At 44.6% G+C, this 72,089-nt stretch overlaps 1 pseudogene; it reads right to left on the bottom strand.

The window, feature by feature from the left end:
- Nucleotides 1-41,603: 41,603 nt before the first annotated feature.
- Nucleotides 41,604-41,748, bottom strand: LOC125541894 (annotated as a pseudogene).
- Between the last annotated feature and the right edge of the window lie 30,341 nt (nt 41,749-72,089).

Here is a 72,089-nt window from a genome sequence, read left to right as displayed (position 1 = left end):
CCGCCATCTCAGCGGAGAAGCAGCGTGGTTTCCACGGAGCAGCTTCAGGAGCCTGTCTTCACGGCTCCTGCTAGCTACCCTGTGGATGCTATCACGGAGTCTCAGAATTGCCACCTTATGATGCAGTGGATGGAATTTAAAGTCAAGGCGGATGTTGGCTCTGTTGCACCTCCTGAACCTAGCGCGACTTTTCATTGCCGAGAAGGATATGCTAGGGTGATGGTGGATGAAATCACAGAAGGATTTGAGGACCTCCAGCTTGACCACCCTACAGGTGACGGGGAGACTCGGCTGGGTTCTTGTCTGAAGAGTCCATGCCTATGGCGGAAGGAGCTCATCAACCTTCCGAACTGGACGCCTCCGCCTCCTCCTCCTCCTCCTCCGGCGAGTCAGGGCACTCCGCCTCCTCCACTGCCTCCTCCTCCGGCGAGTGATCAGGGCACTCAGCCTCCTTCTCCGGCGCGTGGCGGCACTCCGCCTCCTTCTCCGCCTGCGCCTGCGCGCTCGAGCAGCCACCAGCCTCCTCCTTCTCTGCCTCGCCAGCAAGGGCAGAAGAGACCCTCCGCCGCCCCGGCTGCTCCGGCACGTCGTAGTCCTCCTCTGCCTCGTAAGCAAGCACGAAAGAAGACAGCCGCAGCCGCTCCGTCTGCTCCGGCATCTAGCAGTACAGCCAGAGGCGGGAGGCAATACAGATTCGGTCCAGCTCTCAAGCCTCTAGAGAAGTTACCATACGAGAGGACCGTGGAAGAAAACGCGAAGATCATGGAAAAAGAAGTGAAGGACTTCTTTGAAGGGGTGAAAGCAAAGAGACATCCACCTCTGGAGGAGAAGGTAGACCGGGTGAAAGCAAAGCGCACTATCGATGCCCTGAGGAAACCACCAAAGTCTCAGCTAAAAAAAACTATGAGCGTATTACTGCAAAGGTATATATCGAAGCGGAGCGGTCGGGAAATACTATCAGTGATCGAAGGTTAGCAGAACGATGAGTTGGAAAAAAATTGCCCAGCTCGGCGAACAAGCGGACCAATCGTGCCCCCCGCTCAAGGTGTCTAGCGATATCGTCGCTAATGATCCGAGGATGGTGCCCGGTTATAGCAATCTTGAAGATTACCTGCCCGACGATGTACATTATGATTTCTTGGAGGTGGAAGAACACCAATACCATTACGGGAAGCCTCTTGTCAAAGATGGAAAATCTCTAACAACGATGATGCAAAGATTCCATGATTGGTACATGAAAACCTGCAGAGAGTCTGGGGGGACGAATACTTTGTATCTGAGAGTTAAAGAGGAGCACGACCTCGTTGGAATTGATTTGTTGAGTGTTCCATTTGAGGAGTTCTTCCAGTGGTTCAATCAAAAGGCCCTCGATAAATTAACAGTCACTTGCTACTGTTTGTAAGTACTACTTCTGTCATTAAGTCTCTATATATAGTCTCTATATATAGCTCATCTCTTTCATTGCATGTATATAGGATTATCCTCACTATATTATGCAGATTGAAGATCGTCGAGTGCAGAAAAGCAGAAATGTATGATATTAGGTTCATTAACACAAATCTCATAGATGAATTTCAGGTTAAAAAGAACGCCGAAGATGCTGAGGCCAACTTGCTCAAATCATTGATAATAAATCAAAACAAAGATAAAATACTCTTTCCTTACAACTTCGAGTGAGTGTTACTGTCTTGTGCATATTCGGTTTCCCTTATTACTCGAGCGAGGTTATAGTAATGTAATTGATGAGTTATGCATGCGTGCGTGCGCAGGTTTCACTATATTCTCCTGGAGATTAAGCTTGAGCAGGGACTAGTAACCGTCTTAGACTCGAGACGAAAAGATCCCGAGACCTATGCGGACATGACTAAAATTCTCAACAAGTAAGTTCAATCGATCATTATCACACCATATCGGCAACTTTTTGTTCATTTCCTGATATCTCAAGTAATAATTATTTTTTTTGTCTTGCGGGGTTTGGAAAAATTTCACCGAAGAAGCTCCGGGACTGCCAAAGGAGCTGCGATATACATACCCGAAAGTAAGTACTACTAGCTAGCTAGTTCCGCGCATCTCCCGTTGATTCTAGCTACTTTCATCAATGCCATTTATAATTCTTCATTATCAGTTTGATTGACATCTATTTCTCGTAAAGTGCTTGTGGCAGGAACAAGGGAATGAATACTATGGATACTACATGTGCGAGTTCATCTACAACGCGACTTGCAAAGATAAGTGAGGCTACTCTAAAAGACAATTTGATGTGCGTAAGCAATAATATTCACAATTTCATTTTATTACACCATCATTTCTGTTGAGTTTCATTCATATATATGTATTAATTCCCTTCTTCAAATTAGACGTGGGAGATGCGGAATGAACTCCTACCAGAAGGTCGCATGAAAGCAATTCAAGAGGAATTAGCGGGATTCTTTCTTGACCACGTCATCAATAAAGCTGGAGAATACCATGTGGAACTTGATTTCAGATGCTAGGGGATTGTAAGAGATCTTACATATTGTATATGTATGTAGCCAGTAGCGTCGGATAGATAATATGAAAACTTGTTGTTCGACCAATCTCTCGGAGAAGGAGAGGTCGATCACTTCTCTCGGTATGCATGACGAACTTCTGTACTTAATGGTTTCCTTCATTTTCTTACTAGCTAGCGTGTCGAGGGCCTCTCTATACGTATAGTACGTAGCGTCGACCAAGCACGGAGATAAGAGAGGACACTTCTCTCTATTAATTAATTAGTACCTAACAAAATATATGAAACACCTTAATTAACCGTACAAAATCCCCAAATCCACCCCCTTTCAGAAAAAAAAACAAAAACCCTAGTCCCTGAACAGCTGACGCGTGGATGCCTATTGGTCCCAGTTGGTGCCACTAACCGGGATTAAATGGCCTCCTGCCTGGGCTCGCAGCACCGGCCACGTGGAGGCCCATCTGTCCCGGTTAGTATAAGAACCGGGACTAAAGGCCTAGGGCATTAGTAACGACCCTTTAGTCCCGGTTCTCCAACCGGGACAGATGGGCCTTATGAACCGGGACAAATGGCCCTTTTTCTACTAGTGAAGGGTAAAAAAGAAATTGGACCTTACATCAAATATATAGCACTGTTTCAAAGAAGAACTATATAGCACTCAAAAATCATAACGGGTAGAAATATAATATCATTTATGAATAGCAAATATGGAAATATTATCATTTGTTATTTGGTAAGAACACATTCAACTAGTAACTATAAAAACCAATGATTGAATTCTGTGATTATGGAGTTAAACTAGTTCTGGTGCAACTATCTGTCGGAAATAACCCAAATATATGTGAATATTCCAATTATCAAGTAATCACTCTTAAAATTAAAAACCCTAGCAATAGAATTTAGGAAGCAAACATTAGACGAAACAGAGGCACAAGCTTGTAGAAATTGATGACTTACCTCTTCAGAAATATGATGCACTTTACCTACGTCTAAAGGTGGCCTTGAATTATATTACTTGGATCTGATGATCGATTTCTCTTATGAGAAATAGCTTTTTTTTTAAAAAAAATTGAGATTTCCATGCCCTAGATATCGTTCAAAAAAAAGTACATGGGGTAAGCAATTAGAAAATTAAAATATGAACACCAGAGAGGCGATGTGCTAATGCAATCTCAGTACCTGAAATTTATAGTTTTGGACAACGATCGCCGGCTTGCTGCCGTCGACCTGCCGCGGCGTGTGGAGTAATAACGGCTGATCGAGGGCGTGAAGAATAGATTAGGGTACGAACAGGCTGTATAGAGGTAATTTACTATTGGGCTTTTGGGCTTTTTTTTATTAGGCTGTTCACCTGGCGTTGGAACTTGATGGGTTCAGGCCTTGCTTTTCGTTGGGTTCACAGGATTAAGTATCTATCTACGTGTACCAGGAGAAGTCGTTGGGTTCACCTGAACCCAACGCTAACACTCTGGCTCCGCCTCTGATTGCCTGTCGTCAGGCATGTGAGGTATTGGGATATTTTCCATAACAAGGGTGGATCGATGGGTGGCCAAAAGTAGAGATCAACTAGGGTATAATGACAGTTCGACAGGGGGACGCGATCTCGTTATATCCGGGATGATCAGCCCCGGTCGATCAATCTGATCCTTTATGTAGTCACGAACCATATGTGGAAAGCAAAATACAAATCAATGAAAGAGAACAATATCTTTCAAGGAAAGATCAAAATAAGGAAATCCTGCTGCATATAAAGGACTGCAGTTATTATATGTTGTTTCTCTTCCTCCGTTATCTCCGCTACAGCTAAGCAGCTGCTTCTCCCGTCTTGCTGCGGTGTCCTAGTACACGCAGCATCCAGTTGGTGTTGAGTCACGTATCTCTGGCCATTATAACGCGAAGGTTCAAATACCCTTTTCATGTTTTGCAAGGGGCGTACAGACACATGTCTCATTTCTGAAAGCTAATCTATTCTGACTTAAAGTTTTGTTGATACCTTATTCATTAGAGATTTTGTATATTTAGAAATGATGTAATTAATAATTGTAGTTCTGTGTTACACTGTCCTGTTGGTAGCTGTTTCTCCAGTTTTTTTAGCATTTACAAAACTTCAGTAAACATGGGATACCTATATGTTCAGGCTAATGTGGATGACATTTGCGCCATCGTTTGGCTGATCTATGCTGTGAATATATATTTTCAGAGGAACCCTTGAGTTGCTGGTGATGAAGATCCTGTTGTGGAGCCAATAGTGATGATGTTCTGGTCCCACTGCTGGAAGAAACATTGCTGCAACTCTTAAGATTATATTTATCAGGTCACCTGCCAAGCCAGCAGTTATCGAAGCCTGTTTCCCTATGAAGTTCGGGTGTGGGGGAGCTGCAGGTTTGTATAAAGGTACTTTCATTATAACTGAATGAATGCAGTTGTGCGTTCTGTCATCGAACTGGAAGGAGTTCTTAACTTTTAAGCCAATATAATAGCATAACTGTTTGTTTTTTTCCTGCACAACAGAAGATACCGGATTGAGGGGGCACTTTCATTGAACTGATTTCATTTGATGAAATAACTCACTGAATCAACTATCACATGTCTGACCTCCGATTTCTTTTTCTTCATTCATGCACTTTCTTTTTGGAGATGTTTAGATACTCGGTGCATATTTTCATTAAGAAGGAAGACAAGAGAATTTACTGAGTTCTGCCATGTTGAGGCTTTTGGCATTATGAAATATGAAGTGGGAAAGAGCACAATCAGAAGCTCACCTAACGAACACATAAGAATCTTGACTTGAGCAGGAGCTAATAGCAGATCATGAAAACTTGCATCTGAGGTGAAATAAGATGCTCATTACAGAGATGAAACCCCAACCAACTTTATCAGCACACTCTTTTTTTTCGAAAACTCCTAAACAATATACTTTATGTTTACATTGTCGATGGACGTCTAAGATAATATTCTCGTTTTTACTTACTATAGGAGGCAAGTCTCTTGTTAAAAAAGCTCACATTTTTCATTTCAATTACTTTGAATGGAGTGATGAAGATCAAGTAGAGCAGCAGTAGGTGAACCATTGAATAATCATGAATAATTGTGTATAATCAAGTCATAAATGTACCACAGGGTCCATCCTATTTTCTGCCCACATACATAACAAACACGGGTCGACCGAGCAGCCAGTCTATGAGTCTTGATTCATGGAGATACCAGTCATTTAGCATGAAGGTTCGCTCCATTGGTTACTCGTCAGGCATGTGAGGTATTGGGATTTTATGTTTTCCATAACAACGGTAGACATTTTGACAGGCGTAGGATTCAAGCTCCTGCGAGACCAAGCTACGTAGAGTGTTGTTGCTTTTGTCCACACCACTAGAGAAGCTGCTCCTTGAACTGAGCCTCCAGGCGTCCTGCTACTGTCACATTTATATGGAGTCAAAAGCTTTTTTAGTGTCCAGCTCGAGCAGAAGACATGTCGGTCCAGCTTGTGGAGTCAATGCGGGTAGTTTCGGGTTGAAATGTAGTCCCATCGCATGGAGTTGAAAGCTTTTTTGATGCCCAGCTTGAGCAGAAGAGATGGCTTTTTAGGCTGTGGAGCCACTGCACATAGTTTCATAAGAACGTTAAGTTTTCGTTTTTTTCTTCCTTTAACAATTTTTTACTGCATGGAATCAACAAGAGTTGGCATGTAATAATGTTAAAATGCTGTGCGTGTGGCACTTCAGGAGCATGGTGTTCTTGACGGTGTTCGTTCATGTGATAACTGAGCTTTTTTTTAATCAGTACTAGTGTTTTATTTACGTCACGGATATGTACTTTCTGAAAGCTAATCTTTCCTACCGTTGAAGATTGGCGAAGTATCCAGTGAAAACTTCAGTCCTTGGCCACCGGATCAGTAAGGAACGACACAGATCAAAGGTGGGATCAGCACCAGCCACTTAAATGTCATTTTGCAGATGCATCTTATTTCACCTCGTATTTAGAAATGATGTAACTAATAAGCTATCCTGTTGGTGACTGTTTCCTCAAGTCTTTTTTCCAGAACTTAAGTAAACATGGGATAACTAAATGTTCATGCTAATGTGAACGTCAATCTTTTGCTGATTCCTGCTGTGGCTATCAGTTCGGCTATCAAAGCCTGTTTGCCCGTGATGGTCGCCAGGACAGGAGCTGCAGGTTTGTCTAACATAGTTCGAGTATAACTGAGTGAGGGCAGTTTCTGACATCAAATTGAAAGGATGTCTTGTCAACATTTAAGCCAAATATAAGAGCACCTTAATTTTTTTGGAGATAGAGGCATTTTCATTGAACTGTTTCCATTTGATGAAATCTGAATCAAATAACACATGTCTGACCTCTGAATTCTTTTTTTTTCAGGCCCGCACCTTCAGAGAGTAATAGCATCTTTTCATTAAGCAGGAGAGTAAGAAATTTTGGCAGTTCCGCCACGTGGTGCCTTTTTTACTTTTGAAATATGAAGAGGAAAGAGCCCGGCCAAAAATACACCTAACCGACGCACAAGAATCATGACTAGAGCAGTAGCTGATAATATGTCATGACTACATTGTTTCTGCTTTGGATTTTATTCGCTGCGAGAAGTTGCGCGCAAGGTGAAATAGGATGCTCATTATAGGGATGAGTATTATTTCTACTAAATGACTCCTGGAGAAACTTAATTCGCCCATTGACCACCCAAAAATCTTATTTCGGGATCTGACCCCCCTCATACGCGCCTAACAAACAGGCGTGTAATGTACATGTGAAGACGCCTTACGCGAAGACGCGTTTGACCATGGCTAATTCGGCATCATGATCTGTCATCAATGTGAAACTTTCTTGACCATCCTCACCATTGGAGGATCAAGCGCATGCTCAACGACTCTATTGGCACTTTAGCCAGGTGGCGCTTGACACACTCCATCTTGAACTTCTGTGGCGCAGTAAAATAATGCTGGCAGTTACTAGCAAACTAGCAAACGTTTATTTTGCCTCATGGCAGTAACTTGGGAGCCGTGATGTAGTCCTGTTTAGGTGAATTCTTTCTACAGCTTTGTAACCCCTTTCCTGACTGCAGTCCCTGGATGCATTTCTGTCAGCTTAAACTGGTGCCCCCAGTCATACAGTTACTTTGCTTTCTTTGTATAGCATGGCTTTAAAAAGACAGTGTAAAAATAAAAAAATAGCAAACTTTTTGTGAAATTCAAATGTTTAATTGAATGTTTTTTGTCACTGCTCCAAGATATTGCATAGTGTTTTCTGTCAGGAATGGCTCCATAACTAGCAATGACCATAAAAAAGCTAGCAAACTGCAGAAAAACATCTTGTGAAATTCTATTGGTTTGCCAATGCTCCTTTTTGTAATGTTGCTTAATAAGACATTTTGTTTTATTTTGGAGAACACTTTAGCTTTGTTTTAAAATTCCCTCTTGTTTCCCTAAAATTCGACGGCACTAGCTTTGTAATTCGATTGATTTCCGAATGCTTCCCTCTTGTAATGTTAGGTTAATAGAACATTGTTGCGTTATTCTGGACAATTGATTGAAATAACGCACTGAATCAAATGGCACATGTCTGACCTCTGATACTTTGAGCATCTGTTCATTAAGCAAGAAATCAAGTAGATTTGCCAGTTCTGCCACATGAAGGCCTTTTGCATTACGGAAGATGAAGAGGGAAAGAGCCCAACCAAAAATAGATCTAACCTACAGTCCAACATGCAAAAAATCGTGACTAGATGAGGAGCTAATGACATATCATGAGAACTTGCATCAAAGGTGAAATAAGAGATGCTCATGACGAAGAGGAAACCCTAGCCACCTTTATTTGTACACGATTCCTTTTTTGTGCAAAATCCTTAATTAATATACTTGTAATGTTTACATTTTCTAACATAACCTTGATCGATGGACAACTGAGATTATATTCTTGACTTACTTTGAAAAGGTCACATTTTCCATTTCATTTACTTTTGAACAGAGTGATGAAGATGAAGTAGAGCAGTAGGTGACTCACTGAATAATCGATGAATAGTTTTGTATAATCAAGTCATAAATGTATGACCGTCTATCCTCTTTTTCCGCCCACATATATAGCAACACGGATCGACCGAGCAACCACTCTATGTGGGCTGAATGCTTTTCATGGAGACAAGACACACCAATCATTTAGGAAGAAGGCCACTACATTGGCCGTCGTTAGGCATGTGAGGCATTGGGATCTTTTCCGTACCAAAGATGAGACCTTCTGCAGCTGTATGATTCAAATTCCTGCGAGTTCAAGGTCCATAGAGTGATGGTTTGTCGAGAGTGTTGCTTTTGTTCACAATTCAGGTTGCAGGAATCAAGAGAAGCGTGTGACTAACCAGCCCATCTCACTTAAATGCTTTGGTGGGCTTCCATTAGACAGCAAAAAAAATATTAACCGGGTTGTCCCATCTGAACCCACCTTTACCCTGCTAGACAATGAAAGCGAATCCCTCATAAAAAAAAGAGACAATGAAAGTGCCCGACGCCGCCCGTTGTTCACCCGCCACCGCCAGGGTAGCCGAGGATGCCCCGTTCCCTACTGCCTATATCTTCTGCCCCTCTGCTCCGGCTCCGATATCGAGGCTGGCCTGCACCGCTGCAGCTCCGCGTCAAGAACCGGCCAGATGCGATGGCCAGGTTACGGGCAGCCGGTAGTCCAGCCCCAACCTAACTCTTCAGTTGACATATATAAAGGAACTGTGATTTGAGATGGGATTCCATGGTTTTGGTAGAATATGACAAACCTCGTGAGGTTTGACCATGTCTGTAATTCTAAAAATATTGAGCCCTGGCAGATGCATGCTTCACAAGTAGTGCCTGTTAGTAGAGAGAGGTCTTAAGTGTCCGTTAGTAGAGTTAGGTCTGAAGAAAAGGTTAGATGCATGTGGTTTCATTTGGTTAATTCCGGCATCATGATCTGTCGTTTGTGAGCAAGTTCTTGATTATCCTCACCTTTGGAGGATCTGGCGCATGCTTAACGACTATTGTCAACTGAGCCAGGCCTCGCACGCTCCATTTTGAATTTCAGTGGAGCAGTAAAAAATGATGGTGGTTACTAGCAAACGTTTATTTTGCCTCATGGCAGTAACTTGGGAGCTGCTGATGTAGTTTGTTTAAAGGAGTTCTTTCTACAGATTTGTAATCCTTTTCCTCTGGCTTATTTCAGCGTTTTCCTAGTTGTAGTCCCATTTTAGTAGAATCCACAAGACATAACACAGAACTTCCATTTATTTTCTATTTCCGTGCTTGGCCATATATTTGTTGTATACTACTCCCTCCGTTCGGAAATACTTGTCTTAGAAATGGTTGTATCTAGAACTAAAACAAGTCTAGATACAACCATTTTTAGGACAAGTATTTCCAAACGGAGGGAGTACATGATTACCACTTCTTATCATGGGTGCTGTTCGACCATGTTTGCAAAAACCAAAAGATATGTTCATTTTTGTATCGTTGTGTTCTCCCCTCATCTCCTTTCCCTACATTCCACTTATCTTCTCTTGGGTAACTATGATAAAGGTGAACTACTGTGGTAGGTGAACCATCTGGTAATTGTGCATAATTAGTCATAAATGTAAGGTACGACTGATCTTGTTTTCAGCCCATATACATAACACACACCAAGGGAGCAGCCAGTGTAATTAACCTACAATTTCCATGCAGTTACCATTGTCCTGCTTCTCAGTGTGGTGAATCAGTTAGCAACAACGCCACATTGTTGGCAGTCGTTAGGCATGGGAAGTATTGGGATCACTTTAGTAAGAATGAACATATGTTTAAGGATTCAGATTCTAGTGAGATTAAGCTTCTTAGAGTGAAGGTTCAATACCTACTATCCTTCCTGTGCACATAGATGTTTCCACATCCAGTTTTGATAAATTTAGTGCCACAGGATCAGGAACACTCGAGCCTGTATCTAATTCCCTCACTACAGAAGCATCTGCATGCAATGCTATATGCAGTCAACACATCAGCTCTAACGGGATGCAACTTTGTCATCTTCAAAATGTACTATGTGGAACTAAGTAGTTGGTATCGAGTCACGAGTGAAGATTACGGTCTCCAGGAGGGCAAAGAAGCCCCCCCTCCACCCCCTCCGCAGGTTTCCATTATCAAAATGAATCCAAGGTTCACAATTTTCTTCGGGTACAAAAAGGGTACTATAGTAAAATAGGAAGGCCAAAGTCTTGGCAACACACACAACACAGCTCGTTGGCATCTCATTACAAGAATTACATCATAACAGCCAGAGCACCAGAACACTACAAACCCAGCCTCCTCTCGGAAAGATCAGATGGCGTCCATCCACCCTGAGCCTGCCAGGACCATGGTTGATGGAAGTACCAGGCACTCCATCTTCAAGATCATGGTGTGACCCCCCCCCCCCCCCCCCCCCCCCCTCATTACAAGAATTACATCATAACAGCCATGGATCCATCACTACTACCGAACAAAATCAGCAGTATTTTTTGTTTAAGGGGTATAATTGGAAGACAAATAAAAAACAGTACAGGCAAAATCAGAGGCGCTTGTGTTTTCTTCTAGGCGAAGTTCATCTTGGCACAAGCCTGATCCGCTTTCCAGTAGATGCAACAAAGAAACGATTTTACTTCGTCTCGATCGACCCTTGCCGGCCGGTGCCTTCCGCCGAGGAGTTCACCACGTGTAAAGCTAGCCAAGCTAGCTTCCCTGCTTTATCGATCATGTCTAGATGTCTAGATGCATTAGTACGATACGTGAGCAGCCGATTGCTTCCCGACGATCACACATTGTATACATACACAAGCCGGTGGCTGCACCTGCACGCACACTATGCCAATCTAATTCGTTGGAACACAGGACACACGAATGCTGCAGCCGGCACGGCATTACCGGCGACGGTAGGCAATGACGAGGCCGGACAATGGTGGTCACGTTGAATGAGCGAGCACGTAGTTAGTACATGGCGGACGAGTCCTACAGTACAGTATAGAAGGAGGCCATAGATGACTTGCGACGGCAACGACGAGGTCGGACGAGTGTGCTCACGGCGAGGGGTACTGGCAGGTGCAGTATATGCAATCAATACATCAGCTATGATGAGATACAGCCTTGTCATCTTCAAAATGTACTCCATGGAACTGACCCAATTGGTCCCGACTCTTACAGTGAAGATTATGGTCTAGCACTATTTTATTTTACTCTCTCCGCTCCTAATTATAAGATGTTTTAGATATTCTGATGTGGACTTAATACGGACCGAAATGGTTGAACATACACACTAAAACACATCTATGTACATGTAAATTGGGAAAAAACTAAACATCTTATATTTAGAAACAGAGGGAATAGATCACGAGGAGGGCAACAAAGCGCCCTAACATTCCATCACCAAAATGAAACCAAAGTTCACAGTTTCTCTAGGCACAAAAAGGATGCCACAGTAAAGTAGAAAGGCCAAAGTCTAGGCAAAACACAACACCGCTCGCTGCAGCTCATTCCAGGAATTACTGTACATGATAATAGCCAGAGCACCAAAACACTACAAACCCAGCCTATTCTCTGAAAGATGAGATGGCATCCATCCACCCTGAGCTTGCCAGGACCTCGGTTAATGGCAGTACTAGGCACTCCAGCTTCGTCTGTCAGGAAATCAGATTATAGTCTAGCGCCAAGCCAATAGGAGCCATGTCCCAGGACATAGAGACGACAGCCATCGCTTGGGCCGCATGACCCCGACCTTGTCCAGCCCGTCTCATTAATGACCATACAGACACTAGAATACGAGGCCATATCACTAAGTTAGTTCCTGCGGCCGCCGGCGGCATGCAAGAAGCGTAGGCTGTGATTGTTGGCAGCGTTAGGATGACGGTGCGCTGCCGGGAGTGCATGCGGTGCTGGGTTGGAGGCGCTCCTAAGGGCCCAGCCTGCACGCAGCGTCCGGATGGCTGAGAACATGGGGCGGCCACCTGCAGGCTGAATATTTTGCTAGCGATGGATGGCCGGCATTGGGGACGAAGGCCTGCAGCGGCGGTCCCCTGCAATCAGTCTAATAAATTAGACGAAACATAATTACCAATATGTCCTTAAGCCAAAATTTGACGGTCTCATGCTGACCATTAGATTAACTTAATACTACCTATCATGATGAGTAGTATGATGTACTGTAAAATTTCCCAATAATATACATATGTATTAGCAATATGTTGCTTTTGATATACTAGTACAACTGAATGCATGTCTGAGGTCCTATAATTATGCAGCCCACACTTTAGGTGCGCATGGATTCAAACTGAGGAATGTGCTAGTAAAACTTTTGTCAAGTATGTGCTTCTTTATTTGACCTCTTCATTCAGTAATAGCTCGAGGAATTGTCATAGCCACAGTTACAACTTACAACTTACGACATTGTATAATGTAACTTTTAGTATAACTGAATGAATGCAGTTGTCTGTTCTGGCATCAAACTGAAAGGAGCTCTTGTCAACATTTAAGCCGAATATAGGCTATTACTGTAGGCTTTTTTTTTACTGCACAAGGGTACTTTAGTAGATAGTGGATCGAAGTGGCACCTTCTTTTTTATAGTGATTGAAGTGAAACCTTGATCGAGCTGATTTCGCTGGTTGAAATAACCCACAGAATCAAATGGCACATGTCTGACCCCTGATTTCTTATCTTCAGTCCTGCACTTTCTTTTTTAGAGATTTTTAGATACTTCGCACATCTTTTCATTAAGCACGAAAGCAAGAGAATTTACACTTCTGTCACGTCGAGGCGTTTTAGAAGATGAAGAGGAAAAGAGCCCCACCAGAAATACACCTAACCAACAAAAAAAAAATCGTGACTACCCTGCATACGAGGTGAAATAAGATGCTCATTACAGTGATGCTGAAACCACGGCCAACTTTATCAGCACACGTTTCCTTTTTTGTGCAAAATTTCTAATTAATATACTTCCAATGTTTACATTTCGTAACATAAATCTCGATCAATGCACGACTGAGATTATATTCTTGTCTTCTTTCCTGGTAGTTATGTTTCTTTTTACAAAGTTCACATTTTCCACTTCATTTACTTTTCAACAGAACGATGAAGATGAAGCAGAGCAGTAGGTGAACCATTGGATAATCGATGAATAATTTTGTACAATCAAGCCATAAATGTATAGCAGAGTCCATTCGCTTTTGTGCCCATATATATAACAAACACTGGTCGACCCAGCAACCAGTCTATGTGAGTTGATGTTTGTCATGGAGATACTACAGTCTCATTTAGCAAGAAGGCCACTCCATTGGCTATTGTCAGGCATGTGAGGTATTGGGATCTTTTCCGTAACGGTGAAATCCAGTTGGGAAGCTGTAGGATTCAAATTCCTGCGAGGTCAATGTTCATAGAGTGATGATTTCGTCAAGAGTGTGGCTTTTGTTAACAATAGCAGAGAAGCCGCGCCTTGAAGTGCGCTTCGAGGTATTTCGCTGTTGTCATGATAGTGCAAATAGGCAGTGGTGGCATGTTTACTACCACTCTGATTTGTACAATGATGGCAAAAGGCCATTTAGCTACAACATTTAGCACATTAGTCCGATACCACTTGAGATGGTAGCTCTGGGGCAAAACAAATCTCCTGTATTCTTACTCTCCAGAACCCAAGTCAAGGGTGATAACCTCATGTGAGAATATATGAGGGTTGCTTTGGCCCTCGGATGCACCTGCAACCTGGGATAAAAACACACACACACACACACACCTATAAAATGGAAAGTCAGGTAACTAGCTAGGGTTCAAAGATCGCTATGATGACCTATAACACATAGACACATATATCATTTTCGATAAAGGGTGGATTTCATTAGCTCAAAGAGGAGCATCAAGAGGATACAAACCCAAAGAGCACACACCCGGCCTCTGCATAGCTAGGATGCACACAGCCAACACCAACACACGCACACCAAAAAACACGCCAGATAGCAAAGTCATATAAGACCAAAGCTATGTGTAGGCGAGTAAAAGAAAAACCCGAAGCGACCAGATCCACGATCGGCAAACTATATCAACGACCATATCCGCACCAACCATCTCATGACATCACATAGACGACGAGGTTCTTCAACAGTAACACCTTCAAGAAGGGAGCAACACTCAAGTGTTGCCGTCACCGGATCCAACCACCAAGGCCAGAATCTAGGTTTTCACCCTGAAGAATCAGTGCAAGCATATCCGAGCAATGCCTTCAACAAGGTAACGACGTAAAAAAAACATCGCCATTGCCAGGTATAACCAGCTCAGGTCAACCTAGGCTTTCACCCCGGATCTCGCGACCGGGTGCTCACAGCACCACCTTCAAAGTCACTCAAGTGTTGTCGCCACCACTTTTCCGTAATCCCAGCAGCTACATGTATGTAGAAAACAATATTGGTGACTGTTTCTGTTGTTTCTGTGGGTTTCTGTATGTAGAAATGATGTCACTGAAAGCTGTGTGTTCCTGTGTTCTACTGTTATATTGGTGACTGTTTCTCTTGTTTTTTGGCATTTACAGAAACTTCTGTGAACTCGGGATACCTAAATGTTCATTCTAATGTGGACGCCATTTGCTCCATTTTTCCTTCGACTGATTCATGCTGTGTAATATATTTTTCAGGGGAACCCTTGAGATGTTGGTGATGGAAGATCTGCTTGTCGAGATGATGGTGATTATGTTCTAGTTCTGCTCCTGCAAGAATATTGCAGAAATTCTAGGATTTTTGGTTAACCAAGTCGCCTGCCAAGCCAAAAAACAGTTTGGTGGTCGAAGTCTGTTTGCCTGTGAAAGTTGCCTGCCAAGCCAACATAGTTTCAGTATAACTGAATGAGTGAGGTTGTGTTCTGACATCAAATTGAAAGGAGGTCTTGTCAACATTTAAGCCAAATATAGACTATTACTGTTTGTTTTGCCCTGCAGAATGGTACTTCCTCTGTCCCATAATATAAGAACGTTTTTGACACTACACTAGTGTCAAAAACGTTCTTATATTTTGGGACGGAGGGAGTACTTCAGAAGATACGGGATTGAAGGGACACCTTCATCGAACTGTTCTTATCTGATGAACGAATCAAATAGCACATGCCTGACCTCTGAATTCTTTTTATTCAGGCCAGCGCATTCGGAGAAAGTAACGGAATCTTTTCCACAGGAAAGTAAGAGAATTTTTGGCAGTCCAGCCACGTGGTGCCTTTTTAGTTTGCGAAATATGAAGACCGACAGAAAATATACACCTAACCAGCACACAAAAGTCGTGAGTAGAGCAGGAGCTGATAACATGTTATGACTTGCATTGTTTCTGCTTTGGATTTCAATCTTTCTAAACTCGCAGTGAGAACTTGCATCTGCGGTGAAACAAGATGCTCATTACAGAGAGATGAAACCCCAGCTTAATTTACGCACCCATATTGTGACCGATGGAAATGTATAACGGCTAAAATGTTTCTTCTAGAAATAAATAACAATGTGTTAAATGGAGTGCTGTTAGCAATTGCTTCACCTTTATAAATTCTGAAGTCTCACAAACGATAACCCACATATCTTTTCTTTTTGACATAAAACGATAACCCATATCTGATATTGAAGTCCATCCCAGAGTGCTTAGAGCACAAATTGCACTAGCTAGGGTTCAACGTTCTGTGTGGGGACACGGAAATTATGTCTGCTATATATGGTTCAATTAGAATCCCTGGAACTAGCTAGATGGCATTTTTTTGTTACTACATATATATGGGGAATTTGAAGCTGCTCCTAAACTGATACGGATCATTAATTCTCCATGATCTCACGGTTAATTCAGGTATCTTTTTCCACTACATATAGGAAAGGACATACAGTACCACCCGCAAAAAAAGAAAAAAGAAAAAAGAAAGAAAGAGAACATACAATACAATGATTCTTTTTTTTTTGTCTAGAACGACAATGTTTCCTTTCCTTCTATGCTTTTCTTCCCAACTATTATATTTGTTTCATTGTAGTCTGCATCACAAACTAAAAAGGAAATGAAGTTTGCACGTTACGTGCGAGATGGTCTTTTAATACTTTTTAGCCCAGCTTCATATATAAAGCTCAGATGGCCGAACCGATGAGATATCCTCAAATGGAAAACACCATCTGAGTGAGTAGTAAAAACGCTACCAACTCAACGCCAAGCATGAATATAGAAGACATCACAGCTAACTAGAACCAACCTGGACTACTAAATAGGAGGGAACCGTGTCGCCTTGAGAAACCACTAGATATCATTGTATAGAACATACCAAGCCACCTTCGGAGAGAGTCACCTCTCCTCCCGCTCCAGGCCGTGGAGCGCCGATCCTACCAGGAAAAGAGTCAGAATCGAGAATGGTAACACATGTATAGGATAGGAGACCACCGATACCACCCAATGCCAGAGTCGAGGATGCCACATGCCAGGATCAAGGCATGCCCAAAGGCATCAAAGAGTGAGGTTCATGCTAGCAGAAAGTCTAAACCACTCGAGCAACAAAAGGAAGACATGGGAAAACCATTATCTATTTTGGAAAGCCCTCGATGCCTATGTTGGGAGAAATGTCGCATTAGATTTCTAGCTGCAATTTCCCACCTCAACTGAATTAAATATATAAGGTTCTAGCATGTTTTAGGGTCTGGATAAGATGGCATTTGAAGTCAGTTTTCACCTTTATAGAATAAACATATAAGGTCCTAGCATGTTTTAGGGTCCAGATAAGATGGCATTTGAAGTCAACTTTCATGCAAAAAACATACGGTGAGTCATTTGAGGGCTTGAGTCAAAAGTTATGCAAGTTGTCGTGCAAGCTGTCCAGGAATTAATTACAGTGCGAGGTCACAAATTAATCCCTCATTTTGAGTTGTTTTCACACCTAACTAGTAGGTTCCTCTAGTATAAATAATTCCCAGCTGTTCCATGTGATTGGGGGGGGGGGGGGGGGGGTGCAATTTCTAAGTTTAAGTTTGTAGACAGCCGGAGCCGGTGAGGTTGTGTGTGTTGTATTTTGTTGTGTTGCGTTGTCTTGCGAGCACTAGTTTCAATTAGTATTACCTCTTTATCTTTTTTTGCGTGGATTGAAAGGCATATCCTTAATCCATATAGGACTTTTGTGGTTCCATCTTTTGATTCTACCTAGGTTCACAAGTTTCATGGTTTGGGTTGCATCCTTGTAAACCAAACTGGTTATCCGCTACAATATGTCTGATTTTGCTTCCTATTGTGTTTTCCCACTTGAGAGTTAGTTGCTACTACTTTTGATTCGTTTTGTACCGTGAAAGATCTCCGGCGGCGTCCTGCATCACCGTGTATGCCAGCGGTGTCTCCCTCGAGGGCCACATGAGGAGGTGGTCGCGTCTCTTCTTTCTCTCGAACCTCGTGATTGCGGTCCCCTTGTCACTACCTGCCATGGAAGCTCCCGTTATGGCGTTGGAGGATGAGGTGGCGGCGCAGCCTCGCTGGCACCGGTGGGAAGCCTGAGGATCTTCATCTAAAAGAGAGAGTGTGTATGTGTGCTCACTGGGCGTAAGTCAACCTAACAATCCAGTCCAACACTGTGAGTATTGATTGCCACATAGGACTGATGGCGGCCCCTGTCCTGTCAGATTTCCTGTCAAAGCACACTCAAATGAGCGTTGGTGCTTTCGGTAAAAAATATTGGACAACGGTGGTTTTTTACAAACTACTATTCGATGGTGTTTTTTTAGAATTCCTATGCAATTGTGGTGGTTATATGAAATTTTAGTCAGTGTGCGGTCTATATAGCATTAGTTATTTGAACCTTAGTTTGGTATAAAACATAAATAATGATATCATGCTAACTTCCTATTTGTAAAAAATAATATGTAATTAATACCATTATAGTATTCACATTACCCAACATATCCTTGAATAATGGACGGCTAAGAGGTAACTTTCTAGGAGGTAACTTTCTCTTTATAGACCTCACATTTTCATTTAAGTTACTTTTAAACATGCAACTTACGGTGATGAAGAAGAAGCAGTGTAGTAGGTAGACTATCAAACAATGTTATAATATAATCAAATCATAAATGTATGGAGGATCCGTCCTCTTTTCAGCCTACGTACACAATAAGTACATAATGAGCACATACATAACGAGCACAGATTGATTGAACAACCAGTCTATAAGGTACTTTTAGAGAGTAACCAATGTCCTGCTGGTGAGCGCAAAATCATTAGCAAGAAGGGCACTCTATTGGCCGTCGTCGGGCATGTGAGGCATCGGGATGTTTTTTTTTTAACAATGGTTGGCAATCGTAGGCTTCAAATTCCTGCGAGGTCAGGCTTCATAGAAGGGTGATTCGGTCAAAGAGTGTGCTGATTTTGTACAGACTGGTAGAGTGATAGTCAGCATTCATAGGCATGTATGGGCCTGCATGTTTGGTACCACTGCAATACCTGTTGGATTTCACCCTTAGATCGTTCACATAAAAAACGACAAACGCACACGCACAAAAACTTGTTGCCAAGGGCCTTTATCATGCCCTCTATTTTCTCCCAACATCTCCGTGTACAAGCTTATGCCCTGGCAATGTGTGTGCGTGTTTGTTGATTTTCCCCAAACCGACTCAAACATGGCCAGACTCCAATGGGACTCAGCTCGCATTGACGTGCAAACCAACAATTTTTTTTAAGAGAAGGATTACCCCGGCCTCTGCATCTAGACGATGCATACAACCATTTTATTAATTATTCACAAAGATCTTATAAAGTAATACATCAGGTAGTCTGAAACCATCATCTTAGCAACAACTGTCGCTACTCCTATGCACCTGATAAAGGGGTGCCGATAGTCCGATCCTAATACCAAACAGACATCGTAAAAATGCCTAACATGTAAAGCCAAATCTCCCAACCAAGCCATATACTGGGTTTGGGGCAAAAGTTTGGTCCAACACACTCTCTGTGTCGTCGCCGCCATCTTCCATCAATCCATCTTCAGGGCAGAAAATAATGCACCGACTTTGTCAGGCCTCTCTGCCATCGACGCCACCATGATGCCAGACAGCACCCTCCTCCTGCATGTACAAGTAATAGATTGCCACCAACATCGATGTAGAGACGCGTGGATGCAGTATATATCATGCATGTACAAGTAACATAAATTTATGCCTGCTCCTAGTTAAAAAAAACCTGGATCTAGTTAAAGGACACATTTTGAAACAAGAAATTTATATGAATTTCGTATGATTGAAATCCCACATAATGGTACATCAAGACATGGATCTATGAATTTTTAGAGTAGATAGTTATTGTGATGTAGATAGTGAAAACATTCTTCTGCGAGTAGATAGCTATTTTGCTGCATTTTATTTTTAATTTTAGGATTTCGGTTGGTTAAAGCGCATCCAAACTCTCTATACTTTAGTGATGCTAGGAAGATATTTTGACTACATATTAGAAAATTTTTAAGATGTCCAAGACAAGCCATGTCTGTCCCTCCTCCCCTATCTATCCAATCAAGAGATGGTTCCCTGCAAAACTTAGGGCATCTCCAACGCTATCCCTCAAAACGGACACACTATCTGTCCACAAAAAGGATAAGGGAGCCAGTCATCCAACCTTGTCCCTCAAATAGACATCAACTCCGGACTACACAGGTGGCCCAGGCGGACCTAAAGGACAAAGCACATGAACTGTGAGGACATGTGGTCCAACTCGCAGTGGGCTATGTGGAACTCCGCATGGTGTCCAGACTCCCGCATAGTTAGGTTTGAGGGAAAACGGACATGCCAAGTGGTTCACGGACGTTTAGGGGGCTGCATTCGATGGCAAGAAGTGTCCAGACCACGTGGTCCGGACCTTTACGAGAGCATTACAGTCCCACTTTGGAGATGCCCTTAAGTATCAGGGCATCCAAAAAATAACTATCACGTAGCCCCTCCGTTGGATCACGTTGCTCTGCCCTTGGATTACTTGAGTCATTCCTGGGTTTACTTGGCTGCTCCGCAACATTTTGGACGTGATTTATGTGTTTCCCATTTCCACGGAATGTAACACCTAATCTATTTGTTGTACACATGATTACCACCACGTACCAGTATTTCTGTTTGACCATGTTTGCAACACCCAAAGGTGTTCGTTTTCGTATCATTGTTGCACCCAGATTGCCTCCATCCACGCATCTCTACATCCCCTTTAACTTTTATTATTAACAGAGTAAGTACGATAAAGATGAACCACTGTGGTAGGTGGACCATTAATAACTAACTGTGCATAATGAAGTCGTAAATGTAAAGCGGGATCCTTTCACTTTTTAGGCACTATACATATCAAGCACCGATGGAGCAGCTAGTATACCAGACATGATATTTTGCCATGGGGTTACTGATGTCTTGCAAGTCAGTACTGAGGTCCATTTTAGCAACAAGGCCATTTCGTTCGCTGTCATCAGGCCTGCGAGGCATTTGGATCAGTTCTGTAAGAGTGACAAGCATGGAAAGGATTCAGATTTCAGTGAGATAAAGCTTCGAGGTACCGCCTCGTTTCCATTGAGGATCCTGTGCACACATATGTGTGCACACCCAGTTTTGGTAAACATACTATTACCAACAAATGGATAGTGCACGTCCTTTCCCGATCTGTTGCTCTCTCTTCAGCAGTTCAAGCAAAAGCTTCTGATTTCCTGTATGTAGGCAGATATGAACAACTAGTTGTATAGCTTGTAGATGACATCTAGGCGGTAGCATTGTTGTTAGTATCTCTCTAAGTAGCCAACTCAGGTACGATTGTGACCCTGTTGTTGGACGCATCATCCTCCCCTTCAGGTACATCATACCTCGCTATCAGTTTGATGCATGGAATCCATCCATTCTCTCTCGCGTTTTCCACACCCCTCCTGGCGCAAATAGCTTTTGGCATAGATATGGATGATGTTAACTCCCTTTCGGATAACAAGACACTTGCCCAAATGTGTCAAGCATAAGGTCTTCACGCCTCTCCAGCTCGCCGGTGTCACAACTCTGAATCTTCACTGTCGCTGTTCAGTTCTCCAGTTCAACTAAGTGCAGAACAAGCGTACCCCTTCAAAAAAGGCATTGTGAAGATCCAGCGGTGGATATCTAATGGGGCTAGCCAACAGCTTGGATAAGTTACCATTTCTTTTTTGGAAATGATTCTGATTAGCCGGCCGATCTAGCGTGGGGCGTTTTATCACCTTCCTTGCTTGACACATGGCCTTCTTGACCATGCACGTCTCTCTCCCTCATCCTTTTTTGCAACAACAATGTTGTTGCAGAGCGGTGGTAGTGAACGATGACTTAACAAGTGCGTGATGCGGCCGGAGATGCGTTGCAATTTTTACAACATGCGTCTTGTTGCAGAAAATTAGATGTGGCAGAGATGTTGTTGCAAATTTTGCAATAAGGGTTTTGTTGCAGCAAATTAGAGAAGAAGAGGTTGGGGCCGGACCCACAGTGATGCCAAAAGTGCGGCCCGCACAGGGCCCAAAATTTTGAGGGGCCCCAAATTTTTATACAGACCTAGTATTAGAAAGAAAAAAAAACTAAGCGCTATTGGGCCTTGTGACGCTGGAGTTGGGCTGGAGAGGCGATGAGGCCATCGATTGAGCGCACTCCTCGTCCTATCGCTACAGGATCGAGATTCCCTAAAAAAAAAGCTACAGGATCGGGATCGGCAACAGGCAACTCTCAAATCGATCGTGCCAACAGGAACCGAAGAAACGTCGCCTCCTGGAGGAAAAAGAGAGGAAAAAGCCGATAGTAAAAGCCCACTAGCGGCCAGTCGACAACGTAATCTTCGATCTAGTCTCCTGGAGTCCGTTCTTTCATCCGTAATCAGCGTATTATCTAACTCTGCCACCGCCGTGTGCCCTTGCCCCACGTCTAACTCTGATCTCCCTACTGCCTACTCTGCTTCACACAATGTAGCGGATAGCAAGGTACTTCACTACTTCAGCCAACAAACTAGCAGGTTAGCACATCACACTATATTAATTTCTCTTGACTCTCATCTCATATATGCATCCTGGGAATTATCCTGATGCAAATTATCCTGTATGAGCTCTTATTTGTGATGTAAAAATTCCTATGTCAACCATATGAGTTTAGAATTCAGAATTAAAATTCCTCTGCCAAACAACACAAAAGTTAATTCGTTTTCTAAGCTGACTTGCTTCTGAAATTGAGATTCCTCAACTATGAGGAGTGAAAACGCTGCCAAACACCATTTAGATTAATTCGTTTTCTTATTGAATTGTCAACGCACCGAAAATGTTAATCAAGCTGGTGTGCAAGTTCTCAACCTTGTTCTCGATAATTATCTTTTGTACTTGATTTTTTTATCCATACTTGTCTTGGCCCCCTATACCTAAATCCTGGCTCCACCCCGCCTCGTCCCTCGTCATTACTCATTAGATCAATCGGATCATCAGAATTTGGATAGGTATGATTTTTTTATATGTCCAATTGTTATGTAAGACATTATATTATGTACGTTATACATTATATATATATATATACACATTATAATAGCTCGTTAGTTCATTTTTTTGTGAGATAGGGCCTCATTTTTTAGTTTCGCACAGGGCCCCGAATTTTGCCGGCCCGGCCCTGGGTTGGGCAACATGGGTCTTATTGCATGACATTAGAGAAGAGAGGGTTTTGCAACAAGAGTCTTATTGCAGAAAATTAGACAATTGAAGATTTTTCAACAAAGGCCTTATTGCAAGAGGAATGATACTGCCAGCTTATATCAACGAATTAGACGGCTTGTGAGGCGGCGGATCTTTTCCGCCGGCCGACGTGTAGTACGCCCCTTTCTTTTTTGTCGGAGAGATTCATTGTGAAGCTCAGTTTAACTGAAGTAGGCCTCATATAAAGGACCAAATCTCATTCATATCCTTAAGCAGAAGAAATAATCTATTCTTACAGTCAATCGATGCAACTACCAAATGTAACAATTAATAGATACATGAGGAAGGTCTTAGGAAAGTATGCGCTGCACCCCTTCTTCAAGTAAACTCCTTAGGCTGGTCCTATTGACAAAAATATCTATAATATCGCAAAGACTGCACTTTGCAGAGACTGTGGCACAACCTCAATTAGGGATGACAGTTTTGCCCATTGGCATGCATACCCGTGGGTACCCTACCCGAAAACAGTGGGCATGGGCTTTGGGCGTGGGTTTTTTTAGAATAGTATGAGGCTTTTTTTTGCAAATGTCCCATGAATCAATCTTTTAGCCTACTCCCATCCCTCAGATTATATCCAATGGTTCAAATGCCTCAGGTGCACCCATCGGTCTGCTGCATTGGATATGTTCTCGACCCTGGCGAGCGATGGTAGCAAACATTTCTTTTTAGAATCAGGACCTAAATTTATCAAACTATTCGTGGACCCCATGTTGGAGGAGAAAAAGGCCCATGGCGTACATGGGAAGGCTTGACAAGCAAGCATTAATGATGTTAAGGCCCTGTTTGGTTCAGATTTTATCGATGGATTCCGCTGCCGCGCAGCAGAATCTGAGCCAAAGGGCGAACCCAGCAGAATCCGATTCCAAAAATTCGCTGCCAAACTCTAAACCAAAAGCGGAAGCAGTCCAGGACGTGCTTTCCAAAATCTGATTCCGCCGCGAGCCAAAATCTGAAAAGTTGTATCAACTGGTTTGCCAAATGACCTACATCTTTTTCACATCAGATTTTCCACAGCTGTTTTGCCACATCAGATTTTCCACAGCTGCTTTTAGAAATCCACAGCCAAATCAAACAGGGCCTAACTCTTCCCCCTGAAGACTGATGCTTGCTGACCCAAGGCTCAATTCGCTTAGCAACCTGACATGTGATGAAGTCGAAGTCAGCAATCTTGAGGTGACTGTAAGTGAGAGGGAGGCCCGTGTACATGAGTGGAAGCTAGCCCAGCTTGCAATTCATCACGTGAGCATCTCGCAATTGGAAGACTAGGCCTTGACATTTAGATGGACAATGACTTTAACCTTGACCATTGTTTATTAGTTTCTTATTGTCCAGTTACGCAGAGCTGGTCATTGTCTCACCTATTGGTGTGCTCTGTTAGCTTTCTTTCTTAATTTCATAATAAGCCTTGATGACAAGTTTTAAGAACCGTCCTCAACATCTGTACCACCGACAAGTCCATAGTCGTTTCCATGATAAGCAATCTTGGATGTGGTTTTATGTGTTCATGAACTTATTCTTAGTGATAAGCGGCCTGCCACGTATTATTCAACTAGATGATACTGTTAAACAACATTGCTATGGCGTCAAGGTGGTTCGGTTCAGCCCAACAGCATAGGCTAAATAGGTTAGATAGATATTCTCTGTAACAATATTCTCTCTCTAGTTTATGCCTTGTACTCCAAGTAGCTTATCCCTTGTATCTCAAGTTTCTATCCCAACAACTTGTACGCTATCAAGGAGTCGCGCCCCTGCCTTTATAACACGCAGCCGTCGCCTTGAACCGGGTACGGCGTTTCCCACAGATACCCAATGCGTTGCTGCATTAATCTTGTTAAAAAACCATTATTAGGTGCTACATAAACAACTACAATTAATGAAAATAAAATAGGTTATAGATTTTCTAGCTATTTAGATATAGAGAAAAAGAGCGTCGTTTCTAAAAAAAAGAAGGATAAACCATATAGGTATGCTCCAAGCGCCAAAATCATATACCGTGTCTGTGAGAGCACAAAATGTAATGCAAAATAATAATCAATGACTTACTTCATGAACTGATGATGTGGCAGTGTTGTATGGATATGCTAATGGTAAAAAGTACATTAGCTGCCATTCTGATGTAGCATGGTTGCATGACTAGGAAACATAGAGAGCATTACTATTTGGTTTCCGTGCACAATGGTATTTCAGAATATAAGGGATTGAAGAGGCACCTTTGTTGAACTGATTTCATTTGATGAAATACCTCACTAAATCAAATGGCACATTTCTGACCTATGATTTCTTTTTTGCCAGTCCTTCGCTTTCTTTTTAGAGATTTGTGTATACTTTGCGCATCTTTTCATTAAGAAATAGAATTTATGGCAGTTCTGCCATGTGGTGGCTTTTTAGATTACGAAACATGAAGGATTTAATAACATATCATGGCAGCACGGTTTCTGTTTTGGATTTAATTTTTTCTGTACTCATTGTGAGAACATTATCATTACACATTTCCTCTTTTTTTCTGAAACTTCTAATTAATATATTTGTAATGTTTACATTGTCTAACATGTCGATGATCACTGGACGGATAAGACTAAACTCTTACCTTACTTCCTAGGAGGTAAGTTCCTTTCTAAAAAGCTCGCATTTCTCAGTTAAATTACTTTTGAACAAGTAGCTTACTGTGATAAAGATGAAGTAGTGTAGTGCTTGAACCATTTAATAATTGTGTATAAGTAAGCCATAAATGTACGGTAGGGTCCATCCTCTTTCCTACTCACATAAATAACGAACACAGATCGGCCGAGCAGCCAGTCTACGAGGCTAGATGTTTTTCATGGAGACACCAGAGTCATCTTCTATATCTAAATAACTGCCCCCCACTACCTGATTTCTCTCGCTTCTCGTGCGGCCACGTCATTCCCGATCCTGCCGTTCGCACTCGCACGGTTTTGCTGCCCCGCCCGCGCGTTTAACTGACGTCCGCACGGTTTGGTTTACTCAAAGAGAAAAGGCCGGAGTACTCGGTGGTGTGCCAACAACCGGGCTGTGTTTTGCAAGCCCATGTAACTAACGCGACCTATTAACCCATGCAATGGCAGTGGATCGCTTACGCTTCGTCTTCCCCACGACGATACAATCGCAGTGGATCGCTTACGCTTCGCATTCCCCACGGCGAGTCATATCGCCGCCGCCCCACCCGCACGCTCCATTCATCGCCATGAAACGGCAGCCATAAATCCACATGAAACGGCAGTATTCATCGCCCTCCATTATATTGCAAACGGGAGCTTTCGTCTTTAAAAAGGCGTCCTCCATCACGCACGGCTGCTCGCGTCCGCGCGTTCTACTCTCCGACCAACCTCCAGCCCTCCACTGTGGTAGATGGATCATGGACGCTCCCTACTTTCAGCCACCTCCCTTTTTTCTCCTATCCTGCACTACCCCGGGTGGCGGTGTGTTCAAGTAGAACGGGTCCTCACCGTCCGACGCGCAAGACGTTGATACCTACCTATGGGACAACTTGCTCGGCTGCACAATAATGGACGGCAGCTTGCCGTCGGGGACTGTATACGTCGGCCTGACAGTGTTGTTTGGCATCGTGGTGGTGGTGCTGCTGCTGCTAGAAGGTGCGGCAGGCCGACGAATTCATCGACGCAGACACATTCGTGTAGCATGTGCGGCTGCTGCTAGAAGGCGCGGCCAATTACGGCCGGATCATGCTGTGGAGGCACTCCTATATATGACATGGAATCTGACTTTAGTGTCAGGCTGCGCAAAAGAAAACCAAAAAGAACAGGTAAGAGTTTGGGTTCTGGTTGATTTTATCAGCAGTCGCATCTTTCAACAGGCTATAATGTTTTGTTTGACAAAATTACAGCGACGAGCGCATCCTTATATTACAAAAATGGAATGGTGCGTAAAAGATCAGTCTTCTGTCGTTTCTAATTTTTTTCCTTGCTCATGATATATTTGTATAGTTCAACCAGCGTCTAATTAACTTAGTCCATACAGTGATGGTGCATACAGAACCTAACTCAAGAATCTGCTGCCCCTACTTCTTACCACCTGGCACATTCAGGCAACCCGATCAAGGTTCTGGCAAAATCCATATACACCCGTGCCTTTGCCCTTTGCAGTCCATATCACCGAAGAGCAACGAGTATCTTCCAGGTGCCACCACCAATAGGTTTTGTGAGTTATGTCACCTCCAATCTCAGTGGAGTGGTCTCTCGGCGTCTGTCAAATTTTACTCTTACAACTTTCTTATGCATTCAACTAAAGTGGAGATCAATATCTAGCTTAGTTGCTTGCTTATTAGTATTCGCAACAGAATACAGTTTTACAGGGTATGGACAAATCCATGAATTATTCTGGACCCGTTGGATATTCTTTTTATTTATTTTCCTAAGTTGTTGACTGGATTTAAATTTTGCCTAATTCATCATGTAGGAAAGACTGTAGTAAATCTCTACCGGTTGTCGCCGTCAATATTTCTCAACTACCTTTAGCAGCATTCTAAAATATCATATGTGCTCACTAATGAGGTCACAAGAATATGGTTATATGATAATATTTTTGTACTCAAATGTTACATGCCAGAATTCGTAGCTTATTTTCGTTTATGTGTGTGCCTGCTTGCAAGAATACTTTTTAAAGCAATATTAAGGAGCTAGAACATTGCTGAAAACTAATTTCATTTGCATGCTGTATCGGCAATTTTAAACTATTTATTAAATGCAAACTCCACTCGTGCGTTACACCGATCTTGAGCTTGCGAAATTAAATCACATCTCCAACAACCGATCTGACACATACTAATGTTTATCAAATCATCATTAGTATTAGTGTATATGAGTGCCCATGCTTGGCAATATGACTCATCTTCAAATACTGTTTGCAAAGCATTTGTCTTTTTTGATGCGTACTTAACCACATGCTAATTTCATGCCGACAACCCCCCAATATGCCAACTTTCTAATGACTGTCGAAACTAATCCGTTTAGCATTACAAGTCTACTACATGTCCCGCAGCAACGCGCGGGGTATCCATCTAGTTTAGCAAGAAAGCCACACCATTGCCTGTCGTCATGTATGTGAGGTATTGTGATATATATTTTCCATTACACAAGGGCATCTTTGGGATCACGGCACAGATACACGACTCGGCAGCCAAGTGATGTCGTCTCCGGTGGGAGCAGGAACATCAGCAAGTGCGTGGCGAGAAGCCTCAGAGACAGAAGGGCATAGATATCAGTTTGATTTACGCCATTAGCTGTAGGGACTTCGATGAATGGGCGACATACCGAGGGTGCCGAGTGAGGAGCGGGTGGTGTTTGAAGCCGTAACGGGTTTGATTGGTGATGATGAAGGCAAGGGCTTTGAGCCAGGTGGTGCCACATTTGGGCTGCATGATGAGGATGATGTCGTCGACACAGGGTACAAAGGCCTGCTTGATCAGCAGCATCTCCACGAGCATCTTCGGCCTAAACAAGTAGTTCTTGTATAAAATGAGCGGCTGCAGCCACCCATCTCTTGCTGGAGCCTGGAAGTATGGATATGAAATCTTTAAGATTTTCTTTTGATAGGACATCTTTGGTGGCACTCTCTGGATCACTCATCCATGGAAGTACTGGTTGAGCCATCTTTGGTGGTACAGTTTCTGTTTTGGATTTAATTCTTTCTGTACTCATAGTGAGAACTGAAAGCGCTCGAGGGAGCGATGGGTGGAAAACGTGTGCCTTGGGTAGGGACGCTTTCGCGTTAAATAGATCGTGATCACATAGGTTACAGAAGAGGAAGCGAGAAGGCCTTCCAGAATACAAACGGGCCTTCTAGAGGAATCTAGACCGATCCCTTATAATGATCGGTCAGTTTACAATATACGTATGATCTAACACTCCCCCTCAATGTCAACTTCTAATGTTGAGATTGCGTCTAAAATTTTCCAAAAGTGTGACTGGCAAAGCTTTAGTGAAGCCATCTGCTACTTGATCTTTGGACGGAATGAAGCGCATTTCAAGCATCTTCTGAGCCACTCTTTCTCTAACGAAAAGGAAGTCAATTTCAATATGCTTAGTTCTTGCATGAAACACTGGATTAGCTGATAAATAGGTGGCACCAAGATTATCACACCACAAGCAAGGTATTCTCTGTTGTGGTATTCCAAGTTCCTTTAGAACAGATTGAACCCAGATAATTTCAGCAGTAACATTGGCCAAGGCTTTATATTCCGCTTCTGTGCTGGATCTTGACACAGTTGCTTGCTTTCTTGCACTCCATGAGATTAAATTTGAGCCTAGAAAGACTGCAAATCCTCCAGTTGACCTTCTATCATCTACGCAGCCTGCCCAATCTGCATCAGAAAATCCACTGACTAGTAGAGACGAAGATTTTCTGAATGTTAATCCAAGTTCAATAGTTCCTTGAACGTATCTCAGGATACGTTTTACAGCTGTCCAATGGGCACTAGTGGGTGCATGTAAAAATTGACATACTTTATTAACTGAGAAAACAATATCTGGTCGAGTGAGAGTCAGATATTGTAAGGCTCCCACCACACTTCTATACCTTGTCGAGTCTTCGGCATTTAGAGGTTATCCTTCATGAGCAGATAACTTTTCTGTTGCGGATAGTGGGGTTGAGCATGACTTGAAATTTGTCATATTGACTCGTTGAAGTAGCTCTTTGGCATACTTGGTTTGAGTAAGAACTAGCTCGTCATCTCTCCGCCGTACTTCAATGCCCAAAAAATAATGCAAGTCACCCAAATCCTTTAAAGCAAAGTCTCCACGTAGATCATGAAGGAGAGCTTGCACAACATCTGGTGAGGAACTTGTTACAATAATGTCATCAACATACACAAGAACAAAGATTGTGACAGCCCCTTTGTGAAAATATGAATAATGATGTATCCGATTTGGAAGGAGTGAAGCCAAGTTGTTGTAACTTTATGCTCAAGCGGGAAAACCATGCTCGAGGAGCTTGCTCAAGACCATAGAGAGTGTCGGTGTCAAAACCGGCGGATCTCGGGTAGGGGGTCCCGAACTGTGCGTCTAGGCCGGATGGTAACAGGAGGCAGGGGACATGATGTTTTACCCAGGTTCGGGCCCTCCTGATGGAGGTAAAACCCTACGTCCTGCTTGATTAATATTGATGATATGGGTAGTACAAGAGTAGATCTACCACGAGATCGAGGATGCTAAACCCTAGAAGCTAGCCTATGGTATGATTGTATGTTATGGTTGTTGTCCTACGGACTAAAACCCTTCAGTTTATATAGACACCGGAGAGGGTTAGGGTTACACAAGGTCGGTTACAAAGGAGGAGACATCCATATCCGTATTTCCTAGCTTGCCTTCCACGCCAAGTAGAGTCCCATCCGGACACGAGACGAAGTCTTCAATCTTGTATCTTCATAGTCTAACAGTCCGGCCAATGGAGATAGTCCAGCTGTCCGGAGACCCCCTAATCCAGGACTCCGTCAGTAGCCCCTGAACCAGGCTTCAATGACGATGAGTCCGGCGCGCAGTATTGTCTTCGGCATTGCAAGACGGGTTCCTTCTCCGAATACACAGAAGAATTTGAATACGAGGATAGTATCCGACCCTGCAAAGTAAGTTCCACATTCCACCGTAGAGAGAATAATATTTTCGCAGATCTAATTTGCTGGCTTGTTTTGGCGGCATGACGTTATGTCATGGCCCGGTGATTATTCGAACCGTTTCCTTTAACCAGCCCCGCACATAACACGAGGCAGTTTTTCGACACGTCTTGTCAAAGTAGAGATCGTGTCCCCTTATTACGGGATTCTCATTAATACGGGCGTGGGTAACCCAACCGTGTCTAGGACTCCTAGATTATAGGCAAGTCCTAAACGGCTACGGAGAGGACGCTTGATATTCACCCCCTTTATAAAGGGACAAGGTTTTCGCTTTTTCCCTCTCTTGCTCAATCGAACCCTTCCCCCGCCTCGAGTTCTAACACCCAAGGCCCAGGTTAGGTGCTCCGGATCTTAAATCATGTCCAGATCCAGCCTTCAAGGCCGATGGATGCCCTCTTCCGTTACGGAAGAGGACATCAAAAATTTGAGGGAGGCCAGATACCTGACCGCCGAGGTTTCACATCGGCTGCCTGCTCGAGGGCAGGTCGTCCCTACCCCCGAGCCCAACGAGAACGTTGTGTTCGTCTCCCACTTCCTCCGAGGCCTAGGCCTCACTCTGGATCCCTTTGTCAGGGGTTTGATGTTCTACTACGGGCTAGATTTCCACGATCTAGCTCCGGACTCCTTTCTCCACATCTCAACATTTATTGTCGTGTGTGAGGCCTTCCTCCGCATTACCCCTCACTTCGGCATGTGGCTCAAGACCTTTGAAGCGAAGCCGAAGATGATTGAGGGGCAACATGCAGCGTGCGGAGGCGCATCAATAAGCAAGATGGCAGGAGCTCCATGGCCGAAAGGTTCCTTTCCAGAAGTGTCCGAATTATGGCAACGGGAGTGGTTTTACGTCACGGCTCCCAGAAGTGCCAAGTGGGCGGTTGCCCCCGCTTTCCGCTCGGCCCCCCCACCACAACTGATGTCATGGATTAGCAGAGGTCTGAGCTGGGGTCCAGCCAAGGACGTGCCTATACTGCAAAGCCGCATTCAAGATCTCTTCGAGGGAGATTTTAATTTGGTTGTGGTAGTGCAAGTTATGCTGGTTCGTCAAGTCCAGCCTTGCAAACGCCAGCCCCTTCGCTTGTGGGAGTTCAACCTAGAAGGACCGCGTGCCATTCAAAGTTTCCTCGGCCTGACGCTCGAGGAGATGTACAAGTCATTCTTCGGACCTCAAATAGAGTGTCCGGATACTACCGAGGACGTGGGCCAGAGCAGCAACCGCGCCGCCGAACAAGTAAGAAAACCCTCTAACCGAACACATCGTCTTTTATTCATCATGAGGTTATTTCTGAGAGTTCGCTCTTTGACCAGGACTGGCTAACAAAGGCGAAGATAATTCGGTGTCTGGCCCCCTCCCTGAGGGTTTGGAAAATCCGGTATTGGAAAAGATGCTCGAGCTCGCACCTTGCCCGGAGCCCTCGAAGGAAGATACAGGGGAGGATAATACGGGCAAACGCAGGCCCCCATGCTGCCAGTTCCAACCGAGGGAACGAGCACCTCCATAAAGGAGGATGACCGAGGGAGGAAGAGGACTGCTTCCGTGGATCTGGAAGCCGAGGCCTCCAAACGGGAGAAGAAGTCTCCAACAGAGGGTCCTGCCTCGGGGGGAGCTCTTGCCGCACAAAGTCCGCGGGGGGATCAGCCCTCCAACAAGTCGTAAGTGATCCAAAAAATACTTTAATAGTGAAGGTATACTATCTTTCTTCTGAGAAAATAACCGCCGCATATATCTTGCAGTTCGGGTCTTAGCCCCTCTCAGCTGAGCTCGTCTTCGGGGGATCTTCTTCCGGAGATGATGGAGAGCGAAACGCCTCCACTGGACTCCTCCGCTCAAGAAGCAGGCGACCCCGAAGTGTCGTCATGGAGGGCCTCTCCGGATCTGGTGAGGCCAGAAGATAATCCCATAGACCCCCGAAGTCCCCAGCGCCCGGCTCTCGAGGAGAGAGAACAAAAGAGTCCGGCACCGTCTGGTATGCGGTCGGACGTTCAGAGGGAGCTGTTGGGGCGAGCGGCCATCTCAGAAGAACACCATACGCTGATGGGTACGGTGATGGCAAGAATTTCGTCCGCCGAAAGCGGATTACATGAAGCCTTTATGAGCCCACTGACAGGCTTTGAGGTACGTGATGGTACCGCACATGTTAGGTGTGCCCTGTGTAGATAGTAGCCCCTGAGACTCTGGTTGTCGGCGAGAACGGCGGCGAACAGAGGATCATAGTCCTAGGCAGTAACCAGACTGCCTTTATGTGCAGGCGGTGGAAGCTCCGGTGGCTAGGCGGACTAGTGAGTTTGCCGAATTAAAACGGCAACTAGATGCGGCAGACACCGACATCGAGTTTGTTAACAAGAGGCTTGACGAATCACAGGGTAAGTAATGCTTTCTGGTGAATGTCACACAATAAGAGCAGCATGATGCCAGTATCTTTAATATGTTGTGACTACAGACGGAGCTGCCACCGTGGAGACCCTTCGGGCGGAGCTCGCCCGAGCCAAGGAACAAGCGAGGATTAGTAATGCGGCTGCTTTGAAGGCGGCTGAAGAGTTGAAAGCCGAGAAGGCCACACATTGCGAGAGCAAAGAGAAGATGGCTAAGATGGCCGTAGAATTTAAAGACACTGCCGACCGTTGTCGGCTTCTTGAAAAAGAAAACCGAGCGAAGGCAACGGACCTTGAGAAGGCCATGATGGCGGACAAAGACACCCGCTCTGCTATGAGAGCGAAGAAGGAGGAGCTGCGGGAAGCCGGGGATATTGCGGCTGGGAAGCCCGTCATGCTACGGAGGAAGTTCGGAGATCCACGGTATGCCCCTCTGGATCGGTTGTGGAGTTCGGCAAATGCATATATGGACTTGGCGACGAGCGCTGCCGATGCGGCCAAATACTTCCAAGGTCAAGCAGATCGTGGGGTGGACAAGCTGCTCTGGTCGCAATTCAACGTTCCAGAGCGTCCGCTTCCTTTGACTGATCAGCTAGCCGAATGGGCCGAACTAAATAGGTTGTCCGGACTCGCTATGAGGTCTGTCGTGGTTCAGCTATGGCCGGAAAAGCCAAAGCCGAATAGCTATTTTAGCTTAGTGCAGCAGGTCCTTGGTGCGGTGCCGCGCATTGATGCTATGAAGAGGTCGGCGTGCATAGAAGGCTCGCGGATGGCCCTTGCCCGTGTTAAAGCATACTGGGCGAAGATGGACGCTACCACTGTTGCGACGCAGGGTCCGGCCATAGGCCGGGTGGCTGCTGAGCGCTATTTCGAGGAAGTTCTCGAGGGTGCTCGTTTGATAGAGGCCCAGTGCTCGAAGAATATTATGTTTGAATGACATGTATTCCCATTGTAAACACAATGTTTTTATGAAATTTTATATGGCTGTGTTTATACTTTTGCCCGAAAGTAATATGATGCCTCCTGTCAGCCGTTTATGTATACATGTGTATAACCTGAAAGATTGCAGTCGCCGGCTTCAGCCCCCACGCATATAATGCGGGGGTGCTCGAAAAAAATGCGTGTTCACACTTAACCCAACGTCTTGGTCCTATTAAAGAGGTGATAGCGTAGCGAACGAGGCAACCGGACTATAATGCTTTAACACTTTCACTTAGCCATAGGAGTTTGACAGTGGGGCTACTAGATAGCCCCTGGTGGCTCCGCACTCTCCTGATCTCGGGGTGCGTACATGCCTGGCCGGGAAACGACCCTTCGTTAAGGCGGAGGAATTCTAACATTCCTATAGGTCATCGAGTGGTTGACCAGTCTCACGCTATATCATGATAGTCAGTTTTCGGCTTTCTCTACTGAGGTGCTCGTCCGGATGAACCAGGGCACAATCGCAGTAGTTCTCCTGGTGCTGCCTTAGCCGGTAAAGCGGAACGTAAGGCACCAAAACACAGTTGCCGGGCAAACCCAACATTTGACCAAAGACAATGATTCGGAGCTGACGCATATAAGGCAAAACTCGCGACGCCGAACACTCCCTAAGGTATTCGGTCTTTATGGTATAAACCGGGCCTAAATAGTGCCCTTTGTAAGAAGCCCTTTGTGTCCAGGTACGTGCATTATTCTGACGTGGCCACATGCCAAAACGTCAGCATCCTTCTCAATTGTGCTGAGAATTCGGTGGATGTGTATCAACAAGAGACAGTAAAAAAGGTTTACGCAGGGTCTTAATCTAAAAAGAATCCTTGGAGCGGGTCCCTGCTGCACGTCTGCGCCTGTGTCTCTATTGTGCCGTATCCTGGACGGGTGTAGCACGTTGATCATTTGCAAAAGAGAGGAACTTAGGTGAAAAAGTTGTCATGCAAAAAGATAGTTTTTAAATAAACCATGTATAATTCAAGATGAGTAAAAATTGCCACTTGTCTGCGCGCGTTGAGCCCCTTGTATTTGTAATAGGGGTGTGACCATCGATCCGGTATGAATTATATATAGCTGCGCCGTACTCTTCTATCCGTGTCCGAGGTCTTAACGACCTGTTAAATGCTTTAGTTGGTGAGGCTGTTTTTAGTGTGTGACTGCCAAGGCAGTCGCACTCTCTTTGGCGCGCAAAGATCGCTCAATACTTCCATTCACTGTAATGATGTCACGTGGACCGGGCATCTTGAGCATGAGGGAAGCATAATGCGGTATTGCATTAAAGCGAGTGAAAGCTTCGCGTCCAAGTAGTGCTTGATAGCCACTCTGGAGCGGAGCGATGTGGAAAGTTAAATGTTCGCTACGGAAGTTATCGGGGAATCCGAATATAACCTTTAGTAGCAGGGAGCCCGTACAATGAGCCCCTGGGCCTGGCGTTACTCCTTTAAAGGTAGTGTTGATATGGCAAATTTTCGTTGGGTCTATCCCCATTTCGCGGATTGTATCCTGGTATATCAGGTTTAGACTGCTGCCACCGTCCATCAGGACTCGCGTGAAGCGGTATCCGTCAATTATTGGGTCTAATACCAGGGCAGCCCATCCTGCACGCCGGATACTTGCTGAGTAATCACGATGGTCGAAAGTGATCGGTTGAGACGACCAGTGGCAGGACTCCGCGGTGATAGGCCCTTGGGCATAATTTTCTAGGAGTGCCATTTTGTTTCTCCCCTTGATCACGTGTAACACATTTACTGTTTTGACTTCTGGTGGAAATTTCTTTTGTTCCCCACTGTCTTGCTTGAGAGGCTCATCCTCGTCTTCGCTTGGTGTATCCTCCCCTTTGTGTACGGCGTTGAGCTTGCCGTCTGCTTGAAGACCCAACATTCTCTGTGGGTATGATTAGCGGGTTTACCAGGGGTGCTATGGATCTGACATATTTGGTCCAGAATTTTGTTTAGGCTGGACAGTTCGTCTCTAGCGCCTTTAGAGGGCGGCTTTTGCTGACCTGGCCGAGAGCTTTTGAATCCGGCGTTTACTGCCGTGCTCTTCATGCCGTCTTCTTTATTCCGGCGTTTGTTATTGTTGTTGTGCCACGATTTCCCGTTTCCATCTTTAACTTCGGATGTACTGGGGTCGCTGGTGCTGCATCTGGCTAGCCAGCTATCTTCACCCGTGCAAAAGAGGGTCATGAGGCTTGTTAATGCTGCCATTTTTCTCGGCTTTTCTTGGCCGAGGTCTCTGGCAAGCCATTCGTCATGGACGCTATACTTAAAAGCTGCCAAGGCTTCGGCGTCCGGACAGTCAACAATTTGGTTCTTTTTAGTAAGAAACATGTTCCAAAGCTTTCGGGCTGACTCTCCGGGCTGTTGAGTTATATGACTCAATTCATCCGCGTCCCGAGGTCGGACATAAGTCCCTTGAAAATTTGCCCGAAAGGCATCTTTGAGCTCTTCCCAGCTTCCAATGGAGCTTTCGGGGAGGCTCTTAAGCCAGTGCCGAGCTGGCCCTTTGAGTTTGAGGGGTAAATACTTAATGGCGTGGAGATCATCTCCCCGAGCCATATGGATATGGAGGATATAGTTCTCAATCCAGACCCAGGGTCTGTTGTTCCGTCGTATGCCTCTATGTTTGCGGGTTTGAATCCCTCTAGAAATTCATGGTCCAGCACCTCATCGGTGAAACATAGGGGGTGTGCGGCACCCCTATATCTGGGTGTACCGCGTTGTTCAGATGTTTGTTGTATTGCATCGTATACTGGAGCACACTTGCGTGGTCCGTAGATGGATCTGGTTTCGCCGTCCTTTTGATGCAAGCCCTCGCGTAAACCGCGTATTGGCTTATGTGCGGCGTTTCTTGCCGCTTTATGTTGGCCGTGAGGTCGTCTATCCGGCCAGATGACTATTTTAATTTTTGATTGTGGGGAGTCTAAGGCCTCCTCATCGAATTCAGGTAGCAACTTCCGCTATGGGTAGCTCTTGGTGGGGCGATTGCCGCCGTATTCGCTGCTGTGTTGAGTACTTTGCTTCATCTGATTTGGAGTGTGTCTTGCGCAGCCTTGAGCCTTTGCTTCTGCTTTTTTAGACTCCTTGCGGTGGCAACAAGCCTTTGATGGGCATTCTGTTGCTCCGGGTGTCTGTCCGGTGTGATGTCGTCCAGACTATTATCTTTGACAGAGTCGGGTTGTTCGGTTTGATTCTCCGTGTTGCCATGGTCCGGCGATGGCTCGCCCTGCTCTAGCGCTGGGTCTGTATGATCGTTGTTTCTACCGAGGCGGGATTTGGGGCGGCGCTTACGCCGCCGCTTTGACTGCTTCTCGAGGGGACAAGCCTTCGTAGCGTCCTTCCGTTCCTCGTCGTCGTCTTCTTTTAGTGTGTCCACCATGCATACGTTGTATGATGAGGTGGCTTTCCAGTGTCCTATAGGCGCTGGTTCATGTTCGTCTCCTACATCGTCGTCCATACCGTCGATGTTTTCGGAGTCGAAGTCGAGCATGTCGGTTAAATCATCGACAGTGGCTATGAAGTGGGTGGTGGGTGGGCGTCGAATTTCTTCGTCGTCCGCATCCCAATCCTGTTGGCCATAATCCGGCCAGGGCTCTCCTGACAAAGAGAGAGATCTTAGTGAATTCAGAATGTCGCCGAAGGGCGAGTGCTGAAAGATATCCGCGGCGGTGAATTCCATGATCGGCGCCCAATCGGATTCGATTGGCAGGGGCGCGGATGGTTCGGAGTCCGAAAAAGAGTCCGTCACCTTGGAGTCACGGGCGGCGCAGAGGATTAGGCTGGTGTTCGGCTCGATCGCCGTTGAGACTGCAGCCCCTAAGGCGGTGTCTAGCCACCCGTCCTCGATTGGCACAGTTGGCTCCGACCTAAGGGTCGGAGCTGTTGCGGGCACGGCCTCTGGGGTACTGTTCGGCGGCAGAGCTAGGTCATACCCATCGTGACAGTGCGGCGTGCCCGGCTGTGGCCCGAATCCGTCGAAGATCAAGTCTTCGCGGATGTCGGTCGTGTAGTTCAAACTTCCAACTCTGACCTGATGGCCAGGGGCGTAGCTTTCAATCTGCTCCAGATGGCCAAGCGAATTAGCCCGCAGTGCAAAGCCGCCGAATACGAAGATCTATCCGGGGAGAAAAGTCTCACCCTGGACCGCATCGCTATCGATGATAGTAGGATCCATCAAGCCTAACGGCGACGACACAGAGGAACTCTCAATGAAAGCACCAATGTCGGTGTCAAAATCGGCGGATCTCGGGTAGGGGGTCCTGAACTGTGCGTCTAGGCCGGATGGTAACAGGAGGCAGGGGACACGATGTTTTACCCAGGTTCGGGCCCTCTTGATGGAGGTAAAACCCTACGTCCTGCTTGATTAATATTGATGATATGGGTAGTACAAGAGTAGATCTACCACGAGATCGAGGATGCTAAACCCTAGAAGCTAGCCTATGGTACGATTGTATGTTATGGTTGTTGTCCTATGGACTAAAACCCTTCGGTTTATATAGACACCGGAGAGGGTTAGGGTTACACAAGGTCGGTTACAAAGGAGGAGACATCCATATCCGTATTTCCTAGCTTGCCTTCCACGCCAAGTAGAGTCCCATCCGGACACGAGACGAAGTCTTCAATCTTGTATCTTCATAGTCTAACAGTCCGGCCAATGGAGATAGTCCGGCTGTCCGGAGACCCCCTAATCCAGGACTCCCTCAGAGAGCTTTATTGAGTTTGCAAACAAAGTGTGGTGTTTTGGTGCTTTCATAACCAGGGGGTTGTCGAAGATATACCTCTTCTTCTAGAATACCATGGAGGAATGCATTTTGTACATCAAGTTGCTGAAGACACCACCCATGAGAGATCGCAATAGCGAGAACAAGGCATATTGTGGCTGCTTTCACAACAGGGCTGAAAGTATCTTCATAATCGAGCCCATAGCGTTGTTTGAATCCTTTCGCAACAAGGCGAGCCTTATACCTATCAATGGAGCCATCTGCCTTCCTTTTGATACGAAAGACCCATTTGCAATCAATTATATTTTTACCGGGAGGTGGTGGAACAAGATGCCATGTTTGATTTTTCTGAAGTGCCATGTACTCCTGATCCATTGCACATCGCCAATTCGCATCACCAAGAGCTTCAGAAAGAGACTGAGGTTCTCCTGTAGCAGAGAAATTTCCATACCAATCATGCCAGGGTACAATTTTTTTGGTTGAACAATGCCTTTTTGAAGCCGAGTTTGAACATGTTGCTGGATAGGTTGCACATGAGAAACATGCACAGAAGATCCCGATTCTTGGGTGTCGTGCATGTCAGCAGGGCCAGAAGATCCACTGCGCCCGAGTCTAGGTGAGCCACTGCATTCTGAAGAAAAATCGGCTGCAACATCGGGAGAGGCCCCTGGCAGGCCAGATGGCGCGCGCTGGTTGGGGAGACGCCCCACGCGTGGAGAACTGGTGGGCGCCCGAGGCGAGCAGGTTCCAGATGCAGGTATGGTTGAGCCGGCCTTGGATCGCGCAGAGTGGGCGGGAGAATCATTCCCGGATCCCACATTGTCAGCGCCAGGGGGATCGTCCTCAGGATTGCCCCGGGGATCGTTTGCATCTCCATGTGGCCCATTATAGCCACTATTTTCTTCATTTTCCGCATTACTTTCTGCACCATTTTCACTGCTTTGCGTAACCTGCACACCAGATTCAAAGCTTCCAGAGGCATGATTAGTATGGTCATTAGTCAATTGGTCAGCACCTACTATTTCATCCCCTAGAATTTTGAGATTGGTAAGGGTAGGAGGTAAGAGGAGGATTTCTTGGCGTAGGCAGGCACCGGCATTGGGGTGTAGATTTTTGAAAGGAAAAACTGACTCGTCAAAGACCACATCTCGTGAAATATATACACGACCAGTGGAGATGTCAAGACATTTGTAGCCTTTGTGTTGAGGACTGTAACCAAGAAAAGTGCATTGTTTAGAGCGAAATTCAAGTTTGCGAGAATTGTATGGACGTAGGTGTGGCCAACATGCACATCCAAATATTCTGAGAAATGAGTAGCCTGGCTTGGTAGAAAAGAGACGCTAAATAGGCGTTTGATAATTGATCACTTTACTAGGCACAATATTAATGAGATATGTGGCAGTGAGAAACGCTTCATCCCAAAATTTTAGTGGCATAGATGCTTGAGCTAGAAGAGACAACCCAACTTCAACTATGTGCCTGTGTTTTCGCTCAGCAGACCCGTTCTGTTGGTGTGCATGAGGGCATGAAACATGGTGTGAAATCCCTATCTTTTGAAAGAAGGTATTTAGTTTTTGATATTCACCTCGCTAATCAGTCTGCATGGTAAGAATTTTCATATCGAGTCGACGTTCGACGAGTTTCTGAAAGTTTAAGAAAATAGAGAACACATCCGAGCGTTTCTTAAGAAGATAAATCCATGTGAACTTGCTGAAGTCATCGATGAAACTCACATAATAAGTGTTTCTACTAACAGAACATGGCGCTGGTCCCCACACATCGGAAAACACAAGTTCTAAAGGTGAACTCGAAATACTAGTAGATGTGGGGTAGGAAAGTTGATGACGTTTAGCTTGCTGGCAAGCATCACAAATCGACTCAACGCTAGAGTCATTTGAGCAAGGAAGCTCATTTTTATTTATAATTTTTTTGAACTATTCTTGGGGATGGATGTCCAAGGCGATGATGCCACCGTGTAGATGATGGTTTGGTGGCACTATATACTTGCTTTATTGGCGAGGAGGATGATGACTTGAAGGGATAGAGACCACCATGACATCTACCGTGAAGAAGAGCCTCCCTCGTGACCTGATTCTTGACAACAAAAAATTCAGGATGAATTTCAACAAAGGCCTTGTTGTCAATAGCAATTTTATGAGCAGAGGCCAAACTTTTCTTTGCCTCAGGGACATGCAAAATATTCTTGAGATGAAGTTTGTGTTTTTGGGAATCAATAGTAGTGCTACTGATGTGACTAATTACCATACCTGCTCCATTTGCGGTATGAACCTTGTCGTGGCCGTTGTATCGTTCTCGAGTAGTTGATTTGTCGAGCTCTCCAGTGATATGATCAGTGGCTCCGGAGTCAAGGTACCAGTTTGTGTCAATCCCATAAGACGTTATTGCAGAACCAGCTTGACGAGTTTCATCAGGTACGTAGTCAGGATCAAACCGGTACCAGCAATCTTGGGCACTATGATTGGGCTTGGAGCAGACTTGACAAATCACAGTGGATTCTCCCTGATAGCCACGACCGTAGCCACCACGGCCTCCTCCGCGGCCACCTCCGCGGCCTCCTGCACCGCTGTGTGCAGTACGACCACCACGGCCTCCTGCACGCCCTCCTGCACGACCACGCTGTCCAAACCCGCCACGTCCTCTGTGAGCAGAATTGACTTGAAATCCAGGGCCACCGGCGCCCCCAGAGTGGAGAATATCCATGCGTGTGTCATAGCTAAGGAGCTGAGCATAGAATTCATTGAGAGTAATTGGATCTGTTGTGGGTCTCCCAAGAATCGATGCCACCAATGGATTGTGTTCGACGTCCAGACCCGCCAATAGATAAGAAATCAGGTCGTCATCGTCAATCCTCTTCCCTGCAGATGCAAGTTCATCCGCAAGGGCCTTCATCTTGGAGAAATAGTCTGCAGCAGACATGTTTCCCTTTTGCATGTTGGCCATGGCCATCCTGATATTGATGGTGCGAGCACGAGACCGAGAGGAAAACATCTGCTCGAGGGCTGCCCAGAGTTCAGCCGCACTAAGCAATGAGGCGACCTGAGTCAACACTTCCTTCCAGAGAGAATTGAACACGTACCCCATAACTTGTTGATCTTGGGCAAGCCATTGGGCATAAGGAGGATTGACAGCTTCCTGACTTCCCCCATCCGTGGTAGTGGTGATGGTTTTCTCCGGCGCCTGAACCAACCCATCCAGATAACCGGCAAGCATGGCACCTCGAATTGGGGGCAGGACTTGCGCCTTCCACAAGACATAATTCTCTCTTGTGAGCTTTTCAGAGACTTGTTGATTGAGGATGTGGGAAACGGAGGAGGAAGAAGCAACCATACAGGCGAACAGGCTCTGTTACCATGAAAGCGCTTGAGGGAGCGATGGGTGGAAAACGTGTGCCTCGGGCAGGGACGCTTTTGTGTTAAATAGATCGTGATCACATAGGTTACAGAAGAGGAAGCGAGAAGGCCTTCCAGAATACAAAAGGGCCTTCTAGAGGAATCTAGACCGATCCCTTATAATGATGGGTCGGTTTACAATATACGTATGATCTAACAAGAACATCATCATTACACATTGTCTAACATGTTGGTGATCAATGGATGGATAAGATTAAACTCTTATGTTACTTCCTAGGAGGCAAGTTCCTTTTTAAAAAGCTCGCATTTCTCATTTAAATTACTATTGAACAAGTAGCTTAATGTGATGAAGATGAAGGAGTGCAGTGGTTGAACCATTTAATAATGTGTATAAGTAAGCCATAAATGTACGATAGGCTTCATCCTCTTTCCTGCTCACATAAATACCAAACACAGATCGGCCGAGTAGCCAGTCTACGCGGCTAGATGTCTTGCATGGAGACACCAGAGTCATTTAGCAAGAAAGCCACACCATTGCCCGTGGTCAGCCATGTGAGGTATTGGGATATTTTCCAATAGACAAGGGCATCTTTGGGATCACGGCAAACGCACACGATTCGGCAGCCAAGTGCTGTCGTCTCTGGTGGGAGCAGCGCCATGGGCAAGTGCGCGACGAGAAGCCTCGATCGGAGATGAAAGGGCATCGATACTAGTTTGATTTGTGCCATCAGCTGCCGGGATTTTGATGAATGGCACGACATACTGAGGATAGTGAGTGAGGAGAGGGTGGTCCTTGAATGTTGTAATGGGGTCGATTGGTGATAGAGAAGGTGAGTGCTTTGAGTCAGGTGGTGCCACATTTTGGCTGCGTGGCAACCGTGGCTTGGCTCTCGGATGCACCTGCACTCTAGGATTTGAGATTTTCCCTGAACAGCACATACAACTACAAAATGGGAACTCCGGCATTCTTCAAAGGTCAAGACCTTTATTTATATGAATTTCATAAGATTGAAATCCCACATAAATTTTTACATCAAGACATGTATCTATGAATTTAATTACGAAACTTCCCTTTCCTTTATAATTGTGAAGATTCTAAACATGAACTCAAGGAAAAGTGAAAACAATTTTCTGCGAGTTGATTGTTATTTTGTTGTCTGTTCTTTTTATTTTATGGTGTTTCGGCTGGTTAAGGCACGTCCAAACTCTCTATACTTTAGTGACGCTAGGAAGATCTTTTGACTGCATATTAGATTTTTTTTTGAGATGTCCAAGACAGGTAGTGTTTGTCATTCCTCCCCTCTCCGTCCAATCAAGAGACGGTTTCCTGCAAAACTTAGGGTATCTCCATCCCTTAAAACGGACACACTATTCCTCCGCGGAAAGGATACGAGAGCCGGTCATCCAACCCTATCCCTCAAATAGAGAGCAAATCCGGACAACAGAGGTTGCCCAGGCAGACCTGAAGGACAAAGCACATGGGCTGTGAGGACATGTGGTGGTCCAAGTGGACCTCCGCATGATGTCCTGCAAAGCCCCCCCCCCCCCCCCCCCCCCCCCCCCAAGGTTGATTTCAGTTCGGGGGAAAACGGACATGCAAAGTGGTTCATGGACGTTTAGGGGACTGCATTTGATGGCAAAATGTGTTCTACGGGAGCATTGCAGTACAGATTTGGAGACACCCTTAAGTATTAGGGCATCCAAAAAATAACTATGCGTGATTTATGTGTTTCCCATTTCCGCAGAATACACAAGACGTAACACCTAATCCTATTTCTTCCTGTTTGCAGATTGGCCAATATATTTGTTGTAAACATAATTAACACCACATACCAGTATTTCTGTTTGACCATGTTTGCAACACCCAAAAGTATTTGTTTTTCTATCATTGTTAAACCCAGATTGCCTCCATCCACGCATCTACTTCCCCCGCATCCCCCTTAACTTTTATTTGAACAGGGTAACTATGATAAAGATGAACAACTGTGGTAGGTGGACCATTAATAAGTAACTGTGCATAATAAAGTCGTAAATGTAAGGAGGGATCCTTTCACTTTTTAGCCACTATACATATCAAGCACCGATGGAGCGCGGCTAGTATACGAGACAATGAGACATGTTATTTTGCCATGAGGTTACTGATGTCTTGCAATGAAGGTCAATTTTAGCAACAAGCCCATTTCGTTTGCTGTCGTCAGGCCTGCGAGGCATTGGGATTCGGACTTCTTTTGTGTTCAGTATGCAGCATTTAAAGCGGCGTCATCAATTTCCAACATGTTCTTACATCATTTGTTGTTTTTTGGTCATTTACCTAATTGTTTAGAGAGCTAAATGACCGTGAAATTGAAAATCACTACAAAATGAATCCTGAAAATGTTGAAACTTGGCATGGTATCATCATATCACCCGCATAGCATGCGCGAAAGAGTAGAGAGGGTCACGGCAAAAACTGGACGCACTTCGTGTACAAATTGGACAAACTCTTTCCAAGTATCAGGGTTTCGGACTATACAAAAATAAATAATGCAGAAAATAAAAAAACTATACAAAAAAATTACTCAAAAATAAATAGAAGAAAATAAATAATGCAGAAAAGAAAAAACTATATAAAAACTACTCAAAAATAAATAAAAGAAAATAAGTAATGCAGAAAAGAAAACACTATATAACAAATTTGTTGGCGCACTGCCCTGTGGGTCTACCAGACCTAGGTTGTGCAAATGCAGGCATAGGAGGGCTAGCAGACTCACAGGGCAGTGCGCCCTAATTATTTAGGCCTAGAAGCCTGCTATATAGAGGAGTTCGAAGAGGTAGCCGCGGTTGGGTTTATAAACCAGTGCGGCTGCCCTTCGCCGGGCGAGGTGGGACTAAACTTTGGGGTGGCAGCGCAAGGCCTTTAGTACCGGTTGGTGGCTCCAATCGGTACTAAAGGCCTTCGTTTCCCGCCACTTGGCCTAGCGAAAATAGGCCTTTAGTACCGGTTGGAGCCACCAACCGGTACTAAAGGCCCATCCTATATATATAGCTCTTACGAAAATTTCAGTTTCATCCCCACTTCGTCTCCAACCTCCGCCGCGCGCGCCGCTCGATCCCGTCGTCGCCGCCCGTCGTCTGTCGTCATCGTCGCTGTCCCCGCCGCCGCCCGTCGTCGTCGTCGTCTCGCACTGCCGCCCCGAACGCCGCCGCCGTCCGTCGCCATCGCCGCGGCCGTACGTCTCTCTCTCACTCCCGCACACACATACACACACATACATACACACACATACACACACACGCCGGCGCCCCCGCTCGTACGTACGGGGCGGCGGCGTACGGGGCCGCACACACACACACACATATACCACACACACACGCATACACACACATACACACATACGTACACACATATACGTATATATACACACACATGCATACACACACACATACACACACACACATTTTTTTCACTTATTTTCTGTTTTTTAGAAAAGTTAATTAGATGATCGAATGTTAGATTAATGTCGAATGTTAGATGAATTAGCTAGCTAGATAGAAAAATTGTCGAACTAGAGATTAGAACTAGTTGAATAATTAATATAACTAGTTTATTTTTAGTAAGAAAATTTAGGTATATGAGATTAGAACTAGTGGAATAATTAATATAACTAGTTTATTTTTAGTAAGAAAATTTAGGTATATGAGATTAGAACTAGTTGAATAATTAATATAACTAGTTTATTTTAGTAAGAAAATTTAGGTATATGAGATTTGATGATCTAATTAAAATATTATTTGTTAATGAGTTTTTCTGTTTATTTAATTTTTTATATATTTTGAGTTTATATAAATGTTAGATTAATGTCGAATGTTAGATGAATTAGATAGAAAAGTTAAATATATAGTAATGTCAATTGAATATATAGTTAGATATATTAATGTCAAATGTTAGATGAATATATATTTGGCTAGATATAGGTGTTTAATGTTTCACCTATATGAACATAGGAAATGTCATCTGACGACGAAAAAGATTTATTTTGTGCGAACACTGTGAAGACCAGCGCGGCCTGTGCGACCAAAATTTCCTTGTTGATGGTAGGCGCTTCAGCATCAAGCTGGATGAGACATTCGAAGTTGATACAGTAAGTCACTTTGTCAGTTATTATTTGAATGCAAAACTTATGCTTAATTTGCTTCAACTTATAATTTTAAATTTTTACTATTCTACTAGCGCATCCCCTGCCATGCAAGAATTTTTGTCTTGGATAAGATAGGTTTTAGTGCTATAGACGATATGGAGGTAAAGAGAGTTTACTTGAAGACGGAGCATGGGTATACTTTCAACGTCAAATTATATAATGGAGACACATACACCCATTTTGAATGCAAAACTTGGCAAGCACTATGCAAGGCTTATGCATTTGAGCCTGATATGGTTATCACCTTTGATATTCGTCCGGAAGATGATATTGAAGGTAATATAGACGTCTGGGTTGATGTGCAAACGCCTCCAGTTCTACCACTTGGTGAGTTTTTCTCGATTATGCATGCATATGTTTATGTCTTTCATACAGTTTATTCAAAAATAGTTGACAACTAATTTGTATTGTCAGCTTATTTCGGTTCAAGCAAACATGTCCGACGCTTGGTAGACAGGGCCTACTACTGCCCCGGGGCTCAACTAAACTGCGAGGAGATAAGTCATTATGTTTCATGGCTTGAGGATCTTAATACTGTCAAGACAAATTTTTTTCCTATACTTAGAAATGTTAGTACTCAAAACGTGCGACCAATGGTGATCGTATTGAACTACGGTCACATCTATAATCAAAAGATGGTAAGATTTTAAATATTTGTCCTTAATTAGTGCATCTTTTGCATACATTATTTTTAAAGCTAAACTTTCATTGCTTAGTATATTAATTACTATATGATGTTGTTCAACAGGGACTTCCGACGACAGTTGTGCCTCAGTGGATCGAGACAAAAGGTCGCATGTCAATGGTTAGCTTACGACCAAGATTTCCTACATTGCACATGAGTGCATTCAGGATTTCTGAAAGCGAAGAATGCTTAATAGTGAAAGATTGGAGCAAAATTGTTAACGATCACAGAGAAGTACTAGCGGGCAGTAAGGAGAAGCGCAACCCAAGATTAGGAGACAGATTCATCTGCATGCTCCAGTATGATGAATCAGGAGAGCTATACATGTTCTATGCTATTCTACCTGAGAGGGAGCAGCAGGATCAGTAGCTACTAGTTCATGCTCTTAATTAGTACTTGTCTCATGTCCGTGTCCTGAACTTCGATCTTGGTGACGATTATGTTGAACTTGATGATATCTTCGCTTCTATTACAAAGTGAATGTTTCCTCTTTAAGCTAGCCAGTGTTGATGATGATTAGATAGCTAGCGCGGTAATGACTATGATGATTAAATAGTGGTAATTAGACGACTACGATGATTTTTAGCTAGCTAGAGTTTATTTATTTATTAATATGCGATGATGATGATGATGATGACGACTACAACTCATTATAATGTAAAACAATCCTAAATTAAATTGATAACACAAATTTAATTGAAAAATACAAAATAAAACAAAAACCCACAACCATTTAGTACCGGTTGGTGTTACCAACCGGTACTAAAGGGCTCCTGGCCCCCGGAGCTGGCTCGTGCCATGTGGTTCCCCTTTAGCACCGGTTCGTGCTGAACCGGTACTAAAGGGGGGGGGGGGGGCTTTAGTGCCGAAATGTTAGTGCCGGTTCCATAACCGGCACTAAAGGCCCTTATAAACCGGTACTAATGGCCCGTTTTCTACTAGGGAGAAACCGTTTTCTGCAAAACTTATGTAGAGGATCCTAAAAATAACCATCTGCAATTTACGTGTTTCCCATTTTAGTAGAATCCACAAGACATAACGCTGAACTTCCATTTATTTTATATGTCGGTGGTCGGCCATATATTTTTTGTAGACATGATTATCACTACTTATCATGGTTGCTGTTCGGCCATGTTTGCAATAACCAAAAAATATGTTCATTTACGTATCATTGTTGTACTCATAAGGCCCCCACACATCTCATTTCCCTAAATTCCATTTATTTATCTTTTCATAACGGGGTAACTATGATAAAGGTGAACTGCTGAGGTAAGTAATTTTGCATAATGAAATAGTAAATGCATGGTAGGACCAATCCTATTTTCAGCCCATATATATAGAAGACACCAATGGAGCAGCCAATGTGGGTAACTTACAGGTTCCATGCAGTTAGCAATGTCCTGCGTGTCTGCACCAAGGTCACGTCATTGGCAGTTTTCGGGCATGGGAGGCATTGGGATCAGTTCAACAAGAATAAGCACAAATTGAAGGATTCAGATTCCAGCGAGATCAAGCTTCGTAGGGTGATGGTTCAGCTTATACTGATCATCCTGTGCACATAGATGTGTGTTCACATCCAGCTTTGGTAGTCTTAGTGGGGAACGAGCCGGAACTTTCGAGCATACATCTAGTTCTCCCCAGCATCTTCAATGCCATATGCAGTTAAGTCATGTCCAAAGTCTGTTCAATTTTTTTTCCGGGAAGCTGTCCATGGATTCAGACTGAAGAACGACAATTGTGAGAGTTGGCTAGGAGTTTTCCCATTCTCAATGGACTCAGCAATTGTCGATTTAGCCAGCATGTCATGCTAATGGAAGGCAATGTGTTCCTTAAAAAAGTACATCTAAATGCTATGCTTCTTCAGTACTGCCTTATAAAGGGTAGTAGTTCTGTCCACACGAGTTAGTTAACATTATTTTGTTGTTTGATTGACCTCAAGCATGTGCACAGGCCTGTTTCCTTTTATGCCCAATACTAGAATCACTCCAACTCCTGCTCCTGCCCCGGCTCTCCAAACCACACCGGCTTTTCCATGCGGTGTCTGGTATTGTTTTGTGAATCTGCTGCATTCATGCTGATGCACAGATCACAGGGTAGATGGTCGATTGGCCGAGTTTGATATAGTTTGAATATTAATATGATGCGTTGTTTTGATAAACCTTAGCACTGATAACCACAAGACAAGACCGGAGTAGAGCGATGATATCCAACGCTTCTTCTTGTTAGTTCCATCGCCATGTGGAACATGACTGGCAGTGATGTCAAATGCTTCTTCTTATTACTTCCATCGCCATGTGGCAACAATCCAAGAGAGGTAAATAATGAGAGATCAGAAACCCCAAGTGACGTCTTGTTATCACTTCTCAGACAGATACCTTGCCGAGACATGGCCTCCATGAAGTTTTGATTTGCTGCAGTTGCGAAACTGGAATTGCGTAAATGTGGGATCCCTTGTTTGGCTGTTCTTCAAAGTTATGGCTCCCACTGTGTGCTGGGTGTTGCCGGTTGCTTGGGTTCAAGCTGGTAGTGGTAGGTACTGTATCTCTTGCAAGCTAATTAAGCTCAACAGCTCGAGTGATTGATAGCCTAAACACTGAAATTTTACTCACCTTACTTTTTTTTTACTTTTGCGTTAACATTCAGATTGAGAAGCTCAGACACTTAGTTGATCTGAGGAGATGAGAATAGCCTTCTTTTCCCATATGAATTCATGGTGAGCAGTTTAATTAGGGACTAGTAGTTGGTAGTGTTCGTTGAGAGTGAGCACATAAAGGCCATGCATGCACCACCAGCGTTGGTAGATTGTTCTTTTAAAAAAAAAAAACCGGAGGAGGACCCCTGGCCTCGCATCTGGACGATGCATGCATCCACTTTATTAATTATTCACATAAGACCTTACAAAGACATACAACAGTCTGACTAAACCCACCGTCTGGGCAACATCTGTCGCTACTCCTATCCGGATGATGTAGGGATGTTGATAGTCTGTGCCTAATACCAAACAGACATTGCAGCCAAACCTAACATCTCAAACCTGAGTCCCAACCACGACGCTTGCCGGGTATGGGGCACCCACCAATCCGGCACACTCCTCAACCAGGACGCCTGCCAGGTATGAGGCCGCCGCAGCCACCTGCCACCAATCCATCTTCAGTGTTGTACTGCTGCATCTACCTTGCCCGGTCTAGCTGCCGTCGACGCCACCATGACGCCAGACAACGCCACCATCCTGCGCTCGTCCATCATCACACGCCCACCGGCGAGACCCCGCTGCTCCATGCCGCTAAGACCCACCGTTGTCAACGTGCCAGATGCCACGCCGCTCCTCCTTCGCGAACACCACCTGCTGCCACTGGTCCCATCCCCTTCACATGCAGTTCCTCTAACCGAGCATCCAAACGCCCCTGGCGGCGCCTGCAAGAAGGGTACAACACTTGCAGTGCCGCCACCGCCCAATCGTAGGAGATTATGGGTTTTCACCTGGGCATGGTGTCGGGGTGGAGGGCAGGGATCTCGACGGCGCCTACAAGGAGGAGAACGGTGACCCTGGTCGTCGCCGCCATCGGGATGAACGAGTCACCCAGAGTTTCCTTCGGTCCAATGTCACCTCAACCAACCCCCGCGAACGCACCGAGGCCGACGACCGTGATCGTAAGCCGTCAAGTGCAGCGGGAGAGAGCCTACAGCGCGAAGGAGATCCACCAGCAACTCACCGCCCACGCGGTCAAGACGCCGTCCACCCACCCCCCGTCCACACCGCCCGAGGCCGCCGCCCCGGCATCCACCCATCGCACACATCCCGTCGAGACATGGAGGGAGGGAGGTAAGATACCAGGATTGCTCGATCATGAGTCTGTTTTGGATTCACATTCATGCTTGAGTTGCGATAATCAGAGAGACTCGTATGACCCCGCTGCTAAACGTCTTTGACGACAGTGCCATACAACTTGTGCTTCAAGTTAGCGGCTTAATTAGAGAAACTCTAGTACACTTGCTACAACTCCATCATATGAAGCATGCTCCATCATCTTTTGAAAGCTGCTCGGCATGTGCGTAAACGTAATCGCCAAATGGCAGCCTCAATAACTTTTATTCATTTGTCTATTTTGATTTGCTTCAAATTTTTAGGGGCAGTTTAAGCAACATTAATCTAACCAAATAGTGAATAAACACAATAACTTAGTTAACAACCATATTAATAAGTAATAACTTAGTTAAGCAACAATAACTTGAAATTTTGTTAATTGACATTTATAAAATATGCAAATGTCGCTATTCAACATTGCTAGTCATCATTATCACTAGTCCGACGCCAATGATGCCTTGCTGTTATCCTCGCGCCTCCTCGTCTGAATCTGACAACTCTTTGAGGTAGGCAAAGTCGCCGTCCTCCTCCTTCTCGGGGGCGAAGTGCTCGTGAATGTGCTCATCTTCACGGCAGCGTTCCTCCGGTTCGAGTGTAGAGAGCTCCAACACGTTCCTGGCTGGGTCCTTGGGCTCAGGTTCCAGCTAGTCCTTGTTGTGGACGGGGACGAACGGGACGAGCGGGCCAGTTACAGGAACTATGTCTTCCTCCTTGTTGTTGATGGGGACGATGGTGTACGAGGCGCCAGATCCACGCCGCTCACCAAGACTGGAGCAGCCAGATCCCCCGCGGAGGCTGTCACGGGCACTGGCGGAGCTAGGAAGAAAGTCTAGGGGGGGCAAATGGTAAAACTGGCAGACCTGAGGGGGCCAAATACTAAATTTATACTCATCTAAACCCTCTAAAAAAATTCCTTCACACTTTTTGCTTAGGCTGGGGGGGCGACAGCACCCCCAGGAGCACATATAGCTCCGCCACTGGTCACGGGAGTAGTCAGCAGCACGCGAGCCGCACAGGAGGAGGATACAGCGGCTGCCCCGGCTAGTGCATCGTCGGGAGAGTTCTCATCGCCAACTCCCAGGGTTTGTGTCGGGAGGTTCGTGTCCGGCAGGATGTTGAGCCAGTACTCAGCATTCTGACGCCAAGGTATTGTTGCGACAATGAGCAATGGTAGATTCTGGAAGAGGCGGTGGCTATGGGAGGAGGAGAATGTGTCAGCTAGGGAGGAGAAACGAGTTGGCTAGGGTTAGTGTGGGGATGGCTTGCCGGTGGGCTTTCGTAGCTAGGGCGACGAGGGGCTTGACGACAAATGATCCCATGCCACGGCCATTCGACGGGCCTCCATGGTCACTCGAGGGAGCAGGCTCGCCACAAATGTGGTGGGTGGTTGACGGACACATAGGCCCCCTTGCCGATGATCTTCTATGCCGGTGATGCTGGCCATGGAAGGCACCGCTGCTTCCTCTCGCAGGTGGTTTGGCGACTGAGTGTGTCGTAAACCTCCATATTTGAAGGCCACGAGTTTGTTTTAAAGATAACAACGTGGATGACAACTCTGCTAGAGTTTTTCTTTTCTAATCACCTTATTATGGCTATCGATTATATACGACGTATCTGCGAGAGTGTTGTTGCATGTGCTAGCTGCATAATAGATCTATGGTCAGGCACATACATCCATGTACGCCCTGGATATATGCCCTCTATTAATAAAGGGTGTGCTTAGATCTTAGTCGACTCAGACTTAATCAGTCAAGTGACCTGATATGTAAGAAAAAATCAAAGAAAAAAATTATACAGATCTTAATGTAAGATCTCACGAATATAGCAACGACGTTTTAGTCCACTGAGGTTTAGCAAGGCTGATTATTGAAGGAACATGAGCAGAGACTGGATAGGGGTAGGCGCCAAGCGTCGCTGCCTCCGCAACGGAAGCTGCTGCATAGTAGCATCGAGTACTACGATCATGAGATTTTGGAGATTTATTTACCACTGGTCACATTGTTTTCTTTCGTACTTACTCACGTCGGTAATAATAAGTAATTTATACCTAATAATAAATAGGGCTATTGCTTCTAGGGTACGTCACAAAAATTGTCCTCAAAGTTACAAAATATTACACACAAATGCCATCTATAAGTGATAAAAACATTTTTCAGGGCAATCCCCGCCTAGGCCAGACCATGCAGTAGGGACCTCCTATACTGCGCTCAGAGCGTTGGGAGAAGACGCAGCACACTCGTTTTGGGCCCATGTTGGGGCAGCCTGTTTTTTTAATTTCGTGTTTACTTTTTTATTTTTATTTTTTGTTTTCATTTTTTTCTACTCTAAATAATTTGGAACTTAAAAAATACCAAAAAATATAAAAAATGAGAATTTTGAAATAAAATGTTTAATAAATCATAAAATGTTTGTGTATTCAAAAAATGTTTGCCATTTTTAAAAATGTTTGCTTATTAAAATGTTCAAAATTTTGAAAACAAATGTATGGAAAATTAGAAAATGTTAAAAATTCATTTATTTTTTTAATGAAATTGGCAACATATACCGTAAATATCAAACCAAGTAAACCAATCACACGCAATTGATCAAAAACACTTGTATCAACAAACATCCCCTCGATCCAAGTCCAAACGAAACTACTACACATACGAATATGCTTGTCCGATTTGGTACGATGCAACATCCGTCGCTCGACTTCGAGTCCAACTGACATATGGTATGATCTGCTACCTCGGACAGAATTCGTACCAGACTTATCGTACGTATAGCACGGTTATAGAGTCCAAATTGCGTATATTAACAAGAGTGCCATTCGCAAGGCCATAGTGCATCAGCTATAATGCGGCTGCAACAACTGTCAAGTTCATCATAGAAAATATAGCAGCTACTGAGCAATTGTAATAACAAAATCAAGTGACTGGCAGACAAACAGATGCTTTACTGAATGCTAGACCTTTAAGTAAAACACTCTACCGTTGGATGCTAATTATTGTATGCATTGAGGCTAAGAGATAATGGTATAGTTAATCCCCACATGATTAAAACATGGCAAAATCAAATGTTACTAGTGAGAGCACATCAACAACAGTGACAAGGGCATGAGCAGAGGAGCGAGAGGCACATACATGAGGGCGAAGGCAAAGGCCTGGGGCGGTTGTAGTGGGAGACAGACTCAAATGGAAATGATGGAGCCTGCTACAAATCTACACAAGGTGGCATACCGCCATCTTGTGCAATGGCAGCTCCAGTAGCACACCCACATCTACAGATCCCACATCCTTGGCCTACACCCCTGCCCCCATGCCGTTTCCAGACCACACACTGCCACCAACTCTGCAGAAGACATTCATGGGGCCGTCGCCATGAATGACGACTTCGTCAGAGACGAGTGTTCTGTGTTTTTGGCTGGGAACATGCAGGGGGCGAGTGGATTAGAATCCATTCCTCCTCAGTCGCCCACTCCATGAGAAGGAGAAACCACTCCGGTGAGGCCGGGGCAAAGGTGCCGCAGGCGGAGACTGGGCCCGTGGAAGGGTGGTCCATTTTGCACAGATGGACAAGGTGGTGAATCAATTCTCCCTCTTTAGTTGTTCCTATTTGTCTTCTACAGTTATAATTGGTCGTCCCTTTTTCGTGATAACTTGTTTATGTTCCATGCAATTGTTCATGTTTATAACTTGGGACAAATTCTGTGAAATCATCATAGTAAAGTTATCTGGAAGAAATCAAACGACACCAAGCGTATGAGTAACTCTGAAGCCCAAGCACTGTATGGTGCATGTCCTTTTCCTTGGAAAAACACCCAATAATAGTTTTTTTATTAAATGAAGATGTCAAGAGGACACCGAGTACACAAAACAGAAGCCCAAATAAAACAAATAAAACATAAATTATCCAAACAAACAGTGAAAGGAACAAAGCAATAGATCTAAAACACAAGAAAAACCAGAAAACTGAAATTGAAGTCATGAAGATTTCTATTCTCACTCCTTTTGCATTAGTTTTGCAGATCATAAGGAAGAGGAAGGAGCACCTAAGAACAATAGGCATGGGAGGCATCGGGAAAATTCCGAAACAAATGTAGGACCCTAGTTGTAGTGGGACACATTAGTTTAGCCCTTCCTCCATATTCCCATGCCCAATGCTCCTAGATGCTCATTTTCTTCCTCTTCCTGACTTGCCTTCACACTCCCATCATCTAAACCTAAATGTGCACATTTGGTTCGATATTTGCGCAAGAAAATAGGAAAAGGAAGGAATACCTAAGAACAATAGGCATGGGAGGCATCAGGAAAACATGAAATAATCTTGGCCCCTAAATTTAGAGGCCAACAAGTATAGGCTTTCCTCCATGTTCCCACGCCCACTGCTCTGAGATACTCATGGCTTCCCTTTCCCTACTCACTCTCAAGGCCTCATGATATAAACTTTACAAATGTAAGTTTATTAAGCTTTTAGCATGACCTCACTTCCATGAGGTAAAAGAAAGGGTAAGGTGAACCTAAGAGCAATAGGAATGGGAGGCATGGGGAAACACTGAGACAAATATCCACCACTTGTTACAGAGGTTCGGACGGATAGCTCGGGGTTTCCTCCGTGTTCCCATTCTCATCGCTCTTAGAATATTCTTCCTCTTCCTAGCTCACCTTGAAGATAGTATGATTCTAATAAATCTGGAGACAAAGCTTGAACTTGTGAGGAATATATGGGCATCTTAGGAAGCCTCTAGTGTGTAAATTGTGTTGAATCTTATGAGTGGAATGCTGAAATCAATGAAACACACACATATCTTCATAGTGCATCATAGTGTATCAGTTAATGGCAGTGGGCCATAGAACATCTATTGCTAATATTCGCATGTGGAGGGAGGATACCGGGGATCTTTTTCTCATGCGCAACTAAAGAAAAAAAAGGTTTGTCCTTGACCCTGAACTTGCATTTACACAAAGCGGAAACGTAATAAACCATATAGTCCTTCCGTATATTTTATGAGAGGAAGGGGAATGAAGAGATAATAGTCCATGTGATGGAAGATCACAATATCCAAGCAAATAAATATCAGAATAAGAGAGCGCATGAAAAGATTGTTGAGGTTGGGTCGGGCTTAGTGTTCGGGCCGGGCTCGGGCCTGAAATTTTAGCCTCTTGTGTATTTCGGGGTGGACTTGGGCCTGGGAAATCAGATAGTTTACACTGAGGCCCGACATGTCCCGCCCCTAGGGAGGAGAAAGAGTTGGCTAGGGTTAGCGTAGGGATGCCTTGCCACTAGACTTTGGTAGGTAGGGCGACGGGGGGCTAGTCGAGAAATGAGCCATGTGACGGGCATTCGACGGGCTTTCCGGGCACCCGAGGGAGCGGGCTCGCCATAAATGTGGTGAGTGGCTGATGGTCATGTAGCCCCCCTCGTCGGTGATCTTCTATTCCTATTAACCAAATGGTTCCAAGGAAAAAAAATTCCTATGTAGGAATAGGAATCCATTCCTATTAATCAAACGATTCTAAAGGAAAAAAAATCCTATAAGAATCCTATATTATGGAATTCCTATGAAATTCCTCCAAACCAAAGGACGCCTGAATGAGACAAGGTGGTGGATCTGAACTTCACATCCTTGTGAAGGAGCTCCCGCACAAGAGAGGACACCCTGCCAGCACCATCCATGGTATGGGCTTTGCGCAGTCGCATCTTTCGGTGAAGACGTTGGGGAATGAACAAGAAGGTGGGACTGGCAGGGGGGCTGAACAAAACAATGGTTATGGTAGGGCAACGTGGGGGTCTGTTCTGGAGCAGTCTAGAAGTACCCACGTACCTATCTTCTTTGGTATCTTCTATTGCTATTTCTCTCATCATATTTCACGTGCAAACCTCATTCCGACTTATTTGAACATGTATAAAATAAAACATTGATGGTAAGAATGCCTACATTCGAACAATGTTTCAAATATCATCTCACTATGCAAATTCAAACATTCATATTTCATGAATGGTACTGAAAGTAACAACACAATTCATAAAGCATAGTGCATTCCTGGGTACATAGATCTTGGCAAGGATGAATGTGGTTTGGGCGATGCTAAGATTTCTCCACGAGCGCGCTACAAATATTCATTTTTCATAGTTGCAAAGTAATAACACAATTCATAAAGCATAGTTCATTCCGGGGTATATTGATCTTGGCAAGGATGAATGCGGTTTGTGAAGGAAAAATGCCCTAGAGGCAATAACAAAGTTATTATTTATTTCCTTATATCATGATAAATGTTTATTATTCATTCTAGAATTGTATTAACCGGAAACATGATACATGTGTGAATACATAGACAAACAGAGTGTGTCACTAGTATGCCTCTACTTGACTAGCTCATTGATCAAAGATGGTTATGTTTCCTAGCCATAGACAAAGAGTTGTCATTTGATTAACGGGATCACGTCATTAGGAGAATGATGTGATTGACTTGACCCATTCCGTTAGCTTAGTACTTGATCGTTTAGTTTGTTCCTATTGCTTTCTTCATGACTTATACATGTTCCTATGACTATGAGATTATGCAACTCCCGTTTACCGGAGGAACACTTTGTGTGCTACCAAACGTCACAATGTAACTGGGTGATTATAAAGGTGCTCTACAGGTGTCTCAGAAGGTACTTGTTGGGTTGGCGTATTTCGAGATTAGGATTTGTCACTCCGATTGTCGGAGAGGTATCTCTGGGCCCTCTCAGTAATGCACATCACTTAAGCCTTGCAAGCATTGCAACTAATGAGTTAGTTGCGGGATGATGTATTATGGAACGAGTAAAGAGACTTGGCGGTAACGACATTAAACTAGGTATTGAGATACCGATGATCGAATCTCGGGCAAGTAACATACCGATGACAAAGGGAACAACGTATGTTCTTATGCGGTCTGACCGATAAAGATCTTCGTAGAATATGTGGGAGACAATATGAGCATCTAGGTTCTGCTATTGGTTATTGACCGGAGACGTGTCTCGGTCATGTCTACATAGTTCTCGAACCCGTAGGTTCCGCACGCTTAAAGTTTTGATGACGGTTATATTATGAGTTTATGAGTTTTGATGTACCGAAGGTAGTTCGGAGTCCCGGATGTGATCACAGACATGACGAGGAGACCTGTCAAGACATGAAGATTGATATATTGGAAGCCTATATTTGGATATCGGGAGTGTTCCGGGTGAAATCGGGATTTTACCTGAGTACCGAGGGGTTACCGGAACCTCCTGGGGGCTTAATGGGCCATAGTGGGCCTTTGTGGAGAAGAGGAGAGGCGGCCAGGGCAGGGCCATGTGCCCCTCCCCCCTAGTCCGAATAGGACAAGAAAATCCAAGAGAGAATGATAAAATCTAAAAGCTAGAAAGGAGAAGACCGGGTGATTGAATATGACTTGCTAACAGATCCTACTCTTCCTTAAGCGCTAGTTCTATTCACGATGGTTCAGTTTCGAGAGCAGCTAAAGTAGTTACCGTCCTATCTTTTCGCCTTCCGCTCTGGAATCGACTATTGGTGGGTTGTAACGTGAACCTATGGATCTCAATGAACAACTTCGATACCACAAAAGGATGGGCAAGAAATACAGCAGGTGTTGAGCCAAAGCCCTAGTTCATACACAATCATAATGTTGGTCAACCATCTCCTTCCTCTCTCCCTCCTCTTTCCCTCCTTTTCCTAATCCAACAAGGAAGGGAGGGAGTCCTACTCCCGGTGGGAGTAGGACTCCTCGTGGCGCGCCTCCTCTTGGCCGGCCGCACCTCCCCCTCTTGCTCCTTTATATACAGGGGCAGGGGGGCACCCCAAAGACACAACAATTGATTTGATCTTTTAGCCATGTGCGGTGCCCCCCTCCACCATAGTCCACCTCGATAATACTGTAGCGGTCCTTAGGACAAGCCCTGCGTCGGTAGAACATCATCATCGTCACAACGCCGTCGTGCTGACGAAACTCTCCCTCAACACTCGGCTGGATCAGAGTTCGAGGGACGTCATTGGGCTGAACGTGTGCTGAACTCGGAGGTACCGTGCGTTCGGTACTTGATCGGTCGGATCGTGAAGACGTACACTACATCAACTGGGTCGTGCTAACGCTTCCTCTTTCGGTCTACGAGGGTACATGACAACACTCTCCCCTCTCGTTGGTATGCATTACCATGATCTTGCGTGTGCGTAGGAATTTTTTTGAAATTACTACGTTCTCCAACAGTTTGGGCGCTCCCAAGATGTCTCCACGAGCGCGCTGCAAATATTCATTTGCCATAGTTGTATCTACATAATCATTTGTAAAATGTGTGAAGCAGTGACTATGCTCAGCTATTGCGGAATATTGAAGCTCTTCCTGTTCATCCTGTGGGTTTCAAATTAAGCATGTCCGGGCAATAATAGGTGCATCAATAGATTCATGCACAACTCAAATCAAGATATTCATTCTCAACCTGTATGTACATAAACTTTAGGATGAACATTACAGACTTTAGTTTATGTTTTTTCTTTTGTAAGATAAATAAATGTAATTAGACTGAAAATCCATGAGATGTTAGTTGAAGGTTCCTTGTCAACCAGGCCGTGAAGTGCGATGATTGTGGAAATTTTGTGTGAACATGTGATTTGTAATGTTTCTCCACTCCCTGCTCACTCCTAACAAGAATCCGAGAGAGTGGTTCCCTTTCCTTACGTTTCTCATAATCAGCGAACAAAGAGTTGTGTTTTATGAAGTTACAAACCCATCGTTAGACTATCTACATTGAGTGTTATATGTCCACACTATCGTTGACTCCTATGCTCTATGATTTACCATGCAGTAGGTGCATTGATTTAGTTGCTTTACTCACAAAGTATCTGTGGATCATAGAGCAATGCAGTAGAGGCATAAATATACTTCAGAACACTACTGCCTTGTTTAATAGTATGGCATTTCTATTAATAAAGGTTTGTAGTCCAAGGGCTCAAGAATGAGCCGGGAAGAGGAAGAGATAGTATCGAAGAGCATCGGGAATAGGATCATGGAGGAAATCTAGAGCTCAATTTCTCCTCCTATTCCTATAGATCTTAGGTCCTCCTTCCTCTTTTTTCTGGCTTCTCCAAATATTATGACAGGAGAAGGTGGAAAGTATACAAATGTATAGGATAGGATGTTTCAGATGATAAAGTAGTGAAAGGGAGTTGGGAAGAGGAAGAAAAGAGAGTCTGAGAGCAGTGGTCATGGGAACATGGAGGAAAGCAAAAACTCCAGCCTCTAGAATAGGGGCTGAGATTTGTTTCCCTATTTCCCGATGCCTTCCATGCCTATTGTTCTCCGATGCTCCTTCCTCTTCTTTTTAACTTGCCCAATATTTATTTTGGAGAGAACAAAAGATATCCAATCATATTGTTAGATAAATATGTATTTGAAGGTGAGTCGGAATGATAGAAAATGGAGGGTCTACAAGTAGACAAGAGCAACGATGAGAGCAGAGGAACGCATAAAAAGTTACTTCTAAAATTAGACGCTGAGGTTTTATTCTATCCTCATATTTTCATGCGCAATTTCCTTGGCGGAAGTAAATAGAAAACTTTATGGTTTAATTGATCTTTTTGGCTTCCACGATTTCTTCGTCCATTGAATAAAAGGCAGTATCAACTTTCAAGGTTTAGTTTGTCTTCGACTTTTTACAATATGAAAAGTAAGAACTAGATGTATTTTAGTCATTGACATGTATGAAATGTTGCATATGCTATTCCTAGATAAATAACTTGACTTATTAGGTACTGTGTCTGTTCCAAAAAACTTGTCATTCTTTTAGTTCAAATTTGAACTAAGGAATTATGGAATAGTGGAAGTAATTTTGATATGTTCTTTTCTCATATTTTGATTGACCTATCTGAAAGTGTGCCTAAATTTCTAGAAGATAACCCATTTTTTCATACATTAAGGAATGCATCGAAGCAACGAACATGAAGAATTATAAAGTGATTGTAGAAAAATATATGGAATATTTTTGTCTCAAAATTTTGCCTTATTTGCTGATCAGGTGAACATGATTCATTATTGGCTTCAGTTTAGGCCGACTACTTAAACTACTGGATACTAGATCAAGAAATAGTAAAATTGGACTACCGCGGTATTTTTGTAATGTATGCACTTGGCAGTGAGAAAGTGGTACTCACGCACAATTTTTGCATGATAAAGTAACTCGAGCAATCTTCACTATCAAACATACTTCAAAATTATTTGAACCTAGTTAAATTTTTTCCTATTGAAATTCTAGTTACAGTTTGTTTTAGGTGTGCTTCAATGCGTACATGATTTCTCAAAAATTCTAATGGTCTACCACATGATCATATTGTGTGCCTAACATATATGCAAACTAATTGTCGTGAACCTCGATAGCTTTGAATGGTGTGTCCATTGACTTCAGTTGCATATATGATACAATGATGATATTGCTGCCAACCATACTACAAGGCTATATGTAGTAGATATTTGTTTGTTACACAGTAGCTCATTCTGCTCTTGATTTTGTTTGATGAGTCAATTCTCTTTTTTAAAAGCATTGATATAGACGACTTAACAATTCGAGGGTTCTCTCAAGGCTAATTATCAGTTTGTCTCAAAACTGATATTTAGTTGAGTGGCTGCCTTCTTTAATATCTAATTGGTTAAAAGTAGTAGTTTGAATAATCTGATCTTAATTCTCAGCATGTTTCCCGGTGCTAGCTAGATGAATCTGGCGGGTGGGCATGGATCCGGGGGAAACTCCAGGTCGGTTGCAGCCTCATCAATGTTGACGCTCCGTGGTGCCGATTACCTTCCTGGAGGCTTTGGTGTGGATCATGTCCCTCTCACCTCCTCCATGAGCGTAGGAGAAAGCCTATGTTCCTCTACTATGGGAGACGACGACACCTAGGTGTCTTGTTCCTTCCTAAAGGCGTCGACCGGGGACTTCTCATGGTGGTAGAGTTGCTAGTAGTGAGCAGTCGGCGTGAGATGGCATGTAGGTGGTGCGGCTTGTCATCTACCGTATCGATCACAGTGGGTCTCAGCGGCATGGTGTAACAGATCCTCGGCGACAGATGCGTTCAGATGGACGTGCGCATGGCGGTTGCACTGTCTGGCGTCGTGGTGACATCAACAACAGATGTGATGTTGGGGAACGTAGTAATTTCAAAATTTTCCTACGCACACGCAAGATCATGTGATGCATAGCAATGAGGGGGAGAGTATGATCTACGTACCCTTGTAGATCGCAACGGAAGCGTTGACACAACGTAGAGGAAGTAGTCGTACGTCTTCTTCCCGATCCGACCGATCCAAGCACCGTTACTCCGGCACCTCCGAGTTCTTAGCACACGTACAGCTCGATGACGATCCCCGGGCTCCGATCCAGCAAAGCGTCGGGGAGGAGTTCCGTCAGCACGACGGCGTGGTGACGATCTTGATGTTCTACGTCGCAGGGCTTCGCCTAAGCACCGCTACAATATGATCGAGGTGGAATATGGTGGCAGGGGGCACCGCACACGGCTAAGGAACGATCTCAATGATCAACTTGTGTGTCTAGAGGTGCCCCCTGCCTCCGTATATAAAGGAGCCAAGGGGGAGGGGGCCGCCGGCCAGGAGGAGGGCGCAGGAGGAGTCCTACTCCTACCGGGAGTAGGACTCCCCCCCCAATCCTAGTTGGACTAGGATTCCCCGAGGGGAAGAGAGAGAGGGGGGCCGGCCACCTCTCCTAGTCCTAATAGGACTAGGGGAGGGGGGAGGCGCATAGCCCACCTTGGGCTGCCCCTTTCACCTTTCCACTAAAACCCACTAAGGCCCATTTGGTTTCCGGGGGTTCCGGTAACCTCCCGGTACTCCGGTAAAATCCCTATTTCACCCGGAACACTTCCGATATCCAAACATAGGCTTCCAATATATCAATCTTTATGTCTCGACCATTTCAGACTCCTCGTCATGTCCCATCACATCCGGGACTCCGAACAAACTCTCGGGTACATCAAAATGCATAAACTCATAATATTGTCATCGTAACGTTAAGCGTGCGGGACCTACGGTTCGAGACAATGTAGGACATGACGAGACACATCTCCCTCAATAACCATAGGGACCTGGATGCCCATATTGGCTCCTACATATTCTACGAAGATCTTTATCGGTCAGACCGCATAACAACATACGTTGTTCCCTTTGTCATCGGTATGTTACTTGCCCGAGATTCGATCGTCGGTATCCAATACCTAGTTCAATCTCGTTACCGGCAAGTCTCTTTACTCGTTCCGTAATACATCATCTCACAACTAACATATTAGTTGCAGTGCTTGCAAGGCTTATGTGATGTGCATTACCGAGAGGGCCCAGAGATACCTCTCCGACAATCGGAGTGACAAATCCTAATCTCGAAATACGCCAACCAACATCTAACTTTGGGAGGACACCTGTAGCACTCCTTTATAATCACCCAGTTACGTTGTGAACGTTTGGTAGCACCCAAAGTGTTCCTCTGGCAAACGGGAGTTGCATAATCTCATAGTCATAGGAACATGTATAAGTCATGAAGAAAGCAATAGCAACATACTAAACGATCGGGTGCTAAGCTAATGGAATGGGTCATGTCAATCAGATCATTCAACTAATGATGTGACCTCGTTAATCAAATAACAACTCTTTGTTCATGGTTAGGAAACATAACCATCTTTGATTAACGAGCTAGTCAAGTAGAGGCATACTAGTGACACTCTTGTTTGTCTATGTATTCACACATGTATTATGTTTCCGGTTAATACAATTCTAGCATGAATAATAAACATTTATCATGATATAAGGAAATAAATAATAACTTTATTATTGCCTCTAGGGCATATTTCCTTCAGTCTCCCACTTGCACTAGAGTCAATAATCTAGATTACACACTAATGATTCTTAAACCCATGGAGTCTTGGTGCTGATCATGTTTTGCTCGTGGAAGAGGCTTAGTCAACGGGTCTGCTACATTCAGATCCGTATGTATCTTGCAAATCTCTATGTCTCCCACCTGGACTAGATCCCGGATGGAATTGAAGCGTCTCTTGATGTGCTTGGTTCTCTTGTGAAATCTGGATTCCTTTGCCAAGGCAATAGCACCAGTATTGTCACAAAAGATTTTCATTGGACCCGATGCACTAGGTATGACACCTAGATCGGATATGAACTCCTTCATCCAGACTCCTTCATTTGCTGCTTCCGAAGCAGCTATGTACTCCGCTTCACATGTAGATCCCGCTACGACGCTTTGTTTCGAACTGCACCAACTGACAGCTCCACCGTTTAATGTAAACACGTATCTGGTTTGCGATTTAGAATCATCCGGATCAGTGCCAAAGCTTGCATCAACGTAACCTTTTACGGTGAGCTCTTTGTCACCTCCATATACGAGAAACATATCCTTAGTCCTTTTCAGGTATTTCAGGATGTTCTTGACCGCTGTCCAGTGATCCACTCCTGGATTACTTTGTTACCTCCCTGCTAAACTTATAGCAAGGCACACATCAGGTCTGGTACACAACATTGCATACATGATAGAGCCTATGGCTGAAGCATAGGGAACATCTTTCATTTTCTCTCTATCTTCTGCAGTGGTCGGGCTTTGAGTCTTACTCAATCTCACACCTTGTAACACAGGCAATAACCCTTTCTTTGCTTGATCCATTTTGAACCTTTTCAAAACTTTGTCAAGGTATGTGCTTTGTGAAAGTCCAATTAAGCGTCTCGATCTATCTCTATAGATCTTAATGCCCAATATGTAAGCAGCTTCACCGAGGTCTTTCATTGAAAAACTCTTATTCAAGTATCCCTTTATGCTATCCAGAAATTCTATATTATTTCCAATCAGTAATATGTCATCCACATATAATATCAGAAATGCTACAGAGCTCCCACTCACTTTCTTGTAAATACATGCTTCTCCGAAAGTCTGTATAAAACCAAATGCTTTGATCACACTATCAAAGCGTTTATTCCAACTCCGAGAGGCTTGCACCAGTCCATAAATGGATCGCTGGAGCTTGCACACTTTGTTAGCTCCCTTTGGATCGACAAAACCTTCCGGTTGCATCATATACAACTCTTCTTCCAGAAATCCATTCAGGAATGCAGTTTTGACATCCATCTGCCAAATTTCATAATCATAAAATGCGGCAATTGCTAACATGATTCGGAAAGACTTAAGCATCGCTACGGGTGAGAAGGTCTCATCGTAGTCAACCCCTTGAACTTGTCGAAAACCTTTTGCGACAAGTCGAGCTTTGTAGACAGTAACATTACCATCAGCGTCAGTCTTCTTCTTGAAGATCCATTTATTTTCAATTGCTTGCCGATCATTGGGCAAGTCAACCAAAGTCCATACTTTGTTCTCATACATGGATCCCATCTCAGATTTCATGGCTTCAAGCCATTTTGCGGAATCTGGGCTCACCATCGCTTCTTCATAGTTCGTAGGTTCATCATGATCTAGTAGCATGACTTCCAGAATAGGATTACCGTACCACTCTGGTGCGGATCTCACTCTGGTTGATCTACGAGGTTCAGTAGTATCTTGATCTAAAGTTTCATGATCATCATCATTAGCTTCCTCACTAATTGGTGTAGGCGTTGCAGAAACAGTTTTCTGCGATGTACTACTTTCCAATAAGGGAGCAGGTACAGATACCTCGTCAAGTTCTACTTTCCTCCCACTCACTTCTTTCGAGAGAAACTCCTTCTCCAGAAAGTTTCCGAATTTAGCAACAAAAGTCTTGCCTTCGGATTTGTGATAGAAGGTGTATCCAATAGTTTCCTTTGGATATCCTATGAAGACACATTTCTCCGATTTGGGTTCGAGCTTATCAGGTTGAAGCTTTTTCACATAAGCATCGCAGCCCCAAACTTTCAGAAACGACAACTTTGGTTTCTTGCCAAACCACAGTTCATAAGGCGTCGTCTCAACGGATTTTGATGGTGCCCTATTTAACGTGAATGCGGCCGTCTCTAGAGCGTATCCCCAAAACGATAGCGGTAAATCAGTAAGAGACATCATAGATCGCACCATATCTAGTAAAGTACTATTACGACGTTCGGACACACCATTACGTTGTGGTGTTCCGGGTGGCGTGAGTTGCGAAACTATTCCACAATTTTTCAAATGTACACCAAACTCGTAACTCAAATATTCTCCTCCACGATCAGATCGTAGAAACTTTATTTTCTTGTTACGATGATTTTCCACTTCACTCTGAAATTCTTTGAACTTTTCAAATGTTTCAGACTTATGTTTCATTAAGTAGATATACCCATATCTGCTTAAATCATCTGTGAAGGTGAGAAAATAACGATATCCGCCACGAGCCTCAATATTCATCGGACCACATACATCTGTATGTATGATTTCCAACAAATCTATTGCTCTCTCCATAGTACCGGAGAACGGTGTTTTAGTCATCTTGCTCATGAGGCACGGTTCACAAGTACCAAGCAATTCATAATCAAGTGGTTCCAAAAGCCCATCAGTATGGAGTTTCTTCATGCGCTTTATACCGATATGACCTAAACGGCAGTGCCACAAATAAGTTGCACCATCATTATCAACTCTGCATCTTTTGGCTTCAACATTATGAATATGTGTATCACTACTCTCGAGATTCAATAAGAATAGACCACTCTTCAAGGGTGCGTGACCATAAAAGATATTACTCATATAAATAGAACAACCATTATTCTCTGATTTAAATGAATAACCGTCTCGCATTAAACAAGATCCAGATATAATGTTCATGCTCAACGCTGGCACCAAATAACAATTATTTAGGTCTAATATTAATCCCGAAGGTAGATGTAGAGGCAGCGTGCCGACCGCTATCACATCGACTTTGGAACCGTTTCCCATGCGCATCGTCACCTCGTCCTTAGCCAATCTTTGCTTAATCCGTAGCCCCTGTTTCGAGTTGCAAATATTAGCAACAGAACCAGTATCAGATACCCAGGTGCTACTGCGAGAATTAGTAAGGTACACATCAATAACATGTATATCACATATACCTTTGTTCACCTTGCCATCCTTCTTATCCGCCAAATACTTGGGGCTGTTCCGCTTCCAGTGACCAGTCTGCTTGCAGTAGAAGCACTCAGTTTCAGGCTTAGGTCCAGACTTGGGTTTCTTCTCTTGAGCAACAACTTTCTTGCCGTTCTTCTTGAAGTTCCCTTTCTTCTTCCCTTTGCCCTTTTTCTTGAAACTAGTGGTCTTGTTGACCATCAACACTTGATGCTCCTTCTTGATTTCTACCTCCGCAGCTTTCAGCATTGCGAAGAGCTTGGGAATAGTCTTGTTCATCCCTTGCATATTATAGTTCATCACGAAGCTCTTGTAGCTTGGTGGCAGTGATTGGAGAATTCTGTCAATGACGCAATCATCTGGAAGATTAACTCCCAATTGAATCAAGTGATTATTATACCCAGACATTTTGAGTATATGCTCACTGACAGAACTGTTCTCTTCCATCTTGCAGCTATAGAACTTATTGGAGACTTCATATCTCTCAATCCAGGCATTTGCTTGAAATATTAACTTCAACTCCTGGAACATCTCATATGCTCCATGACGTTCAAAACGTCATTGAAGTCCCGATTCTAAGCCGTAAAGCATGGCACACCGAACTATCGAGTAGTCATCAGCTTTGCTCTGCCAGATGTTCACAACATCTGGTGTTGCTCCAGCAGCAGGCCTGGCACCCAGCGGTGCTTCCAGGACGTAATTCTTCTGTGCAGCAATGAGGATAATCCTCAAGTTACGGACCTAGTCCATGTAATTGCTACCATCATCTTTCAACTTTGCTTTCTCAAGGAACGCATTAAAATTCAACGGAACAACAGCACGAGCCATCTATCTACAATCAACATAAACAAGCAAGATACTATCAGGTACTAAGTTCATGATAAATTTAAGTTCAATTAATCATATTACTTAAGAACTCCCACTTAGATAGACATCCCTCTAATCCTCTAAGTGATTACGTGATCCAAATCAACTAAACCATGTCCGATCATCACGTGAGATGGAGTAGTTTCATCGGTGAACATCATTGTGTTGATCATATCTACTATATGATTCACGCTCGACCTTTCGGTCTCTGTGTTCCGAGGCCATATCTGTATATGCTTGGCTTGTCAAGTATAACCTGAGTATTCCGCGTGTGCAACTGTTTTGCACCCGTTATATTTGAACGTAGAGCCTATCACACCCGATCATCACGTGGTGTCTCAGCATGAAGAACTTTCGCAACGGTGCATACTCAGGGAGAACACTTCTTGATAATTTAGTGAGAGATCATCTTATAATGCTACCGTCAATCAAAGCAAGATAAGATGCATAAAAAGATAAACATCACATGCAATCAATATAAGTGATATGATATGGCCATCATCATATTGTGCTTTGTGATCTCCATCTCCGAAGCACCGTCATGATCACCATCGTCACCGGCGCGACACCTTGATCTCCATCGTAGCATGGTTGTCGTCTCGCCAATCTTATGCTTCCACGACTATCGCTACCGTTTAGTGATAAAGTAAAGCATTACATCGCGATTGCATTGCATACAATAAAGCGACAACTATATGGCTCCTGCCAGTTGCCGATAACTCGGTTACAAAACATGATCATCTCATACAATAAAATTTAGCATCATGCCATGACCATATCACATCACAACATGCCCTGCAAAAACAAGTTAGACGTCCTCTACTTTGTTGTTGCAAGTTTTACGTGGCTGCTACGGGCTTAAGCAAGAACCAATCTCACCTACGCATCAAAACCACAACGATAGTTTGTCAAATAGACTCCGTTTTAACCTTCGCAAGGACCGGGCGTAGCCACACTTGGTTCAACTAAAGTTGGAGAGACAGTCGCCCGCAAGCCACCTGTGTGCAAAGCACGTCGGGGGAATCGGTCTCGCGTAAGCGTACGCGTAATGTTGGTCCGGGTCGTCTCGTCCAACAATACCGCCGAACCAAAGTATGACATGCTGGTAGGCAGTATGACCTATATCGCCCACAACTCACTTGTGTTCTACTCGTGCATATAACATCAAACCATAAAACCTAGGCTCGGATGCCACTGTTGGGGAACGTAGTAATTTCAAAATTTTCCTACGCACACGCAAGATCATGGTGATGCATAGCAACGAGAGGGGAGAGTATGATCTACGTACCCTTGTAGATCGCAACGGAAGCGTTGACACAACGTAGAGGAAGTAGTCGTACGTCTTCTTCCCGATCCGACCGATCCAAGCACCGTTACTCCGGCACCTCCGAGTTCTTAGCACACGTATAGCTCGATGACGATCCCCGGGCTCCGATCCAGCAAAGCATCGGGGAATAGTTCCGTCAGCACGACGGCGTGGTGACGATCTTGATGTTCTATTGTCGCAGGGCTTCGCCTAAGCACCGCTACAATATGATCGAGGTGGAATATGGTGGCAGGGGGCACCGCACACGGCTAAGGAACGATATCAAGGATCAACTTGTTCGTCTAGGGGTGCCCCTGCCTCTGTATATAAAGGAGCCAAGGGGGAGGGGGCCGCCGGCCAGGAGGAGGGCGCAGGAGGAGTCCTACTCCTACCGGGAGTTGGACTCCCCCCAATCCTAGTTGGACTAGGATTCCCCGAGGGGGAAAGAGAGAGAGAGGGGGCCGGCCACCTCTCCTAGTCCTAACAGGACTAGGGGAGGGGGGGAGGCGCGCAGCCCACCTTGGGCTGCCCCCTTCTCCTTTCCACTAAAGCCCACTAAGGCCCATATGGCTCCCGGGGGGTTCCGGTAACCTCCCGGTACTCCGGTAAAATCCCGATTTCACCCGGAACACTTCCGATATCCAAATATAGGCTTCCAATATATCAATCTTTATGTCTCGACCATTTCGAGACTCCTCGTCATGTCCGTGATCACATCCGGGACTCCGAACTAACTTCGGTACATCAAAATGCATAAACTCATAATAACTGTCATCGTAACGTTAAGCGTGCAGACCCTACGGTTCGAGAACAATGTAGACATGACCGAGACACGTCTCCGGTCAATAACCAATAGCGGGACCTGGATGCCCATATTGGCTCCTACATATTCTATGAAGATCTTTATCGGTCAGACCGCATAACAACATACGTTGTTCCCTTTGTCATCGGTATGTTACTTGCCCGAGATTCGATCGTCGGTATGCAATACCTAGTTCAATCTCGTTACCGGCAAGTCTCTTTACTCGTTCCGTAATACATCATCTCACAACTAACATATTAGTTGCAGTGCTTGCAAGGCTTATGTGATGTGCATTACCGAGAGGGCCCAGAGATACCTCTCCGACAATCGGAGTGACAAATCCTAATCTCGAAATACGCCAACCCAACATCTACCTTTGGAGACACCTGTAATGCTCCTTTATAATCACCCAGTTACGTTGTGACGTTTGGTAGCACCCAAAGTGTTCCTCCGGCAGACGGGAGTTGCATAATCTCATAGTTATAGGAACATGTATAAGTCATGAAGAAAGCAATAGCAACATACTAAACGATCGGGTGCTAAGCTAATGGAATGGGTCATGTCAATCAGATCATTCAACTAATGATGTGACCTCGTTAATCAAATAACAACTCTTTGTTCATGGTTAGGAAACATAACCATCTTTGATTAACGAGCTAGTCAAGTAGAGGCATACTAGTGACACTCTGTTTGTCTATGTATTCACACATGTATTATGTTTCCGGTTAATACAATTCTAGCATGAATAATAAACATTTATCATGATATAAGGAAATAAATAATAACTTTATTATTGCCTCTAGGGCATATTTCCTTTACCCATCCCCATCGGCAAGAACCAGATGGGACAAGACAGGTTGCACGGAGGTGGGGTTGGGTTTCTTCAGATCAGACGCCAGGTCCGGCGAGAAGAACCTGTCACCGCGCGCCACGCAGGCCGAGCAACCCATGCCGTCCACACGGCCACAGGTGTTGGCCAGCACCAACGGACGCCACTCGCCGCAGAGTCGACGCCGCTCACCGCCCGGGGCCGCCGCCCCAGCACCCAAAGACCAACCTTGCCAGCCATCACAAGGATGACAAGCCCCAAGCACTCAGGTAGCCACCCCACCTACGACGCTCGAGCTGCTCCCCCATCAACCTGTTCACATTTGGAGTCAAACCACTTGAGAAGAAACGCACTGATCCAGATCCACATCAGGTCGCAGGAGCCAGCGCCCCAAGAAGAAATCGACGGGAAGCCACCGCATCGGGAGGCCTCCAGCCACAGCGGCGAAGAGAGAAAGCATTTGCTGGCTGTACCAAGATGTAATCTTGGATAGGCTGCACGGGGACCCAACCCCGATCCAGCAGCACGAGGAGCGGCTGGAGACGACGCCCTTGTCGCATCCTGCACCTCCAGCACCAGGGATGCACGCCGGCATCAGGCAAACACCATGGCTGCGCAGGTCGCGACGAAGGCGAGATCCAATCTTGGCGCATCTCCACGGGAGGGAAAACTCGAGTGAGGAGGGAGGAAGGGGAGCGAAGGTTGCGGGGGAGCCCCGCCGCCGCCGCGAGCAGGCCGACGGCGGCGGCGAGGGAGGAGGAAAGTGGGGATGGACCTGGCGGCGCTAGGGTTTGGCTCGCCCGAGTCGCCCAGGGAGGACGAGGTGGGGGTCGGGGGGGGGTGAGGGGGAACTCTTCCACTGCCAGACCCATAACCATCCTAGCATATTCCTCTAACTGAACACATCCTGGTGGATCAACACGTCCATTTTGCACTAACACATGAGCTACCTTATTAGATTCGCGATTACAATGCTCTATCACGACCTTTCCGAAAACAAATAAAGTAACCGACACTCTTGGAGAATTGGAGCTGCCACTGTTGAGTGTTCAGAAATGTTTTTGAGAGCCTCAACTAAAATGAAGCAATCGGACTGCACCAAAAGAGAATTACCTCCCACAGTACTTGCAAGCTTTAGGCCTTCAACCAGGGCTGCAGCTTCAGCAGATAAAACATCAGCGGCATGATCTAATTTTGCAGTCGAAGCTGCTACGAGCTCATAATCCACTGTTATCCCCAAGGATGGCGCCTCACGGCCCGAAGTT

Source organism: Triticum urartu, chromosome 2 (genome assembly GCF_003073215.2).
Source record: "Triticum urartu cultivar G1812 chromosome 2, Tu2.1, whole genome shotgun sequence".
Taxonomy (NCBI): domain Eukaryota; kingdom Viridiplantae; phylum Streptophyta; class Magnoliopsida; order Poales; family Poaceae; genus Triticum; species Triticum urartu.
This window is presented reverse-complemented; position numbering and strand designations above follow the sequence as displayed.